The sequence below is a fragment of the Aegilops tauschii genome, chromosome 6, assembly GCF_002575655.3.
Source record: "Aegilops tauschii subsp. strangulata cultivar AL8/78 chromosome 6, Aet v6.0, whole genome shotgun sequence".
Lineage (NCBI taxonomy): Eukaryota > Viridiplantae > Streptophyta > Magnoliopsida > Poales > Poaceae > Aegilops > Aegilops tauschii.
This window is the reverse complement of record NC_053040.3, coordinates 437,389,315-437,461,403: the sequence shown is the minus strand read 5'-3', so window position 1 is coordinate 437,461,403 and position 72,089 is coordinate 437,389,315. Positions and strand designations below refer to the sequence as shown.

At 46.8% G+C, this 72,089-nt stretch overlaps 2 protein-coding genes across 2 annotated transcripts; both read right to left on the bottom strand.

Annotated features, from left to right (window-relative positions):
• Positions 1–40,564: 40,564 nt before the first annotated feature.
• On the bottom strand, positions 40,565–43,100 carry LOC109738819 (uncharacterized). The gene is made up of 3 exons (XM_020297920.4): positions 42,622–43,100; positions 42,329–42,441; positions 40,565–41,361 (listed from the first exon to the last, which is right to left on the bottom strand). The coding sequence occupies exons 1-3, from the start codon at positions 42,871–42,873 to the stop codon at positions 40,812–40,814; spliced, it is 915 nt and encodes a 304-aa protein (XP_020153509.1). The 5' UTR covers positions 42,874–43,100; the 3' UTR covers positions 40,565–40,811.
• Positions 43,101–48,927: 5,827 nt separating this feature from the next.
• On the bottom strand, positions 48,928–53,171 carry LOC109738818 (uncharacterized). The gene is made up of 5 exons (XM_020297919.3): positions 51,760–53,171; positions 51,456–51,648; positions 49,934–50,127; positions 49,672–49,830; positions 48,928–49,565 (listed from the first exon to the last, which is right to left on the bottom strand). Exons 1-5 carry the CDS (start codon positions 53,136–53,138, stop codon positions 49,223–49,225), a joined length of 2,268 nt encoding a protein of 755 aa, XP_020153508.1. The 5' UTR covers positions 53,139–53,171; the 3' UTR covers positions 48,928–49,222.
• Between the last annotated feature and the right edge of the window lie 18,918 nt (positions 53,172–72,089).

Here is a 72,089-nt window from a genome sequence, read left to right as displayed (position 1 = left end):
CCTTATGACAACTAGAACCGGATAATTAATAAAACGCACCCTTCCAAGTGCCAGATACAACCCGGTGACTGCTCTCTAACAGGGCGACGAGGAGGGGATCGCCGGGTAGGATTATGCTATACGATGCTACTTGGTGAACTTACCATCTACTCTCTTCTACATGCTGCAAGATGGAGGTGGCCTGAAGCGTAGTCTTCGACAGGATTAGCTATCCCCCCTCTTATTCTGGCATTCTGCAGTTCAGTCCACCAATATGGCCCTTTACACATATACACATGCATATGTAGTGTAGCTCCTTGCTTGCGAGTACTTTGGATGAGTACTCACGGGTGCTTTTCTCCCTCTTTCCCCCTTTCCATTCTACCTGATTGTCGCAACCAGATGTTGGAGCCCAGGAGCCAGACGCCACCGTCGACGACGACTCCTACTACACCGGAGGAGCCTACTACTACGTGCAGCCCGCTGACGACGACCAGGAGTAGTTAGGAGGATCCGAGGCAGGAGGCCTGGGCCTCTTTCGATCTGTATCCCATTTTGTGCTAGCCTTCTTAAGGCAATCTTGTTTAACTTATGTCTGTACTCAGATATTGTTGCTTCCGCTGACTCGTCTATGATCAAGCACTTGTATTCGAGCCCTCGAGGCCCCTGGCTTGTATTATGATGCTTGTATGACTTATTTATGTTTTAGAGTTGTGTTGTGATATCTTGCTGTGAGTCCCTGATCTTGATCGTACACGTTTGCGTGCATGATTAGTGTACGATTGAATTGGGGCGTCACTTGTTGCACCTAGGAAGAGGGAATTACTAGGAAGTTTACGTAAGAGCTTTTGTTACTTTAGGTGGATGCAGCATTATCGTACAAACTAAAATACACCACCCTGACAAGTCACTAATGGACAAATATATTTTTGGGTCTCTGGCCACTTGATGTTTCAGAAACAAATTCAGCTTCTGCGAAGACTTTGTCATTTAGGCTTAGACGCTTGCGTTGATCAGCACGCCATTCATTGTTGCACCAGAGAACGCCAAACCTCATTACCTTGAGCACACTTGCCTGCAGAACAAAGAACCTGGCCAATTTAATCTCAGATGTGCTGCCTCGGTAGTAGATCAAATCAATTTCTGTAAGATGGAGATCAAGGCATTCGATGAGATTGTTATAGTGCAGCACATTTTTCACTTTCGGGTCATTTTTTATCTGCAAAAGAAGAGAACATATTAGAGCAGTTGGTTGTATAAGATTGCCGTGTCATCAAGAGGTACCAATATCATTCGCTCATACGATAGGGTTGGCTGGCTAGTGATATTTTTTCACTCTCTCTCTCTCTCTCTCTCTTTATCTTTCCTCTCATTTACCTAGGAGCACGTGAAGAGCTTGGGCATTTGTTGCGTTCCACTATGTGGCCGATGCCATATTTCTCAAAAGTATGCCACATAATACGCATCGAATGTTGGGGAACGTAGCAGAAATTCAAAATTTTCTACGCATCACCAAGATCAATCTACGGAGTAATCTAGCACCGAGGGGAAGGGGAGTGCATCTTCATACCCTTGAAGATCGCGATGCGGAAGCTTTGCAAGAACGAGGATGAAGGAGTCGTACTCGTAGCGATTCAGATCGCGGTTGATTCCGATCTAAGCGCCGAACCACGGCGCCTCCGCGTTCAACACACGTGCAGCCCGGTGACGTCTCCCACGCCTTGATCCAGCAAGGAGAGAGGGAGAGGTTGGGGAAGACTCCGTCCAGCAGCAGCATAACGGCGTGGTGGTGGTGGAGGAGCGTGGCACTCCAGCAGGGCTTCGCCAAGCACCGCAAGAGACGAGGAGGGAGAGGGGTAGGGCTGCGCCATGAGGGAGATGTTCTTGTGTCTATGGCAGCCCCAAACCCCCACTATATATAGGGGAAAGGGAGGGGTTGCGCCCCCACCTAGGTTTCCACCTCTAGGGGTGGCGGCCAGCCCTAGATGGGACTTGGAGGGGCGGCCAGGGGGGAGAGAGGGGGGCGCACCACTAGATGGGCCTTAGGCCCATCTGAGCCTAGGGTTTCCCCTTTTCCCTTCTCTCTTCGCCTTGGGCCCTGGTGGGGGGCGCACCAGCTCACCTGGGGCTGGTCCCCTCCCACACTTGGCCCACGTAGCCCTCTGGGGCCGGTGGCCCCACCTGGTGGACCCCGGGACCCTCCCGGTGGTCCCGGTATGTTACCGATAGCACCCGAAACTTTTCCGGTGACCAAAACAGGACTTCCCATATATAAATCTTTACCTCCGGACCATTCCGGAACTCCTCGTGATGTCCGGGATCTCATCCGGGACTTCGAACAACATTCGGTAACCACGTACATCTATTCCCTATAACCCTAGCGTCATCGAACCTTAAGTGTGTAGACCCTACGGGTTCGGGAACCATGCAGACATGACCGAGACGTTCTCCGGCCAATAACCAACAGCGGGATCTGGATACCCATGTTGGCTCCCACATGTTCCACGATGATCTCATCGGATGAACCACGATGTCAAGAATTCAATCAATCCCGTATACAATTCCCTTTGTCTACCGGTATAGTACTTGCCCGAGATTCGATCGTCGGTATCCCGATACCTTGTTCAATCTTGTTACCGGCAAGTCTCTTTACTCGTTCCGTAACACATCATCCCGTGATCAACTCCTTGGTCACATTGTGCACATTATGATGATGTCCTACCGAGTGGGCCCAGAGATACCTCTCCGTTTACACGGAGTGACAAATCCCAGTCTCGATTCGTGCCAACCCAACAGACACTTTCGGAGATACCTGTAGTGCACCTTTATGGCCACCCAGTTACGTTGTGACGTTTGGTACACCCAAAGCATTCCTACGGTATCCGGGAGTTGCACAATCTCATGGTCTAAGCAAATGAGACTTGACATTAGAAAAGCTCTTAGCAAACGAACTACACGATCTTGTGCTAGGCTTAGGATTGGGTCTTGTCCATCACATCATTCTCCTAATGATGTGATCCCGTTATCAACGACATCCAATGTCCATGGTCAGGAAACCGTGACCATCTATTGATCAACGAGCTAGTCAACTATAGGCTTACTAGGGACATGGTGTTGTCTATGTATCCACACATGTATCTGAGTTTCCTATCAATACAATTTTAGCATGGATAATAAACGATTATCATGAACAAGGAAATATAATAATAACCAATTTATTATTGCCTCTAGGGCATATTTCTAACAGTCTCCCACTTGCACTAGAGTCAATAATCTAGTTCACATCGCCATGTGATTAATACCCAAGAGTTTACTAGAGTCAATAATCTAGTTCACATCACCATGTGATTGTAATGATTCCAACACCCATGGGGTTTGTTCATATCTCGCTTGTGAGAGAGGTTATTAGTCAACGGGTCTGAACCTTTCAGATCCGTGTGTGCTTTACGAATATCTATGTCATCTTGTAGATGCAGCTACCACGCGCTACTTGGAGCTATTCCAAATAACTGCTCTACTATACGAATCCGTTTTACTACTCAGAGTCATCCGGATTAGTGTCAAAGTTTGCATCGACGTAACCCTTTACGACGAACTCCTTTTCCACCTCCATAATCGAGAAAATTCCTTAGTCCACTAGATACTAAGGATAAGTTCGACCGCTGTCATGTGATCCATTCCCGGATCACTATTGTATCCCTTGACTAACTCATGGCAAGGCACACTTCATGTGCGGTACACAGCATAGCATACTGTAGAGCCTACGTCTAAAGCATAGGGGACGACCTTCGTCCTTTCTCTCTCTTCTGCTATGGTCAGGTCTTGAGTCTTACTCAATACTCACACCTTGTAACACAGCCAAGAACTCCTTCTTTGCTGATCTATTTTGAACTCCTTCAAAAACTTGTCACGGTATGTATTCATTTGAAAGTACTATTAAGCGTTTTTTGATCTATCCTTATAGAACTTGATGCTTAATGTTCAAGTAGCTTAATCCAGGTTTTCCATTGAAAAACACTTTTCAAATAACCCTGTATGCTTTCCAGAAATTCTACATCATCTCTGATCAACAATGTGTCAACAACATATACTCATCAGAAATTTTATAGTGCCCCCACTCACTTCTTTGGAAATACAAGTTTCTCATAAACTCTGTATAAACCCAAAATCTTTGATCATCTCATCAAAGCGTACATTCCAACTCCGAGATGCTTACTCCAGTCCTTAGAAGGATTGCTGGAGCATTGCATACTTGTTAGCATCTTTCAGGATTGACAAAACCTTCTGGTTGTATCACATACAACCTTTCCTCTAGAAAATCGTCGAGGAAACAATATTTTGACATTCTATCTGCAAGATTTCATAAATAATGCAGTAACTGCTAATACAATTCCAACAGACTCTTAGCATCGCTACGAGTGAGAAAAATCTCATCGTAATCAACTCCTTGAACTTGTCGGAAAACATCTTAACGACAAGTCGAGCTTTCTTAATGGTGACACTTACCATTATTGTCTGTCTTCCTTTTAAAATCCATCTGCACCCAACAGCCTTACGACCATCAAGTAGTTCTTCCAAAGTCTATACCTTGTTTTATACATGGATCCTCTCTCGGATTTTATGGCCTTGAGCCATTCGTCGAAATCCGGGCCCACCATCGCTTCTCCATAGCTCGTAGGTTCATTGTTGTCTAGCAACATGACTTCCAAGACAGGATTACGTACCACTCTGAAGTAGTACGCATCCTTATCGACCTACGAGGTTTGGTAGTGACTTGATCCGAAGTTTCATGATCACTATCATAAGCTTCCACTTCAATTGGTGTAGGTGCCACAGGAACAACTTCCTGTGCCCTGCTACACACTAGTTGAAGTCATGGTTCAATAACCTCATCAAGTCTCCACCATCCTCCCACTCAATTCTTTCGAGAGAAACTTTTTCTCGAGAAAGGACCTGTTTACTTCCAGATCTGAAACAGGAGGTATACCCAACTGTTTTGGGTATTCTATGAAGATGCATTTATCCGCTTTGGGTTCGAGCTTATCAGTCTGAAACTTTTCACATAAGCATCGCAGCCCCAAACTTTTAAGAAACGACAACTTAGGTTTCTCTAAACGGTGTCGTCTCAACGGAATTGCGTGGTGCCCTATTTAAAGTGAATGCGGTTGTCTCTAATGCCTAACCCATAAACGATAGTGGTAATTCGATAAGAGACATCATGGTATGCACCATATCCAATAGGGTGCAGTTATGATGTTCGGACACACCATCACATTGTGGTGTTCCAGGCGGTATTAATTGTGAAACACTTTCCACAATGTCTTAATTGTGTGCCAAACTTGTAACTCAGATATCTCTATGATCATATCATAGACATTTTATCCTCTTGTCACGACGATCTTTCAACTTCACTCTGAAATTACTTGAACCTTTCAATAATTCAGACTTGTGTTTCATCAAGTAAATATTCTCAGCATCTACTCAAATCATCTGTGAAGTAAGAACATATCGATATCCACTGCGTGCCTCAGCACTCATTGGACTGCACACATCAAATGTATTACTTCCAACAAGTTGCTCTCTTGTTCCATCTTACTGAAAACGAGGCCTTTCAGTCATCTTGCCCATGTGGTATGATTTGCATGTCTCAAGTGATTCAAAATCAAGTGAGTCCAAACGATCCATCTGCATGGAGTTTCTTCATGCATATATACCAATAGACATGGTTCGCATGTCTCAATCTTTTCAAAAACGAGTGAGTCCAAAGATCCATCTACATGGAGCTTCTTCATGCGTTCTATACCAATATGACTCAAATGGCAGTGCCACAAGTATGTGGTACTATCATTGCTATTTTATATCTTTTGGCACGAACATGTGTATCACTGCGATCGAGATTCATTTTAGGTGCAAGACCATTGAAGGTATTATTCAAATAAACAGAGTAACCATTATTCTCCTTAAATGAATAACCGTATTGCGATAAACATAATCCAATCATGTTTATGCTCAACACAAAAACCAAATAACAATTATTTAGGTTTAACACCAATCTCGATGGTAGAGGGAGCATGCGATGCTTGATCACATCAACCTTGGAAACACTTCCAACACATATCGTCATCTCACCTTTAGCTAGTCTCCGTTTATTCCGCAGCTTTTATTTCGAGTTACTAACACTTAGCAACCGAACCGGTATCTAATACCCTGGTGCTTCTAGGAGTACTAGTAAAGTACACATTCATATAATGTATATCCAATATACTTCTGTCGACCTTGCCTGCCTTCTCATCTACCAAGTATCTAGGGTAGTTCTGCTTCAGTGACCGTTCCCCTCATTACAGAAGCACTTAGTCTCGGGTTTGGGTTCAACCTTGGGATTCTTCACTAGAGCAGCAAATGATTTGCTGTTTCATGAAGTATCCCTTTTGCCCTTGCCCTTCTTGAAGCTAGTGGTTTTACTAACCATCAACAATTGATGCTCCTATTTGATTTCTATTTTCGCGGTGTCAAACATCGCGAATAGCTCAAGGATCATCATATCTATCCCTGATATGTTATAGTTCATCACGAAGCTCTAATAGCCTGGTGGCAGTGACTATGGAGAACCATCACTATCTCATCTGGAAGATTAACTCCCACTCGATTCAAGCGATTGTGGTACTCAGACAATCTGAGCACATGCTCAACGATTGAGCTTTTCTCCCTTAGTTTGAAGGCTTAAGAAACTTGTCAGGGGTCTCATACCTCTTGACGTGGGCATTAGTCTGAAATCCCAATTTCAGTCTTCAGAACATCTCATATGTTCTGTGACGTTTCAAAACGTCTTTGGTGCCACAATTCTAAACCGTTAGCATTACGCACTGAACTATCACGTAGTCATCAAAACGTGTATGCCAGATGTTTCGCAACATCTACAGACGACGCTGAGGTTCAGCACACCGAGCGGTGCATTAAGGACATAAGCCTTCTGTGCAGCAATGAGGACAATCCTCAGTTTACGGACCCAGTCCGCATAATTGCTACTATCAACTTTCAACTAAATTTTCTCTAGGAACATATCTTAAACAGTAGAACTAAAGCGTAAGCTATGACATAATTTGCAAAGACCTTTTGACTATGTTCATGATAATTAAGTTCATCTGATTATTTAATGAACTCCCACACATATAGACATCCCTCTAGTCACCTAAGTGATACATGATCCGAGTCAAACTAGGCCGTGTCCGATCATCACGTGAGACGGACTAGTCATCATCGGTGAACATCTCCATGTTGATCGCATCTACTATACGACTCATGTTCGACCTTTCGATCTCTTGTGTTCCGAGGCCATGTCTGTACATGCTAGGCTCATCGAGTCAACCTAAGTGTTTCGCATGTGTTCCGAGGCCATGTCTGTACATGCTAGGCTCGTCAACACCCGTTGTATGCGAACGTTAGAATCTATCACACCCGATCATCATGTGGTGCTTCGAAACAACGAACCTTCGCAACGGTGCACAGTTAGGGGGAACACGTCTCTTGAAATTTTAGTGAGGGATCATCTTAGTTATGCTACCGTCGTTCTAAGAAAATAAGATGTAAACATGACAAACATCACATGCAAATCATAAAGTGACATGATATGGCCAATATCATCTTGCGCCTTTGATCTCCATCTTTGAGGCGCGGCATGATTATCTTCGTCACCGGCATGACACCATGATCCTCCATCATCATGATCTCCATCATCGTGTCTTCATGAAGTTGTCTCGCCAACTATTACTTCTACTACTATGGCTAACGGTTAGCAATAAAGTAAAGTAATTACATGGCGTTTTCATTGACACGCAGGTCATACAATAAATTAAGACAACTCCTATGGCTCCTGCCGGTTGTCATACTCATCGACATGCAAGTCGTGATTCCTATTACAAGAACATGATCAATCTCATACATCACATATATCATTCATCACATCCTTTTGGCCATATCACATCACATAGCATACCCTGCAAAAACAAGTTAGACGTCCTCTAATTGTTGTTGCATGTTTTACGTGGCTGCTATGGGTTTCTAGCAAGAACGTTTCTTACCTACGCAAAAGCCACAACATGATATGCCAATTTCTATTACCCTTCATAAGGACCCTGTTCATCGAATCCGATCCGACTAAAGTGGGAGAGACAGACACCCGCTAGCCATCTTATGCAACTAGTGCATCTCAGTCGGTGGAACCTGTCTCACGTAAGAGTACGTGTAAGGTCGGTCCGGCCCGCTTCATCCCACGATGCCGCCGAATCAAGATAAGACTAGTAACGGCAAGTAAATTGACAAAATCGACGCCCACAACTACTTTGTGTTCTACTCGTGCATAGAAACTACGCATAGACCTAGCTCATGATTCCACTGTTGGGGAACGTAGCAGAAATTCAAAATTTTCTACGCATCACCAAGATCAATCTATGGAGTAATCTAGCACCGAGGGGAAGGGGACTGCATCTTCATACCCTTGAAGATCGCGATGCGGAAGCTTTGCAAGAACGTGGATGAAGGAGTCGTACTCGTAGCAATTTAGATCGCGGTTGATTCCGATCTAAGCGCCGAACCACGGCGCCTCCGCGTTCAACACACGTGCAGCCCGGTGACGTCTCCCACGCCTTGATCCAGCAAGGAGAGAGGGAGAGGTTGGGGAAGACTCCGTCCAGCAGCAGCATAACGGCGTGGTGGTGGTGGAGGAGCGTGGCACTCCAGCAGGGCTTCGCCAAGCACCGCAAGAGACGAGGAGGGAGAGGGGTAGGGTTGCGCCATGAGGGAGATGTTCTCGTGTCTATGGCAGCCCCAAACCCCAACTATATATAGGGGAAAGGGAGGGGTTGCGCCCCCACCTAGGTTTCCACCTCTAGGGGTGGCGGCCAGCCCTAGATGGGACTTGGAGGGGCGGCCAAGGGGGGAGAGAGGGGGGGCGCACCACTAGATGGGCCTTAGGCCCATCTGAGCCTAGGGTTTCCCCTTTTCCCTTCTCTCTTCGCCTTGGGCCCTGGTGGGGGGGGGGCGCACCAGCTCACCTGGGGCTGGTCCCCTCCCACACTTGGCCCACGCAGCCCTCTGGGGCCGGTGGCCCCACCTGGTGGACCCCCGGGACCCTCCCGGTGGTCCCGGTACGTTACCGATAGCACCCGAAACTTTTCCGGTGACCAAAACAGGACTTCCCATATATAAATCTTTACCTCCGGACCATTCTGGAACTCCTCGTGATGTCCGGGATCTCATCCGGGACTCCGAACAACATTCGGTAACCATGTACATCTATTCCCTATAACCCTAGGGTCATCGAACCTTAAGTGTGTAGACCCTACGGGTTCGGGAACCATGCAGACATGACCGAGACGTTCTCCGGCCAATAACCAACAGCGGGATCTGGATACCCATGTTGGCTCCCACATGTTCCACGATGATCTCATCGGATGAACCATGATGTCAAGAATTCAATCAATCCCGTATACAATTCCCTTTGTCTACCGGTATAGTACTTGCCCGAGATTCGATCGTCGGTATCCCGATACCTTGTTCAATCTTGTTACCGGCAAGTCTCTTTACTCGTTCAGTAACACATCATCCCGTGATCAACTCCTTGGTCACATTGTGCACATTATGATGATGTCCTACCGAGTGGGCCCAGAGATACCTCTCCGTTTACACGGAGTGACAAATCCCAGTCTCGATTCGTGCCAACCCAACAGACACTTTCGGAGATACCTGTAGTGCACCTTTATGGCCACCCAGTTACGTTGTGACGTTTGGTACACCCAAAGCATTCCTACGGTATCCGGGAGTTGCACAATCTCATGGTCTAAGCAAATGAGACTTGACATTAGAAAAGCTCTTAGCAAACGAACTACACGATCTTGTGCTAGGCTTAGGATTGGGTCTTGTCCATCACATCATTCTCCTAATGATGTGATCCCGTTATCAACGACATCCAATGTCCATGGTCAGGAAACCGTGACCATCTATTGGTCAACGAGCTAGTCAACTAGAGGCTTACTAGGGACATGGTGTTGTCTATGTATCCACACATGTATCTGAGTTTCCTATCAATACAATTTTAGCATGGATAATAAACGATTATCATGAAGAAGGAAATATAATAATAACCAATTTATTATTGCCTCTAGGGCATATTTCTAACATCGATGTCAAATCAAAAGATTTTGGCACCGCTCTCGCGATGTAAGAGTAAATGTCACATCCCTAGTTCTGGTTTGCTCTAGGCTAGCTAGTCATGTGTGCATCATGTTTAAATTTCAATGAATTTGAAATGGGGACATGTGCAAGCCTCAGAAATCATTTCTAAAAAAGACCAAGATAAAAATTGCTTCAAATGTGTCCAAGAAGATGTTCATGTTTCTCTATGAAAATATTGGCCAGAATTAAAATTCAAACCAATATTTTTAGGAGCTCATAAATATTTATTTTGGGCATTTGAAGCTAATGCAATAACTATTTGCATTGGATTTATATTTGCTATATATCGAATATGTGTCCAATAATTCTGAGAAATTGTGAGGGGCTTTGGGATAATCCTTTCAGTCCCTGCAAAATTATCAGAAGAAAGCAAAATGGTTTAGTGCTTAAAACTAAATCAAAACAAATAACAGAAAAGGAAAACAGAAAACAGAAATAAAAGAGAGAGAGAAGGACTACCTGGCCATCTACCTGTAGCCGGCCCAGCTCACTGGCCCAGCCCACCTAGCGCCTCCTGTCGCCTTCCTCCTGCCAGTAGGAGCAGCTGCGTGCTCGCACGCGCGCGGCCGAGGAGGCCAGCTCCTCCCTGCCTGCCTGCCGCTTCCCCGACGCGTCTGGACGACGCCACGCGCCACCCCGCTCCCTCTCTCCCACTCCCTCGCCCTTTCCCGCCTCTGCTCCCTCTCCGCAGCGCGCCCGAACACCCCGTGGCACGCCGACGAGCACCGCCGCAGCCACGGCCATCCCCTAGCCCAACCACCATGACCAATAGCTCCACAAGGACGCGAAGCATCTCCTCGACGAGCCACGCAAGCCGGGTCTCACCACAACACCGCCATCGATGCCTTCTTCAACCTCGGGACCGCCGGCCATCTCCGTCAAATTCGTCGGCTTCGGACCGTCCCCGACCTCGCCGAGCGTCCCCTCGTCATCGCTGTGAGCCCCTGACCACTTACCCCTGCTCCCCTTGACGAATTCGTGCCGCGGCCATCGATCCCCGCCGTGCCAGAAGCTCACCGCCGCCCGGCCTTGTCGCCGTCGTGGCCTGAGCTCGAACGAGTCGCGCCCGTGCACCTCACCGAGCTCCTGGTGACCCCAGGAGGCTGCGCAGCGTTTTACTTCGCTCGCTCGTGCCCCGCAACGCTGTTTTCGCTGAGACCCGAACTCCGGCCGCCGCCTTTGAGCTTGCCGCCGTCGATATAGGTCGCCCCCGGCGTAACTAACTGCACCACTCGACGCGCGGGATCGCCAGCGTCACGTAGGTGGTCTCCGCCGTCCATTTGGTTGCCGGAGCAAGAAACCCAAAGCCCTCCACCGTCTCTGGCCTCGCCGGTGATGAGCCGCGGGTCAACTCCGGTGAGTTTGACCCGGGGTTGACCACAGTTTGACCGCCTGAGTCACTGACGTGTGGGGGCCACCTCGCTAACTAATCTGGCTTAGTGCTAATTAACTCGGTTAACTAGTGTTGTCACTGACCAGTGGGTCCCCTAGGTCAGGTTTGACCTGGCCGACCCAGTTGACCTGCTGACGTCATACCAATGTCATGCTGATGCAGTAAATAGTTTCTGTATTTAAAACAATTCAGAAAATCCAGAAAAAGGCTTAAACTTCTAAAAATCATATAAATTCAACCGTAGCTCCAAATGAAACAAATTATATATGAAATATGATCAGAAAAATCCAATCTATCCATCTGCACTGGTTTCATGCATGATAAAGCAACTTAAACCTTCTGTTTATATCAATACATGTTAATGCACTTTATAAACCCTCAACTTGAGTTTGTATTTGAATCTTTGATTCAAATGAGCTCAAACCACCCTGGTTGTAGATGCATTATCCCAACACACTCATCTTGCCATGTATTATTCATGCATAATATTGTTGCATTGCATTGATTGTGTTTTCTCTCTGTTGCTGGTAATTGTCCCCTCCCGATAGACGTGATTCCGACGACGTGATCAATGACACCGATGAAGAACTATAATATCTTCAAAAGTGCCAGGCAAGCAAAACCCCCTTGTTCATTCCGATACAATCCCACTCTCTCGCTCCTGCTCTCTTTTATTGCATTAGGACAACAACGATTCATCTGTTACATGCTGCGGTAGTTGAACCCCTTTCCTCTGCATGACCTGTCATTGCCACAGTAAATAGATGAAACCCACTAGCATGAGTAGGAGTTGTTTGAGCCCTGATGTGCCTACTCATTCAAGCTTGTTGTCGTGCCTGCTATTGCTTAGAGTTGTGTCAGGTCTGATTCATCGGGGATGAATTGGAAAGTTGTGAACATGTCCTACTGTGTGTGAGCTAAGTGTGTGAACACGAGTTGGTAAAGGTAGCGGTGAGAGGCCATGTAGGAGTACATGGTGGGTTGTCTCATTGAAACTGTCCTCATGAACTGAGTTCTGTGTTTGTGATCCATGAACAGCTACTACCACGCATTGGAATGCTTAAGTGCCCCTCTCGACTTATTAATCAACATGATCCCTGTCCAGGAGTTGCAACTAGTTTCTGGTGTTTGTAGGTAGTGTTAGTAGTCTACCAAGTGGCACCCGGTACAGGTGGGCTTGGGACAGACTAGGCACCATGGCCGGGTATACCAAGCGCCGCCCGTTTGGTGGGCTTGGAACCCTGTACACATCATTTGGGGCCGTGAGCGACACCCCAGCCGGATCTCCTTGCGGATGGAACCCGAATAGGCGATAAACCTGGACGAGAGACTTGTGTGGTTAGTCAGGTCGTGGCCGACTCCCTCGCCAGGCTTCCGCTTGAAGGTTGCCGAGATACATGATGTGTACATGGTGGTAAGTGGCGAGAGCGTGTGTGTGAAGTACACCCCTGCAGGGTTAACATCATCTATTCGAATAGCCGTGTCCGCGGAAAAGGACTTCTGGGTTGCCTGTACAGTTCATAGACAAGTGAAAGTGGATACTCTAAAATGCGCAAGATAAGCGTGAGTGCAATGGATGGCGTTCTCGTAGGGAGACGGGAGCGGATCCATAGTGGTGTATTGGTATGGTGAATTTGTGGACTCGTGTGCGCCACCTCAAAAGAGTTACTTGTAGTCGTAGTTCAGGATAGCCACCGAGTCAAAGCTGGGTTGCTGCAGTTAAACTCCACCACCCCTTTGTTGATACTGATGCATATGTAGATAGTTCTGATGTAAGTCTTGCTGGGTACATTTGTACTCACGTTTGTCTATCTTATGTTTTGCAGAGAGACGTCAGTCTCGCTAGTAGTGCCATGTGGACTTCGACGTTTAGCTTGATACCTCAGCTACGATCTTGTGCCCTCGGCAGGATCTGGTAGATAGTCAGGCTTCTCAGCCTTTTTCATTTGTAGATGTCTGTACTCAGACATGTTAAGCTTCCGCATGTGCTTTGACTTGTATGCTCTGAATGTTGGGTCATGAGACCCATGTTTGTAATATCTGGCTCTTCGGAGCCTAATGAATAAATACTCTGAGTCGTAGAGTCTTGTTGTGATGCCATGTTGTATTTGCACATATCGAGCATATTGTGTGTATGATTGAAATGCTTGGTATGTGTGGGATCCGACAACCTAGTTGTTTATCCTTGGTAGCCTCTCTTATGGGGAAATGTAGTCTTGTGCTTCCATGAGCCATAGTAGTCCGCTACAGCCCGGTTCACCGGAGTCCTGCTAGCCCAGCACTACTGCTCCGGAACACTTGACTGGCCGGCATGTGATTCACTTCGTTCCTGTGTCTGTCCCTTCGGGGAAAAGTCACGCGGTGACATCCGGAGTCCTGCCTAGCCTGCTACAGCCCGGGTTCTCGGAGTCCTGTTAGCCCAGAGCTACAGCCCGGATTCGCACGCTGCTGACCGACATGCTCGATGTTGATTCTGTTGGAAATATGCCCTAGAGGCAATAATAAATGGTTATTATTATATTTCTTTGTTCATGGTAATTGTCTATTGTTCATGCTATAATTGTATTGTCCGGAAATCGTAATACATGTGTGAATACATAGACCACAACGTGTCCCTAGTAAGCCTCTAGTTGACTAGCTCGTTGATCAACAGATAGTCATGGTTTCCTGACTATGGACATTGGATGTCATTGATAACGGGATCACATCATTAGGAGAATGATGTGATGGACAAGACCCAATCCTAAGCATAGCATAAAAGATCGTGTAGTTTCGTTTGCTAGAGCTTTTCCAATGTCAAGTATCTTTTCCTTAGACCATGAGATCGTGCAACTCCCGGATACCGTAGGAGTGCTTTGGGTGTGCCAAACGTCACAACGTAACTGGGTGACTATAAAGGTGCACTACGGGTATCTCCGAAAGTGTCTGTTGGGTTGGCACGGATCGAGACTGGGATTTGTCACTCCGTGTGACGGAGAGGTATCTCTGGGCCCACTCGGTAATGCATCATCATAATGAGCTCTATGTGACTAAGGCGTTAGTCACGGGATCATGCATTGCGGTACGAGTAAAGAGACTTGCCGGTAACGAGATTGAACAAGATATTGGGATACCAACGATCGAATCTCGGGCAAGTAACATATCGATTGACAAAGGGAATTGCATACGGGATTGATTGAATCCTCGACATCGTGGTTCATCCGATGAGATCATCATGGAACATGTGGGAGCCAACATGGGTATCCAGATCCCGCTATTGGTTATTGACCGGAGAGGCATCTCGGTCATGTCTGCATGTCTCCCGAACCCGTAGGGTCTACACACTTAAGGTTCGGTGACGCTAGGATTGTAGAGATATGTGTATGCGGAAACCCGAAAGTTGTTCGGAGTCCCGGATGAGATCCCGGACGTCACGAGGAGTTCCGGAATGGTCCGGAGGTAAAGAATTATATATAGGAAGTCAAGTTTCGGCCACCGGGAAAGTTTCGGAGGTTACCGGTATTGTACCGGGACCACCGGAAGGGTCCCGGGGGTCCACCGGGTGGGGCCACCTATCCCGGAGGGCCCCGTGGGCTGAAGTGGGAAGGGAACCAGCCCCTAGTGGGCTGGGCGCCCCCCCATGGGCCTCCCCCCATGCGCCTAGGGTTGGGAACCCTAGGGTGGGGGGGTTTCCCACTTGCCTTGGGGGGCAAGGCACCCCCCTGGCCGCCGCCCCCCACCCTAGATGGGTTCTGGCCGGCGGCCCCCCTCCCAGGGGGCCTATATAAAGGGGGGAGGGAGGGCAGTAGCATAACAGCCTTGGGCGCCTCCCTCTCCCCCTGCTACACCTCTCTCTCTCGTAGAAGCTCGGCGAAGCCCTGCCGGCATCCCGCAACATCCACCACCACGCCGTCGTGCTGCTGGATCTCCATCAACCTCTCCTTCCCCCTTGCTGGATCAAGAAGGAGGAGACGTCGCTGCACCGTACGTGTGTTGAACGCGGAGGTGCCGTCCGTTCGGCACTCGGTCATCGGTGATTTGGATCACGGCGAGTACGACTCCGTCATCCACGTTCATTGGAACGCTTCCGCTCGTGATCTACAAGGGTATGTAGATGCACTCCTTACCCCTCGTTGCTAGTATACTCCATAGATGCATCTTGGTGAGCGTAGGAAAATTTTAAAATTATGCTACGATTCCCAACAGATTCATGTATGCCTGTCCCTGTAAGTTAGTGCCACTTTGGGTTCACGACTAGTCATGTCGGCCCGGATTCTCTGTCATATGGATGCTAGCGACACTATCATATACGTGAGCCAAAAGGCGCAAACGGTCCCGGGCCATGGTAAGGCGACACCCGTGGGTATACCGTGTGTGAGGCCACAAAGTGATATGAGGTGTTACCGGCTAGATCGATGTGATTTGGAATCGGGGTCCTGACAGCTTTGGTATCAGAGCCTGACTGCCTGTAGGTCTACGAAGCCAAACTCGTCAAAGTTGAGTCTAGAAATGCTTTAGTTATATAAGGGAATTGATTGTGGAAGGGAACGTAAGGCTCTTTTTACTCCTTTACCTTATGCCCTTCTGATCTGAGTCACCCTCTTCTCTTCTACGGGGATTAAGGACTAGGCTTCTCATCTTTCTATCAGGATCACGTGTTACTAATCTGTAGACTTGTAGGATTGTTGGATTCAAGCCCTAGTTCAATTTCTACTACTTCTGTATGTTCATAGCTGGCCTCAGAACCTTGATATTGTGATGTTGAGTGGTCATGCCACTATTTTGCAGGATGTCTCAAGTATTTTTGAGCTTTTACAGCCGTTATGCTGTCCGAGTCATCCCAGGCTTCTAAATAATCTGATGCATTTGCAAATCCCTTCCTCCCGTACCTGATGTCCATTTGGGCCAGATTAACCACACTAACCGGTGCGTTGAGGCACTCTATTGCCTCGGTATATATGTTGGAGCTATTATTATGACCCTAGGTGTCATAGAGGACCACCCAGTAATCTAGCAATGCTTTGTATCACAAGTGTGATGATTCTGGCCATTATTCTCAAAAGCATCCCGTGATGCCATTTAGCTGGTAGGCATTCTATTTCTGGGTTCTTGAACCCGAGCTTCACTCTACTCATTCATGTTGGTAGTGTTTGCTAGTTCCTTTAGGATATTAGTAACCTTTGCGATAGTCCTCGAGGTCCGTGGTATATCCTTCTTCCAAATACCATGAACTGCTTACTGCAGAAGTTCTTGAACCAAAAGATCACAATAAGAGTGCTCTTGATGACTCCTCCATTCTGAATTGTGAATCTGCGAGTCCTACCTTTCTGCATGGATTATCTGGAAGAAATATGTTGAACTTGTTTGACATACTAATCTATGCATCCACAACTCAGAAATATATGTGTTCCTTGAGTTGTTACTCTTCACTTGTATTCCGACTATTGTCTATCAATTGATAGTCAGGACTAGTTGTGCATCCGTGTTATCGATGCCTATTATTCTTGTGGTCCGTCATGCCGTTCTAATTCAGAATGACTAGGAGAAACAAACTCCAGTACCTTGTCCATTTCGAGGATTGGGTCAAAGTAGTTGTGCTCCGCAGGGCAAAATACCAATCCAGCTTTTGCTCTGTTCCACCGTGGAGTGTCACCTTCTTTCTTATCAAGAATGACGTGAGAATTCCACAGCATCTTGCAAATTCTTGATGCAGTGATACTTCTTGCCATCATTTTCATTCCTCGGTCCCGAGTTGTCGCAACCGGAATGCCGACAAGTGAGCCATGATGTGTGAAATCAATACTCCTAGCAACCATGTTGATCGGTAGTTAATGGACAATACTCTCATCCTTAGTATGCCGGTTATTGAATTGTCATCCTAAGATTTATCGTGCGGCCTAGTCCATTTTCCCTGGTGCACTCCTCGATTAATGAGATAGGATTGTGTCAATCCATCACTCTCTTGGTCATATCGTCTTGCCTTGAAAAGCAAGATTGTTCTCGAGCTTAGCAACATATCAGTGGTACGTGATTTTCCGAATATCTTCTCGGAAGTATCACCAGGTCGTCACTTGACCGCTATGTTGAGTTCGTGATCATGTTGGTATTCTTGTAAACCACCCTTTCTCCAAGAATCTGTGTTGGATACCCCTGAGCTAGTTGGTTAAGCCAAACAACAACTTGGAGAGTTGGAAGATAAAAGCTTGCCTGGCTTAGTTCATTTCAAGGGATATATTTGCGTGTGTTGAAGATAGATGATATCTTCATCGATTGGTCCCTGTGATCAGTTGTTGGACCTATTGTCGTATCAAGACTTTGATTTGAGTATGGGCTATCATCAATCAAATCAGAACCAACGATGTTCATAATGTTGTCTTACTCGTGGTTGATCCCTCGAGCATACACCATTATATCTTTTGGGTCTGACCAATGCTATGACTTGTTCACATAATTATGGAAGTCCATCTCCATTGGAATTTTGATAAATTGTTGCTGAGCCCATCGGCAACATTCTTATCTTCTCCATGACTCGTGTTGAACATTAAGTTAGTGTTGGAAACTTGTGCTAGCATTTTCTTCGTGCTATCTCATGAAGGATATGTTTGGATGAAAGAAGTGACTTTCTTTAATTCACGTGCACTTGATGTAAGGTGTCGCCGTGGATCCGAGAAAGATTGTTTTTGTCTTCTTTGGAACCATCCCAAGTCAGTCATGTATGTGCAAAGTATGCTATGGTTTGATAGGCTCGCTACCTCCATTCCATATGTGTCCCTAGCACACCAAGCCACTGACTGATTTGTTCAAGGAGAAGAAGTTCCTTCCTAAGAGCAAGACTTATGTTAGGAATTCGATATCCTCGATGATGGTTCCTTACCAGAACTCGGTAGTGTTGTATTGTAAGACTACTACATTGTCATGCTTGTCTGGGACAGCGTGTTCACAGGTTGTAGCAGAACCAGCTCGTTTTGGAGTTTGCTATCGTAGTTCATTTCCCGAGAATCTCGCAACGTCATCTCGTCGGTTTGTGTTGCAAACTTTCTCTTTCCAGACATGCTGTCTGAAATATCCTGTTACCAACCAGATCTGAATCTCAGGCAGATATGATGGTTGGAACTTTTTCCAGGATCTATGATGTAGGTCCCGACAAGGTTGATGTTCTGGCCGACACACCTAGCCGGAAGATCTATCATTGTAGTATCTTGATTGAGCTATTTAACCATCTTCTCCATGAGGATTTAGTGCAACTTATTCTAGAAGTTGATCCTCAGGGGTCCTTGTGCTCTCGGTTTCCTCGATTATGCTAGAACCATTCAACGGTGGAAACACTCTCATTGAGTTATCCCTAGTTACCAGAATCATACCCAGCATTTGCATTTTGTTCCCAGCTTGCACCTCAGTAATTACTGTTTAGGATCATCTTCAAAAGTGGTCCTACTATGGGTCCCATCCATCCCCGATGATAAGCAAAATCATCAATGGTGTTATCTTCAACAAGGTAGTCCACATCATTCCTTCTGGTATGAGTATGCCATTCTTTCGAATTCGTTCACACGATCGTTTGTGATTGCCTTAGGCTGGTATAAAGAGTTTCAACGATCTTTGTATCAAAAGTAATTCTTTTTGCCACTTAAGGGAATATTTCTACAAGTCACCTTCCCTAAGGTGCCATTATGGAATCATGGCAGATAACTCCTTGTTATCTTGAAACCATGCACCATCTTATTCAGCATGGAATTGTGCTTATCAACTTGGATCCTCGTTCTCTATTTCACTCCATCCCTCGGGATGTATGCTTCGTTTCGTAGCTCGAGAGATGTTCAACATCTCATTCCGTGAGTTGATCGTAAGTTGCTCGATCTTTAAGAAGATCGGATCCTATAGAGTTTCTTCTATCGTCATCGTGTTGGATGAAGATCCCGGAAGCAAAGACGACAAGATCAATTTGAAGTAATGAATTAACATCTTCGATGAGGGCAATTGGATCGAGAAGATTGTGTTAGCTTTTGTGTCCCCTCTTCCTCTTACCCTACGCCTGAATCTCGGGACGAGATTCTTGTTTAGTGGGGGTGAGTTGTCACATCCCTAGTTCTGTTTTGCTCTAGGCTAGCTAGTCATGTGTGCATCATGTTTAAATTTCAATGAATTTGAAATGGGGACATGTGAAAGCCTCAGAAATCATTTCTGAAAAAGACCAAGATAAAAATTGCTTCAAATGGGTCCAAGAAAATGTTCATGTTTCTCTATGAAAATATTGGCCAGAATTAAAATTCAAACCAATATTTTTAGGAGCTCATAAATATTTATTTTGGGCATTTGAAGCTAATGCAATAACTATTTGCATTGGATTTATATTTGCTATATATCCAATATGTGTCCAATAATTCTGAGAAATTGTGAGGGGCTTTGGGATAATCCTTTCAGTCCCTGCAAAATTATCAGAAGAAAGCAAAATGGTTTAGTGCTTAAAACTAAATCAAAACAAATAACAGAAAAGGAAAACAGAAATAAAAGAGAGAGAGGACTACCTGGCCATCTACCTGTAGCCGGCCCAGCTCACTGGCCCAGCCCACCTGGCGCCTCCTGTCGCCTTCCTCCTGCCAGTAGGAGCAGCTGCGTGCTCGCACGCGCGCGGCCGAGGAGGCCAGCTCCTTCCTGCCTGCCTGCCGCTTCCCCGACGCGTCTGGACGACGCCACGCGCCACCCCAGTCCCTCTCTCCCACTCCCTCGCCCTTCCCCGCCTCTGCTCCCTCTCTGCAGCGCGCCCGAACACCCCGTGGCACGCCGACGAGCACCGCCGCAGCCACGGCCATCCCCTAGCCCAACCACCCTGACCAATAGCTCCGCAAGGACGCGAAGCATCTCCTCGACGAGCCACGCAAGCCGGGTCTCACCACAACACCGCCATCGATGCCTTCTTCAACCTCGGGACCGCCGGCCATCTCTGTCAAATTCGTCGGCTCCGGACCGTCCCCGACCTCGCCGAGCGTCCCCTCGTTATCGCTGTGAGCCCCTGACCACTTACCCCTGCTCCCCTTGACGAATTCGTGCCGCAGCCATCGATCCCCGCCGTGCCAGAAGCTCACCGCCGCCCGGCCTTGTCGCTGTCGTGGCCTGAGCTCGAACGAGTCGCGCCCGTGCACCTCACCGAGCTCCTGGTGACCCCAGGAGGCTGCGCAGTGTTTTACTTCGCTCGCTCGTGCCCCGCAACGCCGTTTTCACTGAGACCCGAACTCTGGCCGCCGCCTTTGAGCTCGCCGCCGTCGATATAGGTCGCCTCGGCGTAACTGACTGCACCACTCGACGCGCGGGATCGCCAGCGTCACGTAGGTGGTCTCCGCCGTCCATTTGGTTGCCGGAGCAAGAAACCCGAAGCCCTCCACCGTCTCTGGCCTCGCCGGCGACGAGCCGCGGGTCAACTCCGGTGAGTTTGACCTGGGGTTGACCATAGTTTGACCGCCTGAGTCACTCACGTGTGGGGGCCACCTCGCTAACTAATCTGGCTTAGTGCTAATTAACTCGGTTAACTAGTGTTGTCACTGACCAGTGGGTCCCCCAGGTCAAGTTTGACCTGGCCGACCCAGTTGACCTGCTGACGTCATACCGATGTCATGCTGATGCAGTAAATAGTTTATGTATTTAAAACAATTCAGAAAATCCAGAAAAAGGCTTAAACTTCTAAAAATCATATAAATTCAACCGTAGCTCCAAATGAAACAAATTATATATGAAAAATGATCAGAAAAATCCAATCTATCCATATGCACTGGTTTCATGCATGATAAAGCAACTTAAACCTTCTTTTTATATCAATACATGTTAATGCACTTTATAAACCCTCAACTTGAGTTTGTATTTGAATCTTTGATTCAAATGAGCTCAAACCACCCTGGTTGTAGATGCATTATCCCAACACACTCATCTTGCCATGTATTATTCATGCATAATATTGTTGCATTGCATTGATTGTGTTTTCTCTCTGTTGCCGGTAATTGTCCCCTCCCGATAGACGTGATTCCGACGACGTGATCAATGACACCGATGAAGAACTATAATATCTTCAGAAGTGCCAGGCAAGCAAAACCCCCTTGTTCATTCCAATACAATCCCACTCTCTCGCTCCTGCTCTCTTTTATTGCATTAGGACAACAACGATTCATCTGTTACATGCTGCGGTAGTTGAACCCCTTTCCTCTGCATGACCTGTCATTGCCACAGTAAGTAGATGAAACCCACTAGCATGAGTAGGAGTTGTTTGAGCCCTGATGTGCCTACTCATTCATGCTTGTTGTCGTGCCTGCTATTGCTTAGAGTTTTGTCAGGTCTGATTCATCGGAGATGAATTGGAAAGTTGTGAACATGTCCTACTGTGTGTGAGCTAAGTGTGTGAACACGATTTGGTAAAGGTAGCGGTGAGAGGCCATGTAGGAGTACATGGTGGGTTGTCTCATTGAAACCGTCCTCAGGAACTGAGTTCTGTGTTTGTGATCCATGAACAGCTACTACCACGCATTGGAATGCTTAAGTGCCCCTCTCGACTTATTAATCAACATGATCCCTGTCCAGGAGTTGCAACTAGTTTCTGGTGTTTGTAGGTAGTGTTAGTAGTCTACCAAGTGGCACCCGGTACAGGTGGGCTTGGGACAGACTAGGCACCATGGCCGGGTATACCAAGCGCCGCCCGTTTGGTGGGCTTGGAACCCTGTACACATCATTTGGGGCCGTGAGCGACACCCCAGCCGGATCTCCTTGCGGATGGAACCCGAATAGGCGATAAACCTGGACGAGAGACTTGTGTGGTTAGTCAGGTCGTGGCCGACTCCCTCGCCAGGCTTCCGCTTGAAGGTTGCCGAGATACATGACGTGTACATGGTGGTAAGTGGCGAGAGCGTGTGTCTGAAGTACACCCCTGCAGGGTTAACATCATCTATTCGAATAGCCATGTCCGCGGAAAAGGACTTCTGGGTTGCCTGTACAGTTCATAGACAAGTGAAAGTGGATACTCTAAAATGCGCAAGATAAGCGTGAGTGCTATGGATGGCGTTCTCGTAGGGAGACGGGAGCGGATCCATAGTGGTGTATTGGTATGGTGAATTTGTGGACTCGTGTGCGCCACCTCAAAAGAGTTACTTGCAGTCGTAGTTCAGGATAGCCACCGAGTCAAAGCTGGGTTGCTGCAGTTAAACTCCACCACCCCTTTGTTGATACCGATGCATATGTAGATAGTTCTGATGTAAGTCTTGCTGGGTACATTTGTACTCACGTTTGCCTATCTTATGTTTTGCAGAGAGACGTCAGTCTCGCTAGTAGTGCCGTGTGGACTTCGACGTTTAGCTTGATACCTCAGCTACGATCTTGTGCCCTCGGCAGGATCTGGTAGATAGTCAGGCTTCTCAGCCTTTTTCATTTGTAGATGTCTGTACTCAGACATGTTAAGCTTCCGCTTGTGCTTTGACTTGTATGCTCTGAATGTTGGGTCATGAGACCCATGTTTGTAATATCTGGCTCTTCGGAGCCTAATGAATAAATACTCTGAGTCGTAGAGTCTTGTTGTGATGCCATGTTGTATTTGCACATATCGAGCATATTGTGTGTATGATTGAAATGCTTGGTATGTGTGGGATCCGACAACCTAGTTGTTTATCCTTGGTAGCCTCTCTTATGGGGAAATGTAGTCTTGTGCTTCCATGAGCCATAGTAGTCCGCTACAGCCCGGTTCACCGGAGTCCTGCTAGCCCAGCACTACTGCTCCGGAACACTTGACTGGCCGGCATGTGATTCACTTCGTTCCTGTGTCTGTCCCTTCGGGGAAAAGTCACGCGGTGACATCCGGAGTCCTGCCTAGCCTGCTACAGCCCGGGTTCCCGGAGTCCTGTTAGCCCAGAGCTACAGCCCGGATTCGCACGCTGCTGACCGACATGCTCGATGTTGATTCATGTATGCCTGTCCCCGTAAGTTAGTGCCACTTTGGGTTCACGACTAGTCATGTCGGCCCGGGTTCTCTTTCATATGGATGCTAGCGACACTATCATATACGTGAGCCAAAAGGCGCAAACGGTCCCGGGCCATGGTAAGGCGACACCCGTGGGTATACCGTGCGTGAGGCCACAAAGTGATATGAGGTGTTACCGGCTAGATCGATGTGACTTGGAATCGGGGTCCTGACAGTAAACCAGGACGGAGGTAGTACTTTCTCTTAGGGTAACCATAGAGTTACTAGTCTAAGTTACTTTCCAATATGACTAGCCTAGGCTACTATAGTAGTACAACAACAAAATGATGCAGGTGATCACGTGAGAAAAAAATACTAAAAACGTTTCTTTCGGTGCAATGCGTAGATGCAATTTTGAACACTACACTTGTCGTCGTAATTTGGGAAAATTGTGAAAAAAATTGAGCTACGTTGTGATTACCGTTTACTAATAGGAAAGAAGTTTCACCTCGATGAGTAGCTTCTCTGTGCACGGAAAGCATGTAAGGAATCCAACAACTTGATCCAGATTGGGGCCGATAGATTTTATTGCCAAGATCTTCACTGTGCGCATAGACTGGGTCAAGCTTGTGGGAATCATTTTCTGGAAGATGGTCATAAATACATCAAGAAGAAATTTAAAAATGTGAATTTCAAGAAGACGGGGAAGAAGATGAGTGCTGTACCTGAACGATTACGGATCCAATAAAGAGTTCGGAGAATTTGGCAGACGAGTACACCAACACTGTCAATTTTGGCGCGTCAATGACCCAAATTTTTGTTGGACCTTCTAGATTAGATACAAGCAATCTCTCAAGGAAAGGCGCATTCTCAATGACCATAACGTGGAACAGCTGGAGTGATCTCTTCCCAATTGATGTCTTGTTGCGGGGCCAGCAAGACACAAAAATCCATCGGAGATACGTCGAGGCGATGTGGAGGCTAATGAACCCGTGGATCTGCTCAAGACGAAGGTACTCGAGCGCAGTACAGCTGTGGAGCAGGTGCTCCATAGCCTGCTTCGAGATGCCAACATCGAAGAGGTCGAGCTGCTTGAGTTGAGGGAGAAGAAGGGCGGGCGCGGCATTAATCTGGGGAAGATAGCAGGAGCTGAAGCTGGCGCGGCACAGTGTTGGCGTGAGGCGGAGCGCGGACGGCGGCAGAGAGCGACATCATCCAGCTTCAAAGCCGAGCTCCTCGAGCTGATCTAGGGCGGGGGATAAGAACCACTCGTCGAACTTGGCTTGGACCTTGCAGTTGGTACTGAACATGCGGATGTCAAGGCGTCTGGCTGGCCCAGGGTGCGATGAAAGGATCTTGGAGACTGCGGCCATGCATTTGCAATCCCCCTCGCAGAGGGAGCTGTCGACGGTGAGGTTGAGGGGGACGCGGCGCCAGAGGGGGCGCCATCGCCGGGAGAGCAGGGCGGTCTGCACGACAGATTTGGTGGGGAGAAGGCCGATGATGACAAGCAGCATGTCGTCGGGGAGGCTGCTAATCAAGACCAGGCTCGCCGGATGCGGTTTTGGCTCGAGCCGCCTCCGCTCGTTGGCTGCCTCGCCGTCCATCTCAACCGGCGGCGACGCTGGTGTACACGTGTGCTGGTCTGTGTTGTGTGCTGGCCTGCTGGGTGTGCGCGAGTGCGTCCTTCTATGCATGCCGTTGCGCAGTGGTGAATTGTGCGTGAGTGCGTCCTTCACGCGGAAGAAGTGTGTCCTTAATGCGCCCTCAATTTACTAGCGTGCGGGGTGCTACCCCGAGTGGTTTCAACTTTGTTTACTTCACCGCGTGTCAGATGGGCCTCTAGTTTACTTATTTTCACCCACTGCCACATGGGCCAGCACACAAAGATAGAGAACACGAGCTGACAAGGCAGCATGTGGACTGGTTGACCGGTCAGCTAAACTATATACGGAGCTATGCGCTGACACGGTGAGCGTATAATCCGTCGGTATAGAGAGTTCGAGTGAGAAGGGAGGCCCGTGAGAGATACTCCCTCCGTTCCAAAATAGATGACTCAACTTTGTACTAACTTTATACTAAAGTTGAGTCATCTATTTTGGAACGGAGGGAGTAGCAGAGAGAGAGAAAGAGCTACTCCCTCCGTTCGATAATGTAGTGCTAACATTTTTTTTAAGTCAAACTTTTGAAACTTTGACCAAGTTTATAAACAAATTACTTATATCTACAATACCAAAGATAAATGATAGTATGAAGTAAGTACATGTTGTGATGAATCTAATGATCGTTCCAGATGTAAATGTTTTTCTCCACATATACCTGGTCAAATTTTTTTGAGGTTTGACTTTTCAAAACATCCATATGCTTATGGACGTGAGAGAGTCCCTAACTAGAGAGAGAGAATGTGAGAGAGTGTGTGTGTGAAATAGAAAGAGTGAGTGAAAAAAGTGTGTGTGCGTGTGTGAAAGAGACATGGACAACACACGATAAAAGTAGAGAAAAGGCGTGTGTGTCTTATGCAAACATATCACACATGCATCTTCGACAACGGAACCAAGGTGAGGAGATAGTGTGCGGTTGTTTGGAACCGAGAGAGAAGACCCCTAGCACGTGGCCAACAGGGGTCTGACAAGCAAGGGAGAGAGGTCGAGAGAGACGTACAGAGAAAATACAGACATGGGGAGGAGAGAGTGTATGTTTGTGATAGAGAGATCCCCGGGAGATCGTGATGGGACTACATCGGTGGGAGATCGAGTGACAAGGTGTGTGCACGATAGAAGATACCCCGAGAGATATCGAGATAGACGTATGGATGGAAGGAGACAATACGTGTGTTCCTGATGGCTAGTGAGAGATAATCATACTTAGGGGGGAGTGTGTGCGCCTATGATGGAGTGAGGGATTATGGTACTTACGGGGGTGCGTGTCACATAGAGAGAGAACAAGGGCGGAGAGTGTTGGATGGGTCTATATGTAGCGCAAGCGAGACATGTGTATGTGTGAACCAGGGAGATATAAAGTTTGAGAGAGGTAGAGGAGCCCCAATAAGGCTGAGTGGTGCGTCAGATAGATGAGAGGGGGAAAGAGATATTCCATCCGCTCGATAATGCAGTGCATGTAAATTTTTTTAGAAGTCGAACTTTGGAAACATTGATCAAGTTTACACAAATGTTATTTATATCTGCAATACCAAAGATACATCATATGAAACTACATCCCATGATGAATCTAATGGTATATGTTTGCCGTTCCAGATGTAAATGTTTTTCTCCACGTACATGGTCAAACTTTGTGATGTTTGACTTTTCAATAAATCTATATGCTATAGACCGAAGAGAGTGCCTAAGTCAAGAGAGATCAAGTGCGTGTGAAGGAGAATGAGTGAGTGTGCAAAAAGAGTATGTGTGTGAAAGAGAAAGGGACAACAAACGATAAATTAGAGAGAGTGTGCGTTTTTTCGTTTCTTATGCAAACGTATCACGCATGCATCTCTGAGATAGAAAAGCGAGGTGAGGAGATACACGAAGATAGCTAGTGCGTGATTGTTTGCAACGGAGAGAGACACCCCTATAGAACATGTCCAATAGAGGTCTGGCCAACAAGGAACAAAGGTCGAGAGGGACACATGGAGAACATGGACGCATGGGGAGGGAGAGAGGGTGTGTTTATGATAGAGAGATCCCCTCGAGATCGTGAGGGGACTTATATGGGTGGGAGATCGAGGGAGGTGCGTGCGAGATAGAAAGATGCCCCGAGAGAAATCGAGATAGACCATGCACATGTTTGTGATGGAGACTAAGATTAGCTAGTCATATACATATAGGGCGGCTGCGTGTGCCTATATTTGAGTGAGAGACCATCATACTTGGCTAGGCATGAGATTGTGTGTGTGCATGTGAGATGGAGAGAGAACGAGGGAGAGAGATAAAGTTTTAGATGGGTCTATTGAGTGCGAGTGGGATATGCATGTTTATGTGTGACCCGGGTAGATGGAGAGTTTGAGAGAGAGGGAAGAGCTCCGAGACGACAGAGTGGTGAGTGAGAGAGTTACGGGCAACGAGCCAAGGAATTTGTGTGCGTACAATGAGTGCACCCAAGATATTTAGCTTGGACTAGAGAATCATACATAGTGTGCGAGAGAGACCTATAGATGGAGTATATATGCATGCGAACTAGAAAGACCCCCCCCCCACACACACACAAAGAGAGAGATAGAGAGACGGAGAGAGAGGGAGAGGGACCAACAAGGTTTGTGTGTTGGATCCGTGCGACAGAATTGAAGATTGTTGGCGAGAGAGAGAGAGAGAGAGAGAGAGAGAGAGAGAGAGAAAGAGGGAGAGAGAGAGAGAGCAGGAGTCCGGGAGAGGGGGAGGTCGCGTTTTATGCATCGAAGACTGATATAAACCATGTTTCGATATAAACTTGCATTCAAATATTTAAATTGGAGAACATGTTGTCTGCAATCCACACATGAATGGAGATATGCGTATATCAAACAAGTTCATTAATTTGACTCTCAACATGTTCATGGAGTACTATAATACTGTACAACATGCTACTCGATTGAGGTGTTTAATTTTGGATTTAGTTCACTATTATGACCTGGTTAACAAGCTATTTCATTGAATCGAGATATTTCATATTGGGTTTGATTCCCGTTTTTGAGTGGGTCAACTATTTGTCATATAGTAAATCGCTAGCAACGAGCATGTAAAAACACATTACTCCCGAGCATCATCTCTCCATCTAAAAAAGAAGTGGCAAGCTAATATTTCAAAATTTGATTCGAATCGACTTGGTAAGGTAGACGTGGATGCTCGTTCTCCCAAAATTTGAACTAACCGTTAAACACCCTCTGCTCGGTGGAATTCGCCCGAGCAAATAAATGGGAGACGCGAAATTACCGGCCTATGTGGGACACGCATCAATTGGCCCGTTGTACATCGAGGGTAGGTTCGTAACTTCATCCAAGCGCGCCTTCTCCTCGGCCGAAATGACATGTGCCGAGTAATTCATAAACCATGGTCGGCAAAACACCCTCTCCTCGCCTGAAATAGCTCGCGCCCATTATTTCAAAACACGCTCTCCTCGCCCGAAATCGCTCGCGCCCACTATATTTCAAAACACGCCCTCCTCACCCGAAATCGCTCGCGCCCACTATATTTCAAAACACGCCCTCCTCGCCCGAAATCGCTCGCGCCCAGTATATTTCAAAACACGCCCTCCTCGCCCGAAATCGCTTGCGCCCACTATTTGGGAGAAGCAAAGTTACTCTACTATCCCTGACCCTCAGTACACAGACCCAAGCCGAGAAGCCTAAAGGCAGGGGTAGAACTGTAACTCCCCCCACATTTCAGACAAATGCGTCCGTAAGACATGGTTCCCCCTCCCAATTCCCCATTCATACCTCGTGGGCGCCAAATCACCTTCTCCCCGGAACCTCCCTTCTCCCGAGCCGCGAAACCTCAACCCCTCCTCCATGGCACCCCCACCGCACCAAATTCACAGCCGCTCTACTCTCTCTAATCCCGGAGACGCTGTCCATTTGCCGCCGTGCACTGGGTCGTGTGCCTCTTACTCCGTGGTGCCGGAGCTGCCTCGACGACGGGCGCGTGAACCGTACCGGAGCCGACTCACCCTCGCCGTTGTTCACGGCACCGGAGCGGCTCCAACTTTGGACCCGTCCAGAGCCCCGGTGCTGCTTCCCCGTAGCCATCGACCATCGCGACATCTCTACTTCCCTGCCACCGGTAGCCACCGCAACCGCGCCGGCCTCACCGACTAGGTAGCTGGAGCTGCCTACTTCACCGGGCCGCCAGATAGGTCGCACCCTCATCTCATATCACTTTATTTAGGCGTCAGTTGTCTAAATTTTTATTCTGGGCCAATCGATTCCCAATGGGAAGCAGCACCCCTCGAGCCGGCGGAGCTACTAGGCTGCCGGTTGGTTGGTGTCTAACGTAAGGGTGCGGGGGCGCAAGTTCGCCGCGGAAGCAGCGCTTAGATGGCTATCTTAGAGTTGCGTGGGTTGAAGGTACTGCCGCCGCTGGATCTGGATGATGGCGAGTCTTTGTGGATTGGCCCAGGGGCGGCGCAACCACGGCAATGCGGTGGGGCGGGGAGCGGGGTTTTGGTCGGGGCCATGGACGACTGAGGCAGGCTGCTCTGCCGGTGGTCGCTGGCTCTTCAGGGAAGATTCCGAACAGTGTCAGCCGGGAGGCACAAGACGGCCATCAAGCCATCCAGCGTAGATCGGACAGTACCAAAATAAAATAAAATCGTGTGACCACTTTCGTACCTTGCTGTTGATCTCTTAGGGTATTTCTTCACATCAGAGAGATGTGTCGTTCTTAACATTATGCGTTTTCTGCATCTTCAGCCACACCGTCTTCCAACTCACCGCAGTTGCTCCAACAAGGGAAGCATGCACCAGAAGGCATCGAATGCGTGTGCCCGACATGGACAGCCACAACAACAACTGCAGGGCCATCGACAAGTCAGCACATGATGCTCACTCCTATGGATGGCGGCCAGATAGGTTGTACCCTCATCTTACTTGTGTGCAACATTTATGGCTTTGTTATTCATCTAAGCATTGAAAATAGATTATCACATTTCACTATATATTCATGCTGATCTCTTACGGGTCTTGTTCAGGAGTTAACGCTGTTCCATAGTTCAGCTAAGAGACTTGTTCTTTAGGTAACGCTGTTCCATAGTTATCATCCATCAGCCAATGCTATCCCACAGGCTGGTGATTATAGTATTATACCACTTCTAGTATAACCTATGTTGTTCCTTAATACTTTTGTGTGCCATCTAGTTAATCTCGAGTACAAACGATACATATTATGTAGCTTTCATCTGTGTTCTCCCTTCAGTTTTTGAGACCTGTTGCTTCCAGTTAACCCCAGTCCTACTATTTATGTCATCTCCTACAGGCACTCATTACATAAATCTAACTACTAGTTGTCTTCCATGCATGTCAGATATAATTGCACACATTGATTTATCCACAAGAACCTCACGGAGCAATGTAACAGCCAACAAACTTGACGTCAATGATACCCAATATGATGGAACATGTAAAGGCAGTTCTTCACAAGACTTGCAGAAAGATGATGAATCCTATTCACCCCATAAGGTCCTTGCTCTAACTTGGCCCTTGATATGGGTACAACATGCATATAATGTCCTAGAGTGCATCTACTCTGTTGCAATGCCTTGTGCTTCGCCTGCTGATCATGCATGTAAATATGGCATGCTTTCCTGTTTTTCAGTACCTATTCCATTAATGATAACATGTTTTCAAATTCAAGTACTGTCATTCTACTCCATCGAATGCCATCTGCTTAGTTTGGACATCATGCTTCTCAATATCTTATGCATTGTTATTCATCAGTATGTACTTCATCTGTCTACCATACCACGTTCTTCTTTTACATTGAAGTGTTGTTCTAGTGGTATCTTGCAATGCCATCTTAGTTTCCCAATCATACACGCATATGTTGCCTTAGTGTTTTTCTGTAATGTATTCCGCTAGCATACAGTTTTACATTCAAGTAGTGTTTTTTTACACTGTTGTCCTGTCGTATCCCTAGCTCTTACATCATACTCCCTCCATCCGGATTACATGTCGCAGAAATGGATAAAACTGGATGTATCTAGAACTGAAATACGCCTAGACCCATCCATTTATTTCCGGATGGAGGGAATACATGTCAATATGTCATGCCTTTCTATTCTTCAGTATCTATTCCATCTCTTTTGTAGCATGTTTTATAATTGAAGCACCATTCTTCCATATAAGGCATGCAAGGGGAAGACGGCTATGTTAGAATCTGAAGGGTTACAAACCAGGTCTTTGCAAAAGATCCAAACGCCAGGAGATAATAAACCAACTCCAGTTTTCATAGATACTGCTCCAGCACAGAGAAACCCAACTCCCACTGATAATAAGACAATTCCAGTGGCCAAAGAACTAGTCCGCTCCAGTCCAGCAAAAACATGTCAACTCCATTCTAAGAAGCGTGTGCATATCCTCGCATCATGAAATTTTATAGCATTCTGATCATATTTTCTACATGTTTCTTACCCATCTGTCTTTTAGAAAATAAGGTTAAACAATAGAAGATTCCCTCCATTGGGATCGTATTCGAGGAAAGTATCTTGCGGGAATTCTCTGTGCTCCAATGCTGATGTAAGTACCTTTTGTATATCACTATATTTTTACATCAGCATGTTTTGTTAATCTGTGCGAATCCAACCTTTATCTGATCTAAGTTCAGTTGTAGCAAAATGTTAAAGGCGACAATGTTGATTTTTGTAAGGAAAACTGCCTGGTAGTTTTGCATACTGAGCTGCATGAGTGTACTATCTCATATCATGCACATTACTCAATTGTAGTGCTGCTCTGGTTGCCCATTCATTCATTGTGTCAATGTTGCTTTCGTATTACCTTACCTGGCTAATGATAGATGTGCCATATTGTGTTAATTTGGTGTAGGCTGATGTGATCTGGTTGCCCAAACGTTCGTTGTGTCAATGTTGCTTTCCTATTATCTGACCTGGCCAATGATAGCAATGCTAGTGTGTTAATTTGGTGCAGGCTGCTGAAGATAAGAAGACAAACTTTGAAAACAGCAAGGCAACCCCATTGTTCTTTCCAATAAATCTAGGCCAGGTAATATGGCAATAACTCATGATTAATCTGTTCGGTTCCCCTCCTAATTTATGTTATGATGCAGTGGTCGAGACACTCTCCACTATCAATAATACAAGCCTGCCAAAATCGCCATGTGAATCTGTTCAGTTTCCTCTGTCTCGAATGCAACGGAAAAAATGTATGTTTGTGAACCAATTAATGGCTGAAGCAATGATGGAAATGGTGGAGGAATCAGAGCTGCACATTCGTGCGCAACAGCAACTGATCAATGTTTTCAGAGACAGTGTAGAAGAACTTGCCCACATGCTTATGGACGTCATCCGCGCTGAGGTTGCAGATTGTGACGTTGTAGATCGTTAGGTTCTGTTCATTTATTTGCACTGGCATCAATCTTTGATTTCCCAGTGGATGTGATTTTCTGTAATATATGCTGGATGTGCAACGTTTCCCCCTGTATGCCGTACCTTTGCTTGATCGGTTTTGGTCCTATGCATAATTGCTCGTCGTAATGGGCTCAAATTATCTAATTAGGCCTAAAGACATGTACGAACTTTAGTGGGCACATTAAGTTAATGGGCCGTTACTAGGCCGAAAGTTAATGGTCGGCCCTCTTACTCTCGGGTCGTTAACAAGCCGACATCAAAGCGGGCAACAGGTGGGCCCATTTGATTTCACGGGCCGTTAACAGGCCGTTACTAAGGTCGGGCTACATATGGCCCAACTATACTGTGGGCCTTTAGCAGGCCGAAAGAGACAGCGGGCTCGTACTGGACCATGAAGAGCATGGGCTGCTAAGAGGCCGAAAGTCAGGTCGTACTGTAAATCGCCCAACTGTGTTGTGGGCCTTTAGCAGGCCGAAAGAGAAACCGGGCTGCTATTGGACCATGAAGAGCATGGGCCGTTAAAAGGCCAAAACTCAGGTCCGACTACAAATGGCCCAAATCATTTATGGGTCGTCAACAGGCTGAAAGACACACCGGGCCGGGAATTGGCCCAACACTTAAATGGGTCGCTAAAAGGCCAAAACTAAGGTCCGACTACAAATGGCCCAACTCATTTATGGGTCGTCAACACGCTGAAAGACACACCGGGCCGGAAATTGGCCCAACACTTGAATGGGTCGCTAAAAGGCCGAAAGATGTACATCCTGAAAATTGGACCATCCCTTGAATGGGCCGTTAACAGGCCGAAATCACATCAGGCCGATATCGAGCCCAAATATATAGCGGGCTCGAACTGACGATGGGCTGCAATGGTGTCAAATCTTTAACGGGCCGTTGACGGGCCGAATTGGCACATCTCGTATGGGCCGTAGGCTTAAATGGACCTGACACGAGTAGGCCTTATATGGGCCGGCCTGCTAATTTTTACTGGGCCGGCCTTTTTCATCGGAATGGGCCACTGTTGGGCCGTGCCACGTGTTGACCTATCATAGGCGCCTCCTGTCCAAAGAATTGATGACATCTGTCCCAACGGTTAGCCAACCCGTGTTTCCTCCGGCCAATGAGAATTTTACACATGGAAAATCCTCATTGGTCTGGGCTATTAGCGGGTTATCGGATCCAAAACCGGACCCGATAGCTTAACGGCGTTCCGTTACGGTGGATGCCACGTGTCGGTCACCCTTGACGAAAGCACTTCCATGACGCTTCCGTGATGATAATTTTGGTAATGTCATGGAACACTTCTACGACAGCACCGGTATGACTATCTTGATTCTGTCATAAAATTTTCATGGATGTACATGCATGACAGAAAACGTGACCTACTGTGACAATCACGTATCATCACGGAAGTGTCTTTTTTTGTAGTGATAGTTAAGGAAATAATAGAGACGGCTAGAAACTTTCAACAATGCTCCTTTATTTTTGAGGGGCGAGAGACTAATGTCGAGGCACACAGCCTCGCTAAGCATGCTTTTGGTCTTGGGCTCGGGTGCCATGTGTGGCTTTTAAACCTGCCAGACCTGGTTTGTATTCCTATGAACATTATTGATCAATAAAAGCAAGTGTGTTTAGATTTAAAAAAACTATATGGCGCCATCTGCAGTAATGCTATCGCAACCATGCCTCAAAGTCGATGGTCACTATTTTTTCTAAAAATAAAAAATTCGATGGACACCGCTACCCCGCCTTCAACAAGCAGGGGAGCGAACGGAGTACATTACGCAAGTAGTGGTTTACCAGGAACTTATATAAGAGATAAGTGCCCAGTAGCCACCATTGACACCTAGCTATGAAGTTTCTAAGACAGTTAATTCACAGAAGTTCAAAACATATTGAAAGATGGCATGGGTTGTTCTCTGTGATGAACTCATGTGGTCTTGGGTTTCACAGATACCTAAAATTCCGCTTCGGAAAGGAGTTTCTTTTGAGTTCACATTCATTAAAATGAGCAACAATCTATCTTACAGTTACTGCGTAACTCCAAATGGTTATATCATTACACCAAATGCATATTGCCATGTTTTTCTTGTTTACGTACACTATGAATATCTTCATGTTTTTTTATCAAATTTTGATGAATGTGTTTTTTGCTTGGTTTAAAGAAAATGGGATCGTATCTATTTACCCGTGTCACTTTCCCATATCCCCCTCCATTTTTGAAGGCCCGTTTTTTGAACTTTTGAATGCCCATTTGAATCATGTGCATATTCTCATGCCAGAATTGAACTCTCTACTTCAGAATTGGTGCAAATACATTCAAGATCTGCTAGCTCATCCGGATCTCCTGTACGTGCTACTACTACTCCCATCCCAAAAGTATCTAACAGACACATCCTTCATTGTGCATACCTTCTTTTTTAGCCCTCGTGTAAGTTCTTCCCAAAATCTCAGACTATGCGGATCTCTCCTTATATGAATAAATTGATCTCTCCTTGTCAGAATGCTTTTATTGAGGAAGAAATAGTATGGATGGGGCAATGTCGGCGCATGAAATCTCGCATGAATATAAGAGGAAGAAGTAATAGGGGATTATTTTGAAATTAGACTTTGAAAGACATATGATAAGGTGAATTGGTAAATTATGTTTCATTACTTGCAGGAGGAAGCTTAAAAAACCTGGATGAAATGGTTTACAGCCGTGGTAAAAGGGATTCCCTTGAATGTTAAGATCAGTTCACTATGGGAATGTCTTTGGGAGATTTAAGGGGTGAGGCAGGGAGATCCATTCTCAAGTTTCTCTACTCTTAAAAAGAATGTAAGGTTTCTATCTTTGACTTTTCTTCCGACCACCCTTTCATCCAACCTTTCCCGTATGATAATCAGTCATCTTAATTTACTTACTATCTCAATCAATTCCACTTTAATTATTTACCAAACTTCTCATCAAATTATAAGGTAAATCACAGGCAGGATTGATAAACATTTATTTACACAAGCACATTAATATGATAAGGTAAATCATAAGCTAACGTACTAGAATATTTATATCCCGTTGCAATGCACGAGCATTGGTATGGTCTTGTTAAACATTGTTACTTCTTGCTTACAAAAGACGGTTCATAAAGGTGAAGCTATTGGTCAATTTGTGGGATTGATCCCTCATTTGATGATGCAACTCTATTCATCCAAAATGATGTCGAAAGTGCTCGTAACTTGAAGTTGCGTTTATATTTGTTTGAAAAAATGTCTAGCTTGAAAATTACTTTCCAAAGAAGTGAGGTCTTGGTGATTTTGCTTAATGATGAGAAGCAACAAGAATATATTAACATGCTCCATTGCTAGTATGGGTATTGGCCTATCAAATATTTAGTTTACTTGTTTGTGAGAGCAGACTAAATATGGCAGATTGGGTGCTTCTAGAGGACAACTTGGTGCTGAGAATGGATTGATGGTAGGCCAGGGACCTATCCCTTGGTGGTAGGGTTACCAATATCAAAGCTTTCCCTAACTAGCATGCATGAGTACAATTTCTCTATGTACAGGTTTCCCGAAACTAATGCGGTGAGAAAGAATTAAAACTATTAGAAGATTCTTCTAGCAAAATAGCAGGGAAATAAAAAATATTGCATGGTTAGAAGGCCTCTGATCTCCATACCTAAGAAAAAGGTTGTTTGGGGATACATAATCTAGAAAAAATCAGTATTATCTTGCTTTGTAAGTGATGGTAGAATTTGGAGAGGAAACAAGGTATGTCGCGGGAGATTATGAGGAAGAAATACAAAACTCAAAATGTAATTACCCAAGTAGCTGTTCGCACACGAACACGTCACCGTGTACCCTCGGCGTCGAGCGCGATACGCAAGACACGTCGCCGAAGGAGGCTCACCGGAAGCGCGATACGCAAGACAATCCGGCGAGCGCTTTTGAAGACCCAAAACCCCACGCGGCCGGGAGAGACCCCGTCTAGACACACGATGGTGATGGGATGCCCTAGGTCGGTTCGCCCGCCCCTAGGACTTCGTAGATCGAAGCACTCCGAAGCGAAGAACACCTATGAACGAGAAGCGGAAAACTATGGTAGGAGATGAAAGTTTGTAGATGGGTTTTTGCGATTGTGTGTTGTGTTTCAATTGGCCGTCACCCCTCATGTATATAAGAGGCGGCTGGACTTCCCGTGCAAGGAAATGTTATAATTCACGTCCAAAACCCTAATTTGGGTCCAATTTGGATTGCTTGATCTGAACTTTCCAAAGCTGTTCGGTCTAAAAATTGGCTGCATCTTGCGGGTCATGTTTGGGGTAGTAAACGACCTCAGATCAAAATCACGTAAGAAGCAAATTTAACCGTTTCGATGATACAAACAACTTTCATGTTGAACATTTTTCTATTAGAGGCCATCTTCAGGGCTGAATCGCTCGCGCAAAACGGACTGCTGCTCGCGCTACCCATCAGACACCATGTCTGATGGGGCGGGCCAGTTTGCCTCGTGACGGGGACCGTATTCAGATGGCTCTAACTTTTACATACGATCTTGGATTGAGGCTATTTTTATATCAAAATCAACCGTTTTAACGAGACAAAGACAATCCGTGTAGAAACGTTTCTCATATGAGATCGTCTTGGAGGCTTAATTGGCCGAACAATACTCTGAATACAAAATCTTAATACTTAGCATAGTTTCGGCCCTTGAAATGAGGTCGGATGGTGATGGCGCGAACTTCAAAGATGTTCATGTCGACAATACGAAACTTTTTCATGTAGATCACTTCTCCATTTGAGGCCATATTAATTTAGTTTTTGACCGTGCCAAAATCTGGTGTCAACAGTAGCCAACTCTGCTTTTGATCCTCTCTATTGGGCTAACCTTGTCAAGATCCAAAAGTACTGCATTGATAACATGAAAAGGATATGGTAGGGAATGGCCATCACACAATTTTTTGGGAAGATAACTTGTGTGTTGAGGTGAGAGTTTCAATGAGAAATTCCCGGAAATTTATGGAGTATGCAATGATTTAACCTATATAGTTGGGCGGTTGACTGAGAGGGGATGGGCTCTCTTATTTAGAAGGTGGTTAAATATTAGACAACAAGATCAGATGAACATTATGTGCTCTATGTTGCATGGTGTGGTTTTTAATCAAGATTAGGACATGCCATGGTGGATGCAAATTTAAAATAGCAAATTCATGGTCAAATTCATACATCAAAGGTTGTCTGATATAGGATCAGACAGGTCCTTTAAGGACTTGTGGAAGGCTAAGGTGCATGCTAAAATCAGAATTTGGCTCTAGGTTATGTGGCATAATGACATTCTGACCAATGATAATATTTGTAAAAGGAATTGTACTTGTAATCCAACTTGCCATTTATGTCTTGCGAACGAGAGCATCCATCATTTGTTCATTAGATACTCTACCGCTAAATATGTTTGGGGAATCCTCTGCAAAAGTGTACGGCCCACATATAGGCCTGGTTGTTTCTCCCAATATTTTGGGTGGATCCTAGAATTTATGCCAGCTAGAAGAAATGTGCAAATTATGGGGCTTGCAACTATATGATGAGCTCAATGGAAGATGCACAATAGAGCATGTTTTGACAGGAAACTTGTAAGATTGTCAGCTAACTTTGTGTGCTACGCATGTTCCTTTATGCAATATTGGGCAGGTATGCAAAGTGGTGTAGAATTGGAGGTCGAGCTATACTGGAGCAACGTGTGACTATTCTTTAGAGGGAGGCCCTGGCTCAACATAATGATGGCGGGCATGAAGCTGGATATGTGCCTCTTCACACCACTGCATAGGGAGAAGACACGGAATAAGCAACACATGATGAGGAAAACACGGAGGAAGACTGAGCTAAAATTTGGAATGTCAAATCCTTTTGGGTGGCTGTTTAGGCTGATCCCTGTTGTATCAATCTTGTGGCTTTTAGTTTTCTTACACTTTCTTTTTATTGTTAGCGGTGCATGCGACAATTGAACTTGTAGTTTGTTGTTTAATTTTGAATGTGTTGCCTGTTTGGGTAGGTGGGTGGGTGTGGGGGGGGGGTATGTTGTTGCCGATTGTTTCGTTATGATAATGGTAGTGGAACCCGGTCCAAGGTTTTGGGGTCGTAGGGGAAAAGGGGGAAAGTTCTATCCGTTTGTGGGTTGTTTAACATTCATAAAATCAGTAACAATCTATCTAATATGGTTCTTGAACAGCTCCAAATGGTTATATTATTGTACCAAACGCACGTTGTCGTGTTTTTGTCTACTCCTATTTCTCACACTATATGACTATTTTTGTATTTTTATGGGAAAATTTGATGAATGTGATTTTTTGCTTAGTTATAAATTGGAATCATGTCTATGTCCCCATGTCAAGGTTGGCACTTCCCATATCCCCCTCCATTTTTAATGGGCGACGCTACGTGTTTGCCGGCGCGGGAATTCAAAAAGGATCCACCGCCTTGCTGACCATTGGATTGACATATTAATAACCGTCCGATCTACCAACGTAACGTAAGCAGCCACCCTTTGTAACAAGAGTGGTGTTTCTGCAACAGTCTGCTTGTTGCAATCATTCGATCCTTTATTGTTTATTTTTTGCAACAGACATCTTATTGCAGAAATTTTTCGCAACAGAGATCTTGTTGTAGAAATATTAAAGATCACATGGGCGTGTTTTTTCTATTTTCTGCAACAGACATCTTGCTTCAGAATTTTTTCGCAACAAAGGTCTTGTTGCAGAATTTTAAAGATTTCTGCATATGGTCCCTCTTTACAACAAGAGCTTTGTTTCAGAAACACGCCGACTATTGCAACAAGAGCTTTGTTTCAGAAACACGCCGACTATTGCAACAAGAGCTTTATTCATAAACATGCTCTCTCGAAACCGCCGTACACCGTGAGCTTCGCCGGATGGTGGTGAGGGAGGATCGGCCCCGCCCGTCCCCACCTTCACGCCGCCACCGGCAAGCACCCCACCTCTAACCAAACATACCTCGTCACCATCCTCCTCTTCCTTCTGTTTTCTTCATCTCTCTGTATCTCTTGCCGCAGGAGCACCGTTCGCCGGTATCGTCATGGGTCCTTGCTGTGAAGCTCGCCGTCAACCCCGCCAGACCTCGCCGAGACGAGCTCCCGCCGCTCCCGGGTGTCCCCACCTCCTGCCCGCGGGTCATCCTCGTCGGATCCGGCGAGATTCGACTGGAATCCTCGTCGTCGTCGCCCTCCTAGCCGCACGAGTCTCCGCTCCCGCGGCTCCCGGACGTTCCTGCCTCCTGCCCGTGCGCCATCCTCGTCGGATCCGGCGAGATTCCTGGCCGCCATCGCCCTCCCGGCCGCACGAGTCACAGCCGCTGCAAAAAGCCAGACAGTTGCAAAACTCTCCTTTTCGAAACAAAGACTCAGTTGCAGAAACACATGTACACGGGGGGTGCTCTCGTCCATCTGATCAACAGAGGATCTGACGGACACGGAGTCGGCGAACGCGCCCTCGCGATCGGCCGGCCGAAGGTAAGCTTTTCTCATTTTTAATGCCCTTTTTTTGAACTTTTGAAAGCTCACTTCTATCATGTACAAATTGTCACGCTAGAATTGAACCGTTTACTTCAGAATTGGTGCAAAAAGATTCAAGATCTGCTAGCTCACCCGGATCTCCTCTACATGCTGCGGCTACTAGCATCAAAAAGCATCTAACAGACACACCCTTCATTATTCTTATATTCCATTTTTAGCTCCCGTGTATGTACGCGTATATGCGCTAACCTGATGAAGACATGATACACGCTCGTACGGATCTTATGCTTTGCTTAGAAAATGAACGGATCCTATGTTGATGGCTTGATTTGGTTAACGAGTTGTTGGAGCATCCTGTCAGAAAAAGCTTGTTACTACTAACAACGTATATGTTGCACCTAAGCACCGGCATGGCATCATGACACCGACACGTTCCCATGTGTATGTCTCAGACAGACTCGTGCACTATGAGGCGCTGTCCCCAGGTGAGATTACCAATTGCTATCAAAGAACAAGAAATTACTTCACTCGACCAGAGATGCACTGATCAATATACCACGGATTGTGTGATCACTAATTATCCTATTAATTACACGATGAAACATCTGCATGATCACAGAGAACAAAGCGAAATCCAGACGGCTAGAGAAGCTACTCACCATGAACAGCAAGATATGCACAACCCTTCTAATAGAAAATGAAAGAATTTTACTAGTTTGTACGGTTCCATGATCGACAGGTCAGAATGATCAATCGACCTCCGCCGCTAGAGGTGCTGCACGCAGGCTCGGCAGGTCGCTGCCTTCGCGCGCCGCGGCGGCGACCATAGCCAGCGCGTCCACGTTCTTCCTGCTGCTGGCCGGATCGGTGCGGCCGAGCTTGGGCGCGCCGGCGCGGCCGTTGGCGGTGGGCGCCGCGGTGACCATGGGAACAGGCGGCTGCGCGGCCTTCTTCCTGATGCTGGGCTCAGTGCGGCCGAGCGTGGCCGCGCCGTTCTTCCAGCTGCCGGGCTCGGTGCGGCTCGCGCTCCGCTGCCCGCGGCCCTTGCCGAGGTGGTGCTCGCAGAGGGAGTAGCCGACCAGCGTGGGCTGGCTGCAGCGCCACCCGCGCCCGTTGACGCGGCTGCACCGCGACCCTTCCATCAGCACCGGCGGGCCGCGCTGCCTCTTCTTGGCGCCGCCACCGATCTTGATCCCTTCCTTCACGTTTACGGGGACCACTGGCATTGCCGGGATGACGAGACGTTCTCCGGAACCGATCACCGGCCGCTCAGACTCGTTGCAGTGTCCATTCTCTAGGCTGCATTGCAACATATGGAGCATTAGTAAAAAAATTGGCCTGAAGTTGATGATACTAATACATCCAACGAAAACGAACATCTAGGTGGTAAATTGGCTAGAGTGGCACACACACGTACACGAGTCCCACATATCGATCGTCCGAACGGTTCCATCAAAGATGCAACGAGACGTCCAGTTCCAACTACTAGCAAGTAAACCAGCATGTGATGTGATGCAGGCCAGTGCCAAGAAGATAGTAGTATTAATCATGCGCGGTGTATAATACATGTGCAGGAAGACGGAACAGATCGTAACGTGCGTCCACAGGTACATGGCCCATGCATGTCTCCCCAAGAACATGGGGGTGCATCGCATCGCATTGCATTGCACCCATGGAGGACGGTGAGTGCAGATCGCAACAATGCGGGCATGGGTGGGGTGGGGAGGAAGAGGACAAAGCCACCAGGCTGTATGCCCATGATCGTCGAGATCCTCGCACGTCGGCATGCAAGGGGACAAAAGTAATCCCACGACGAAGTGGGTGCATGAGTCATGAGTGAGTGCACCGAAATACTACCACCATATGCTTTTTCTTCTTCTTCTATATACTAATAGTATGCGATCTATACCATGGACTGACAGTGTGCCGCATCGCCAAGAGGACGAGACAGTATTAAAATGGGTTGGAGTGATGGAGTCTACTGGGCTGGTGCCGTGGTGCGTGTCATGTGCCGAGCTGGCGCTGCATTGCACTGCCCCCACTAGTGCATCTGCATGTAAAACAGCAGGGAGGCCAACAAGGCCCATGAAACGGGAAAGAGGCCTTGGATGCTTTCCGATTCTACTCGATCCATCATTGCCGCAACCAGTATAGTATCATCGGCCGATTCGTCGGCCATGACTCGCGCCACCGAACCGATCCGCGCAGGCCGGTGACACTGACACGGGACGCTTTTGGCTCGTCGTCGTCACAGCGAATCACGTACCTCTCGTGGGTGCGGCCAGCTGCCCCCTGACGTTGCGCACCGCCGCCGTGGTTGTGAACCGGTGGGTCGTCGTCGTCGCTGCTGCTGCGTCCCGCCACCACCACGTTGCCGACCTGGCAGGTACAGATAGCGACTCAGTGAGGGCAGCCAGATCTGAGGGACACTTGGTGGCGAATTAATCCGGGTGCAACGAAAGGAGTTAATTGGCAGGCCGCTACTAGTAGTACAGATTGGAACGAAAATTCAGGAGAGGGGGGCCGGGCATGCACGCGGGCGAGTGTAACTGAATGTACCTGCGGCCCTGACGGCAATGCGGCCGGGCCGGGATCCGCGTCTGGGCGGAGCGGGTGTAACTCCACCTCCGACTCGATCCTCCTCTTCTTCCCCTGCTCGGCCTCGTCCCCCGGGAGAGGCAGCCAGTGTCGCTCCTCCGCGTTCGGCGGTGGCGGTGGCGGTGGGTGGGGCGCGGTGAACGGATCTGAGGGCAGCGGGTAGGGCGGCAGTGCCTGCTGCTGCTGCGCCTGCGGCCGCCTCCGGATCCTCATGGACGGAAACGGGGGGAGAGACCGACGGCAATGGAGATTTGGGGAGGGTGCAGATCAAAGAGAGGCAGGGGGGGTTGGGTGCAGTCCTCTCTCACTCACCTCGCCTCCCTCGTGGATCGCGATGCATTTATTTATGAGACGGGGGGAGGGGAGGGAGTGCAGCAGCGGATTTTTGGTGCAGTTTGGCTCGGCGTCTATCCGCGTTCGAGATCGGAGAGGGGAGGAAAGGGGCGGAAGGCGTGACGGCGTGAGGTGGGGACGTGGGGTGGGGTGGGGTGGGGTGTCGATGGATGCAATACGCCATGTGCGGTACAACTGTTGTTGCATGGGGAGACGGGGCGGCCGGGGCAGGCGGGGTTTGGTGGTATCGCTATGTGTACAAGGCATGCCTACGTATACGGGGCGGAGCTGATTGTATGCATCTCATCCTCGTATGGTGAGCGTGGCTTGCAGGATTCTTCTTCTAGCTGGAGAGGAGGGGATCGGATCAGATCAGAGTGACTAGATGAGACGCATTGTCACAGGGTGCACGTATGTATGTACGCTGCGCCCAGCCCACGGTGCCGACGTACGTGTCTTATACGTACGTGCAAGAGTGGTGCATTGCCGTTGTTGAGGTGCCTGTGGCGGTCACCGTCATCGTCATGCACTACTCCCTCACTGATCTAAACGTTTTTATATTAAAAAAAATTTACAGAGGGAGTAACGCTTACGTGAATGTCCAAACCTCTTGGCCCTTTGCATTCTGGGATGCACACATTTATCTATGGTTTTATTACAAACTAGATGACACCCCACGCGTGAGAGTGAAGATTGGCTGGAATGTATTTCGATCAATTTAGTTGTATGGAACAGAAGTTTAAAATTAATTTAATTGTATGAAATAGTTATTTTAAATTGAGAGTATAAGAACTAAATTTTCAAATACACATGGTTTACTATGTTTAATTATTCAGTTAATAATATAAGAAGTGGAATTTCAAATACGACATATCTCGATTACATTTGGTCGTATGAGAAATTATTTTTAAACTTAAGATATAAGAAGAACTGGAGTTTGAAATACATATGATTTACAATATTTAATTATTGAGTTCAGTCCTTTTTCATGCATATTTGCTTGCTTTTATTGGATGTCACTGAAGTGACTGCATATTTGCATGTTGAGGTGGGCATTTTCCGTGCATGTTCGCATGCTGAGATAACATGTGTGCATGTTACGAGAAATATGTTAGTAGAGAGCTAGCTATTAAGATATACTACCTCCGTTCCTAAATATTTGTCTTTTTAAAGATTTCAAATGTATTACCACATACGGATGTATATAGACATATTTTAGAGTGTAGATTCACTCATTTTGCTCCGTATGTAGTCACTTGTTGAAATCTCTAGAAAGACAAATATTTAGGAACAGAGGGAGTACAGGTACATGCAAGACAAGCATCTTGAGTACATGGAGTGGATAGCAAATGACATGTCCATGACAAAGGTGAAAAAAAGAACCTATGAAATGTCGCCACTCTTTCAGGCCAAACCTTCAACAGGCTACGAGAGTGCGCCATTGTGGACTCTAACCAACAAAGGTGAGATCACGAGTTTTCACCCAAGACTAAAGTGGTGTTTTAGTCACTATGCTGAATGAGGGTCGTCAAAGAGTTGCGCCACCCATGACTTTGTCTCAATCCGGCAGGATATCCCCTGGAGATGGTCCTCGCATGCCACCAGCGGAACTCCTCTAGATCATGCACTAATCATCCAAAATCTTAACAAAATCAATGTCTGTGTTTAATCTGATTATGTGATCCAACAGTTCAAACCTTGTTGATGAATGGAGGAGAAGATAAATCACCACGACATGGTTGCAGCTTGTATGCTCTAGCGACATGACTAAGAGTCACCAATGACAGACACAGATCAATGTCATGCATTATGCAGTCACGTGACACTCGGTCATTCCTACCCGGACAAAGCGTCACCTCGCTCGTAGCCAATGGCCCTTCCAAAGCAGATCGTTGTTGTGCACAAAATATCTTAACATGGTTAGCGACCACCTGTAGTAATGGTTCTTAAAATTGAAAAGAATTGTTTTCATGTAACATGCAAGGTTTCACTAGATGGTTACTGAGCATAGCTAACCTAGATGGTAAGCGTTGAACTATATCCATTGATTCATTTCGGTGAGTGAATAGGTAATGGTTTGACATAGCATGCTCGAGCGGCGCAGTCGAAGCGTCACCTATGACACCCCTATTATCCACACTAGTTGCTACCATGACACAATCAGCGTGATGCCCCACCATCCACATGGCTCAAAAGTTGCCCACCCGCATGTGTGACAATGCCTGCCGCCCTAGAAGAAGACTTTCGCGTGTTGCTACACCACCAGAGAAGAAAAACCCACCGGTCTTTTGGTAGTGGGCCCACCAGGCCACCACCATCTCAATCTCTGGAAGAAGATTGACCCTTGCCCCGGTTGTCCACATGGCTAAAACAATGCCCCCCGCATGTGTGCAAATTGATGCCGCCCTAGAAGAGGACTTTCGCGGGTCGCTAAACCACCAAAGAAGAAAACCCTGCCACTCTTTTGCTAGTGGTCCCCCCACCATCTCAATCTATAGAAGGAGACCGACCCTCGTTGCCGCCATCCACATGGCAGAAATGCTTCCCACCGCCTTTGTGCCAATGGCTGCCGCCCTAGAAGAGGACTTCTGCGTACAACACCAGATAAGAAAACCACACCACTCTTTTGGTAGCAGGTCCAGCCCCATCTCGATATCTGGAAGGAGATTGACCCTAGTCACGGCCGCCCATGGCCGAAACGCTGCCCACCGCCTATGTGCAATGTCTGACGACTTTTGCGGGTCGCACCACCAGGGAAGAAAATCCCACCACTCTTTTGGCAATGAACCCACCACCATATGGATCTCAGGATTAGAATTCTTAGGATTTTTTCTATGTTTTTTTATTTATAGAATTAAACCCTATAGGGATTTTTTTTCTAAGAATTTTTTTAACTACTTCCCATAGGATTTCTAGCATCCACTCAAACCGCTTTGAAAGAATCATTTGTTTTCCTATGATGCAATCAAACAACCCAAAATCCTATAGAACTGAGATAAGCATAACATTTCAATTCTATATATTTTTCCTACTCTTGTGTGTTTAGAATCCTGCGAATCAAAAAGGCCTAGGACTAGGATGGTAGGACTTTGTGGTTCAAGCTTTCATGGAGCATGTCTAATCTGTATGGTAAGCAATGAAATATATGCATTCATCAGTCTTGCAAGTCAGTTACAATTTTTTGTTGGGAGGAAAGTGACAAATTTATTTTCTTAGGGGTAAACTTACTTCAGTTACATACATCCACCCTGGTCATGCGCACGGTACTGTTTATCTCTTCTTCTTTTTGATGTGGAGTTTCTGCTTATCCTCTGGCAGAGCACGTTACTGCTTAATCAATAGTCATAGTCAAACAAGTTCACTGCCTTTGTCGGGCATCATGGCCGTTTCTTGTAGAGTTGCTTCTAGTGGGCCAGCAATCCAGCATGCCTTGGGCCTGTTCACGTAGCACTCTTTTTGCTTTTGTAGAATTCCAAAATTCCGCGTGAAGAGAAATTAAGAAGATGCGCCAGGCACATGTGGCTTGCTGTTTTGCCCACATAATCTGCATCTCCCCCATGAACATTGATTTTTATTTATTTTTTGCAAGAAACTATGAACATTGATATACTTTACAGATTCTAAAAAAAAAGGTGCCACAGAAATTCTACGATGACGTGAAAAATCGGAGGGGTCTGCGGGGTACCATGTAAACTCGCCTTGATTCAGGAGGCCGATGGAGCTTCATGTGTCCCACATGACATGAGTTAATGTGCACTTGTAATCCCTTCTCGCATGGGAGTCCAGGAAGGCAAGCAGAAGAGATGAATGGTTCGTTGGACGATTTAAAGGCAGAGCTAGCAGGGGCACTGTGGCATGACCTTCCCACGAGGATGGACCATCGAAGGATTCAGATGGTTCGGTGGTGGGCACCGAGACATCAAGACCCTGGACACATCTTATGCAGGCAACGGCACATGTTCTTCGACAGCCCAGCACGGCCGTAAGCCCGTAACAACTAAAGAGCATCAGTAGATGAACAATGAAGTGCCAAATGACACTCGAATCATTCAGAAACCCATGCAGGAGAAGGGCGTGGTTTCGTGCGATCCATGTAAATGGATCTCACAGTCTACAGGCGTCATTGGTAGGATCTGTTTAAAGGGCAACTAACTATGCGGATGCCATGCGACAAGGCAAAGGACCAGATTGATTGCGTGAACGGAGAGAAACACGGGAAAGGACCAGCAGAACCTGCTTTAAGTATGATTTCCGATCAAAACGGTAATCACATTGCCGCGGACTAGAGTGCGGCGTATCACCTGCAAGAATCCCCTCGAAGGAATGGCAATGGGAGGCAGCAGCGAGAGGCTGCACAAGTGCTTTCAACTTCAGAAGTTCAGTTTTTTTTTAGGGGGACTACAGAAGTTCAGTGGGTAGCACTGTGGTCCATAGCCCATCAGGCCCGAACTGGTGACTTCTCCGTTGCACCTGGTGCCCACGGCCCACCCACGTGGCCCGCTTCTGGAGTCCATCCATTGGTCTGGTGAAGTCTAGGCTCGAACTCCAGCGACGGGCCGCCGGCGGTATTCGATTTTTTTTCCCATTTCCCATTCCAACAGTAGCACCTTTTGCTAGTTCGAATAATATCTCTTTTTTAAGGCATCATTATGCATCGAGCTTGTGCTCTGAGATCAGAATTGGTAAAATGTATCCGTTACAGCACCTCGCTACATTCAGAAATAGCAAGAGGAGATAAGCTAGGTGCCTAGGTGCTGCAAATAGGTCGGCGGTGAACCCATTTAGAGCTGACTTGCTTTCAAAGCTAGTAACCTCACTGCATCCGTAGGTCAACAGAACAAACACCTAAAGGCTAAAGGCACTTAGGTCTTTGCTATTATCCAGAATTTGTTATCTGACCATCAAAGCGAACTGGCTCACTTCACTAAGGAATTAGGAGATGTCAGTTACGTACTTGATCTGACTATTTAATCTCCACTTCAGTAAGGAATTAGGAGAGGTCAAACACTTGATCTGACTGTTTATAGCTCCACAGTTTTTCACTATATCTTAGCTCTGCTCAGGGATCTGAACGATTATCATGATATGCAAATAGGATCTGAATTCTGAAAATGACATGTTGTTCAATGTCCTTGGGCGTCTAGCAAGCTCAGGGAAAATACCGGCAAACTTGCGATAGGAAATATGTGTACACTCACCATTATTATCGTCCGGTGAATTGTTCAGGCTTGTTTCAGTAAGTAAGTACGCAAGATAACTTCAGGCAAAGTGCACAGCAGCTGCAGCCTGCAGCTGAAGCCAGACTTAAAAGGGTTGCAAGGTGGTGGAGCGTCAGTTGTTATTACTCGTTGTTATTAGGTTCGGTCCACCTTTGCCATGTAATAGTACTAATTTTCATATATATTACGACCCTGTTCGGAGGTACTCCGCTCCGCAGCTCCACTCCCGGAGCAGGTGGAGTCGTAGTTGAAATTTGTGGAGCGGCTGTTGAAATTTGTGGTTCTGTCCACCTTTGCCATGTAATACTAATTTTCATATATATTATATATGATGAGCTCTTTTTTACTTGATTTTAGCACCCATTGGTACCCAAACAATGACCAACTGTAAAACATATTGTGGATAATATAATGTTTTCCCTAGCACAGCGCCCTTCGACTGACAGTCTATATCCTAAAGATATCTCACCAGAGTGCTTCGGCATATCTAGGCTTCAAAATCGGCTGTACCGCACGTTGATCTGACAAGGAACAGGCTTAACAAGAGCTTCCATAGGACAATGAAATCAGGATGCACAGCATCAAAAGCACTATAGATTCAGAACTAATACAAGGATTGCTATGTTCATACAGCCACTTTTCTTACTATACTATTCAACACACCAACTCAAAGAATGCTCACTACAATAGCATTCAGTGAACAGAAAGATAAGGATTCATGAAAAACAAAGAGCTATTCTGAATTTCTGATGCAGTATACACTATTCTTTGGTTCTGATTATTGCTAGCTGGACATGGATTTTACATCATAAACTCCTATGATTCTATACAGAGTTCCTGTTGGTAATGAGAGTTAGATATCTGATAGATTGCCTACTTTACTCTATGCAAGGATTCCAAAACCCTTTGACCTATCGATTTTGTCAACTATATATGCCTTGACCGCTTCGGCTGGCATGTTGCAACAAACAACAGCTCATGTACAGGAACAAGTGATTCGGCACTTGACTTTATTGGTGTAGCATCTGATGCTGCTTGACCAGAATCTGTGCGTAGAGGAGCTCGTTCCAGGAGTCTGGCACTCCAGGAAGGCACCAGTGGCTGCAGTCCTGGTATAGCTCTGGGGACTTGCGCTCCTCCTCGCTCAACTTCTGCTTGCGGTAGACTGAAGGATGTCCCTCCTTCCTGTAGTCAGTCATCCTTGTAATGTTCAGGTAGGCCACTGGTGTTTTCATCCCATGGAGGACCTCCTCCAGAATGCTCATCTTCTGCGGGTATGGCATGAGGTACTTTCCGTTTGTTATCGGCTCAGTTTCCTTGTCGCAGCTGCCGCCTGAATTCCACTGCCCTCCGCTGCACAACAGAAACACACACATTTGCAAACATCAGTTGCTGTGATAACGATATGACACCGCGAACTGAACTTGTAGGAGATGAGATCAGAAAAGTCTCTACGAACCTGAAATGGGACGCTGAGTAGCCTCTGAAAAACACAGTTGTTTTCTTGGGATTTATATTGGAATCAACCCACCTGGCCCAGGTGTTGAGAGCTCTCCGGTAGGCGTCATGGACATTCAGCTGACTGTACACTTGGTTGCCCTCTTGATAGTAATCTTTCCTGTAGCACATTTGACATACTTGTAACGGTAAGGAACAATTGAAATGCAGAACACATCACATGAACATCTTTATTGAATCATATTGTGCGAATAGAAGCTTACCCAAGGGAAGTTTTCTCATGTGTCCACCAGTGCCCAGTATTGAAAACAATGACATCTGCATTCTTGTACCTCGAGGATGATTGATCAATTTTGTCAAGCCTAAGAGTTTCCTTTTTCTTTCCACGCGTGACAAGCATATCCCATTCCTGAACAAGGAAAGGGGAGCGGAAGAACTCCACAGTACAATTGTAGTCCTAGACAAGATAAATTTAGCACATAAGCTTTCATCCTAAATACTGAAACAACCTCAGATAGCAATTCTGAAGAAAAACAGCAAAAACAGAACAAGGCATAAGAAAAGCACAGAGCAGAATATTCCCACATTCATGCTCTGACTTGCTACATGTAAAAATGTTTATGCTCTGATTTTTGCTACATGTAAAAATGTTTATGCTCTGATCTGTTGCATATAAAAAAATTATGCCCTGATCTGCTAATGGTTTGCTTCATTGAAAATGTGTTAATGCTCCTATTTTCATGACAAAAATGTTCTGATCTCGGTTGTTTTGATTCAGTGGAATTTCGTTAATGCTCCAGTTCATGTACGGTGCAAGAAGTGAATTCTAAAATGTAAGTTCAGAGTCAGAAAAGGAAGTGTGTAAATATGCATGAAATAAACTGTGTTGCGCAAAATGAAAAGGATCTAAGAATGTGAATTGAATATAGTGCAATGGGTTTATTGTATATCAAGCAAGAGTCTTAAAGTTTTGAAGGGTGGAGAAGATAGGCAGGGGAATGGTATTTTTGAAGAAAAGCACTGTATATGTACCTGACATGAGAAAAGAGTAAAAATTCTTCAGGAATTAAGATCTTTTTGTGGCTGGTGGTACAGAAAAGAATTTGACCAAAGGCAATCTGATTCAGAGAGGCTGGGTGGGGCCTTATACGTGTCATTTCTGTGGCCACGACTAAACGATTTACGTATTATATCCAACTGTGTGTTTTTGTTCAGACTTTGCCTAGAATTGGAGATGAACTCTTCGGTGTATCGGGGCAATGTTTTCTTGTGAAGGACAGGGGTTTGATGTTTGTGGGGATTGTGTCGCTGTTCTGGTGTGTATGGAAACTGCGGAATGCTGCATGTTTTGAGCGCAAAGCAGTAGTGTATCCCAATGAAGTTATGTTTCTTTGTCAGTTGAACATTACAATGTTGAGCTGTATTGCAGAAAAATGAGGCAACCAAACTGATGGTGATCCAATTAGCTCGGCGATGGAGCAAATTGCACGGGAAGTCTTCAACAATTCGAAAGAATGGAGGCCAGCAGCGCCCAGATTCCAGTGGATGCCGCCGTAATTGTAGTTCGCTGTTCTGGCTATCTAATTATGTTTCGGGGTTGTTGCTAAAAATGATGAGTTACTTTCCTGTTTGGTATCAAGATTATGTAGCGAATGTGGTTTCTATTATTGTAAATCTGGGGGCAACCGCTTTCTAAAAGAAAAGTTCATCCTAAATGCTGAAACAAGCTCGGATAGCAACTTTGAAGGAAAGCAGCAAAAACAGAACATGGCATAAGAAGCCAACCTGAAAGAGGAAAGAGTAGGAGCCCTCGGCCCTGAACTTGTGGTTCCCGGACACCTCAAAAACCCTCCTCTTGTCTTTTACAGAACTCCTCAAGATGCAAACGAGTGACTCCCACATGTTTCTGTTGAGTGAATCGCCAACGAACACGAGTCGCTTTCCCCGCAGCCTCTCCAGCATATCAGTTGGGTTCAACCTAAAATAAGGCATCAGCATCACGCCATCACATAACTGAATCTGTCATGCATAAAGAACTAACTGAATTCACACACACAAACTGCATGGGTGTTTAAGCAACTGTGCTCACCTCGGGATGCTGCACCCGCGGGGCTGCCACCGGAGTCTCTGGTAGGCCTTATCGGGGCGGCCGTTGAGGTGGCAGTTGAAGGACTCGTCGACGTGAGGGCACGATCCCTCCGGGTAGAGAGGGTACGAGTCGTCCCGGACCCAATTGCCGTAGAACATGTCGCATCGGCCCATCGCCTCGATCGAGTGAAGCTTCTTCGTCTGACCACCAGCATTGGCAGCCTCTTTGGCAGGATGTCTGTTCCCCATCACCGGCACCGCGCTGCTGTTGGTGGCCTGTGCTGCGTGGCCTTTCACCAAACCGGCGCTCCCTTGAGAAGGAGCAGTGGCTTCCTTGTGCATAGTCTTCGTACTGTTGCTTCCACCTGAAGCAACAGCAGCTCTGTTTACACTCTGCTGCTGATCATGGTGGGCCGCCGAATCTTGAGCGGTGTGGTTCTTGCCTGGATGTCCTCTCCTATGAGGCGCAGCAACATTGCCGTGCAGCATCGCTGAAACTGCACTGCGGGTCTGATTGACGGATGGAATCGCCGTCCCGTTGCTCGCCGTGGCTTCCGCTGAACTTGCATTCACCTCGGAGCCGTTGATCCGAACAGGCGCACCTCCCTTCGCCGTGGTGCCAGTCTGGGCTGAACCGCCGATCGTGGCCCCAGCCTTCGCCTCAGCAGCTGCGATTCCTGAGGAATTGTTGGGAGCAGCAGCGGCGATACCTGACGAATTGCTGGCCGCTTCACCGCCTCCCGCGTGATCACGGGGCGGCGCGTCGCTCCGCGCCGCCGAAGCAGCAGCGTTACCGGTAGCGGGGTTGTCGGTGCGAACTCCTCCCGAATTGCCGCCTGGTACCGCTCCTCCGCCTCCCGATTGCTGGCCAGGACTGGAGCCGTTGGTCCGCGCGCCCACCGCCGCGGTAGCGTTACTGGACTCGGAATTGCCGCCGCGAACTCCTCCCGAATTGCCGCCCCCGGATTGCCCGTGAGGACGAACCGCAGTTGACCCGTTGGTCCCGGCCGGCCCGCCGCCCGCCGCGAGCCCGCCGCCGCCCGGCCCGCTCCGCCTCGCCGCGACGACGCCGGGACCGGGAGGCCCGGGGAAGGAGGAGTGGGAGGAGTTGGCGGGGAAGAGGGAGGAGAAGAAGCCCGAGACCTGCGCGCGGTAGGGCGAGGCGGAGGCGAGGACGCCGTCGAGCCACGCGGCGGAGGGCGAGGAGGGCGGGGGCGCGGGGAGCGAGGGCGCGAAGGCGAGGAAGGCCGCGAAGGCGCCGAAGGCGAGCGCGACGCCGTAGATGCAGAGCCTGGCCCGCCGCGCGGCCGCGAGGGCCCCGGCGCCGAGGTGGTCGGCCGCGGACAGGCCGCCGTGGCCCCTCCACGCCGCGCCCTTCATCCGATCGCGCCCGCTCCGCCCCGCGGCGGGGCTGCGGGGGAGGGGGACTGCCGGGGGGTTTAGGGGCGGGCGGCCGGGGGAGGGGGAGGGGGAGGGCGCGGGGTGAGCTGCGGGTGGTTAGTGCTGCCTGCGGCCGGTTGTTTTGTAGGGAGGAGGCGGTGGGAGTGGCGGTGGTGGGCGGTGACGGCGAGGCGAGGTGCGGGCTGGGAGCGAAACCAACTGATCTCTTTTGCGGGGGGCTTTTGAATTCCTCCTCCCCTCCCGGAGTTTCTCTGGGTTTTGCGTGGGCCCCACGACGCGATAATCTCTCGGGGAGTTTACTTGATTGGCTGTCAACGCAGCAAGTCAAATCACTCTGGGTTTCTTCCTCGTTGGTGTGGTGCGATGTGCCGTGTTTGGCAGTGGCAGCGCCCCTGAAATTTGGCCGCCTCTGGCGTTAATTTGATTGGCAAAGATAATGTGACGTTAATTTCGGCCACGCTCTGGATGTTTTTTCTTCTTCTCCGGTGATCAAGGAGATATGATCCGATGAGGAAATAACACTGCGTTACCAACTTACCATGCAAGGCCGTGGCTAAAACAAGAGCATATTCGATGTCTGTCTTGATTCCGGGATCTCGCAAATGAGGAACGCCTTTTTTTTTATTTGGGAGGGGCAAATGAGAAAAAATAAAACCAACCCAAGAGCTAATCTTTACTGGCTTTTTTTTAGGAAGAAACTCCGCGAGCGCCGCGCGCCTGAGCCGATGCTCGAACGGGGCCTGGCTGGCAGCTACCCCAGCTGCCCAGCCAGCGAGTCGACGCCCCGTTCTCAACAAGGTGCAAATGAAGAACCCCTTGGTTCCAAAAGGATACACAAGTACTTATTAGAGTCCGAAGTCGTGGTAAAATCATTGGCGTCGACCATGTGGTATTCGTCGGAATGAAATTAGCATGAATTTAGTACTCCCTCCGTACCCCAAAAAGGTCATTGATTTAGTATTAGTTTAGTACTAAATCAGCGGGGCAGAGGGCAGGGTTAAAATTTTCAACGAAATTTCATTGAAGTTTTCAAAAATTCACATATTTCGATGCGTCTGAGTTATTTTTAATCCCGAATTTTTGAGCAGGATCAAATTAATTTCAAAATAATTTAAATTAGGTTAAAATCCAGTAAAAATTTAAATATCAAAATCCAAAGTAGACGAAATTTCTGAAATTTCACAAATTTCTATGAGACCCGAATTGTTTTGTTTATGAAATTAAAAACCTTGGCGGATGGAGTATTTTTATAGTAGCACCGCCACGGCACCACTGACTACCACTTGAGAGCATGTTAAGATCGAGATTAACAACTGTATCATACATATACCGATCGGTGGCCTAGCAAAATTAGTGCTACGTATAGCAGCCAGCGATCAACGCACCATGTGGGCTAGCACCGTTGACTCGCTGCAAAGGGAACGAAACATAGCAGCATGCAGATCAGATCGAAAATCGAACATGATCACCTCTCTACTTACTGAAAAGAAAGTGTCGATCGAGCAGATGTAGCTCCACCCACTTGCGCCCCTCCGCATGCACAAGTGCTTCCGTCGCTGACTGTTCGGCCGTGGCACACTCGCTCGCTCAGGCCCCGTACGGGCAGCCGGCCATCTCGATCGGTGGCTCTGACGTGGCCTGTCAGAACTAAACTAGAACTAGGGCGAGCTGATCTGATCTGATCCAGTTGCGTCCTTTAATTAGTTCGTGTGATTAGAAGCTAAGGGCAATTTCAACGCTCCGCTTTTCTTCCGTTCAGGTCAGACGTTTTGTACGGTGTCTAGCCCGTCCGTGTTTGGCTGGTCAGTGCATCCAACATGCCGATCCATCTTCGTCTGCATGACCAGTATGCGGCCATATTTTTACATGATTTTTTCATACATATCTAAATATTACCCAAAGTTTAAATCACATAATTCATAATCAAATAGAAATCTCAGGATTTTACAACCAAATGAGATTTAAATTGTCGCAAATACATTTAAAAGAAAAGGAGTGATACATCTATTGGTTGCAAGGTAAATCCGCATATGCTCAACCAGATCCTTTTGGAGTTGAATGTGAGTTGCCCAATCATGTATTTCATGATGAAATTTGATAAATTGTGCAAACGTTGCTGCCCTTCCATGCTAAGGCACATCATTTTCACTCTAAAATTGAAACCCCTGGTCGAAGATTTCATTCTTACGCTCATCCTCTACGATCATGTTGTGCGTGATCAGATAATCAGTCATCACCTCTCATAATTTTTTGGTGCTCCAAGTTCTAGCAGGATACCGAACGATGCCCCATCGGAATTGAAGCACACCAAAAGCACGCTCTGCATCTTTCCTAACACTCTCTTGTGCTTGAGCAAACCTGACCATCTTCTCTTCAACCAGATTGGGATTGTGTTTACAAGAGTTGTCCACTGAGGAGAAGCTAATAACCTTTCCCAGTGCATCCTGCTTGCATATGAAATAATGATCATTCGCCATCACCCCCTCCTGAATACGATTGTACACATGTCTAGCCATCAGTAAGCGGTGCCGGGATAGCTTGGGTTTGAAGAGTGACAGAGTGTGGAAGTGCACTTAAAGTAGTCTTGCCAGAGTAGGCAGTGACCGCTCTCTCTGTTGCGATTCAACGCTGGAGCATGGCCCGAGATCGATCCCCTAAACCTCGGTCGCTGCCTAGCAATGTGGTCATTGACGACCAAAGTAGCAACCACAAACTCCTCATCGTCCAACAACGAATCGTCTGAATCACAAAAGTTGTTGAAAAAGAACTCATCTCCACCATCCATTTGTACCATACGGGTGAAACGTCGAACACCCTGCGGGTGTGGTGTAAGAAGCCGGCCGGTGAAGAGCCCCACACATCTCCCAGTCCAGGCAACAGACCTGTCGATGTGGAGGTGACTGTGGAGCGAGGATGCCGGGCTTGGAGTGATGCCGGCGATGGCGGAGGCCAGTGGGTGGCATGGCCATGGAGGTGCTACGACGACGGCGATAACAACCACCAACGCCTGCGAGAGTGGCCATCGGGTGCACGTGCAGCTTGGGGAGGTGTGTGGGTGTGGATAGCGGCCTAGACATCGTCCAACCGGCCGAAAGTGGTCGGCGGCGGCGAGGGCGGGATGGCTGGGTGTGTCTGTTATGGATGGAGGAGGGGAAGAATGGTTGATGTGCCACTAACTGGCGGGCAGGAGGAGGACAAGGGTAGGCGTTGCGGGCATCCGTGCCGACGCAAACCCAACCCAAATTTAGGTCAGAAATGGATCGCAGGCAGACAAAAGCGAACAGTCACCCGTTTGCGTCGACGTGTAAGGTTGCGCTTTGTGTACTTTTGATTCAAATGGACGCGCGCGGACAAAATATATCGGGTCGTTTGAGTTGCCCTAAGGGAAAATTTAAGGTTGCGCGTGTTTGTGTGGTTCGAACCATCCGCACGTCACGGTAGAAAAGCTAAAAGTACGACATGTCGCAAGTTCTTTTTTTCCAATACAGATAATCGAAATTGCTCACATACACGAGCACTCACCTCCTATGAATGCACGCACGCACACCCTACCAATATGAGCACATCTAAAAGACCGAGCCAGCACATCATCTTAAAATTGACGAAGTTGTCATAGATGCCTTCATAGTCGACGGGACGTCTCCTTACACTAAACGCACATCGCCAAAAGGATTGACATAAATTCAGAAAAATGCAAGCATCAATGTTAAGTTTATGAATTGAACTTTGACATGCTAGGTATAGCACTGTCCTTCTATCCAACCACAAATTGGTTCATAATTACGAAGGAGCGACGGACGACTCTAGGTACGTTACTGTGACGATCGTGTCTCCTACACCTACATGCAATCGAGCTGAGCTTCTCGTTGCAGTGCAACTCTAAAAATACTTTGTGTTGTTTTTCCACATGAGTGTGTATCCAAACAAATTGGGGGACGACCTAATTAAGCAACCAGATCGCCGTACGAGACTACGAGCATACTACTCCTGCTACGTAGTGAAGGTGAGCCTAACACACCACCATGGTCGGGTGATGGGAAGCGAGGATGGTGGTATGTGTGCGCGAAGGGAAGGGGAGCAAGCGCCATCTCCTTGTAAAATGGAACGAACACTCGATCATATATTTCTTGGGGAGGCCAGTCAGGACTTTATATAGGTGCATCACCAAGATACAGTCGAAAAGAATCAAAATAATAAGACTTATTTTTCTAGAGAACATCATATTTTTTGACACTTAAAATATCATATTGTCTTGAGCAAATTGCATGAAACACCACTTTTGAGGATGTTGTAGCACGAAGCCACGACTCTTGCCACAACTTTTGGGGTCCTTGCATTGCAACAAATCTAATAACTCATCGATAGTATTTCCAAATCATCTTCAACGTCATCTGTATTGACATGCTCAGATGACAAGTGCCATGATCTAGCAAACACGGACAGGGAGATATGCTCGAACAACCCGTATTCTTATTACTAGGATTATGGTAATGGCTTGCCAGTACCACAGGGTTCTATGTTTCCGACATGGTGGAGCTTGATGTTTTCAAAGAAAATGAAACGTCATCCATTTATGTGCCAATTGGTTTTGGGTAAGTTCCTACACCATATTCGATTATATAAATCCATGCCCAAGTACCATCAACAACTAATTGTGTGCACTACTATTACTGATTTAATCAAGTTTTCAATGTGCTCATGCCTTTATCAAAGGTGGCGTCACAAATCAGTACAAATTTGATGACATATTTGGGGTTGGACCATCTTGTATGTCCTTCAATTCACAATTGCAGTTTCTTGGATCGTCCCGTGAAGTGTATGGTGAAGTGGAAGTAGTACACGTGGATTTCAATGATAATTATCTAAAGTTTGTAGTAGGAGTGTGTAAATATCAATGTAAACAACTTTTTAACAATTATAGTGTAAACGAGGGGGGGGGGGGGGGGGGGCTATTGCCCCCTCTCCTTGTGAAATGGTATGATGTCTCTCCTCATATTAAGAGGTTTCTGTGGATATGGACACAGTGAGGCTTCAAGGTTGGTGGACCCACGGATAAGATGACCCCTCTCTTTTTTAAAAGGGAAAGCCTCTTTTGATTCAACAATTTTGATGTTGCTAAATGTGCATACCGCACATGGCTCCGCCACGTCACGAGCTGGATCAAGCTCGTGTGTCGTCGGGTGTGCTTCCATTCGGGCACTTAAAGGGAAAGCCTCTTGGCACTTCATTGCGAACTTGTCACAGCTACCTCCTGCACTTTGCGTTCGGTAAATCATACCACCAGTACAATAATTTGTGTCCATATGCATGTCTAGATACAATAATTTGTGTCCTTATGCATGTGTAGATAAAAAAATATACCAAGCTATTAGCTTCCTTGGGACAATGCTAAAAGCAAATCGACGGAATCTCATGTGTATGCTGGAAATAATCCACCAAAATTGTTGCATAAGGGGCAATAACATCTGATACACCATTGCAAGCATTAATAATTTCCAAGCCATCAACTTCAACCATTTTCCCATAAAAGTTTAAGGCCACGAGAGAGACCATGGTTTCCGCACTCGCAACGTCTGAAGCATGGTCACATAATTCAGCCACTCCCGCCAAAGCTTCACCTATGACGTTATGCACAACCACAACTAGTGCAACTGAACCATCTCGAGGAAAGTTGCATCAATGTTTAACTTGTACATACCTTTTGGTGGCTTCTCCCATTTAAATTTGCATGTATGTTTTGGAGGAAACTTAACAACCGAGTTGGTACTTATGCATGTATAGCAAAAGCTGAACCGGATGGATGCTTAATGCTGACTCCTTTCCTTGATTCCCTTCTTTCGCACGGTATGTATCAAACCCCAACCGCCATAGTCTCATGTAATCCAAGTTGCCCCAACACCAAAGATGCTCCCTCTTCTTGTTATCGTACCATGAATGTCCCTGTGTCTTGAAGCCGAACGAGTACAGATTGTCTGCCGTGATTGCATGTGTGAACTTCTCTTAGTGGCCCGCCTTGAGAGCCACCTGCATCCACGGGTCCAACTGGTAGTTAGGCTTTTCCATTAATATTATATCCACCATTTTCATCATTTGCATTTCATGTCCATCCATCATAATTATATTATGTCTATATTTGTGATTACTAATATTATTATCGAAAACTCCTTGCACCGTCTTAACATGATAGTTCCTGCAAACATGAAGCTAATGATGATATTTTTTTTTGCTTGCATATTGATGCACAAGAAGTTGTCTAAAAGAATTGAATTACTATTTAATAAATACACCCTTCATTCAAAATTAATTGAAGTTATAATTTTATCTTGAGTCAAACTATTTCTAGTTTGATGAAGTCTACAAAACATATCGACATCTATAACGCTAAATCTTTTTCATTATATTCATCGTAAAACGCATTTTTTGTATTGTGCACTTTTGATGTTGAGCACAGTGACGAGGGCTTGGACGACGACAAGGGCAAGGATGATTTCGACGTGGTATCAATTTCGGCGGTGATTTTAGCTTCAGGGAGCCAATTTCGTCGGCGGCAACTCGATTTTGACGACAATCCTCGAAATTGTGAGAAGCACTATGACAGGCATCCACCCACCTAATGCTTCTAACAATTTCAAACATCGTCGTCAATCCACTCTTCCACGCATCACACATCTCACCCGTCGAGCCACCAATTTTTTCCAATGTAAAAATTATGCTAACGATTTTGGGGAAACGCACGGAAATCCTTCATGTTTCTTCCAAAATGGTTGATATAATTTTTACCAGTGTTGCACGTTGATCCCGCTCCTCCTTCGAGAATAACACTCCATTCGCCGACGGCGAGAAGGGAAGTTAAGGCTTGTCAAGGTTGTGGGCGGTGAGAAATTGCCACGGGCCAGCGTGGGAGGCGAGGCGGGAGGTGAAACTTCCTTCCCGCGCGAGTGGTTGGCGGACGACGATCACTCCAAACTAACAACCACAACCTACAAATATAGAGACTTGGGGCCTTGATATGGAGTTCCCTTTAAATAGTATGGTGATTCGGTGTCATATGGTGACCTTGCTAGAGTGTCATTTTGTGCGAAAATCACCATATTGGCGGTTATAATGGTGATCGGTGGCATATGGTGACTCTACTAGAATAGCTCTTAGACCAACTTTAGTAAAGTCGGCATATGTGTGGCCGCCATATGAGATATGAAACTGAACAACTCGCTTAATATGGATATGGAGGCCGCGGCGGCTATGGAAAACGCGAGTCGCCATAATGCAGTCTCCATATTTTTCTTTCATGTGTGTCCCACTTGTCATAGACTACAACGGTTCTACCCCAAAACACTCGTTTTCATTCACAACCTCAACAATGCGAGTTTTCTAGTACAGGATCAAGCATCAATTTCAACTAGGATTTGAACATAGATTTACAACATGGATTACAAAATGCATATGCTAAACTACAGGCTCTTCCACCTCTTCGGAGTGACCTCGCAGATAGGGAAGCTTCGGCTGCTACGACTTTCACGGTCACGCACGCGGCCCACGAATGCATGTGAGTCCCGGATGTGGGATAAGGCTGCAGTCTTGAAATTTGCATGAGCGGGATGACCATTTCTGCAACGACGGCCATCGATATGTGGTCTAAGTACTCAAGGACAACGGAGAGGCGGGCGCGGCCAATGACTGGTTCAGGCTTAAGGAGAGCGCCCTCCCTGGCCAACTCAGAGAACTCCCACACTCCCTCCTAGAAGTCTCGCTCGGCGTAGTCCTCTTTGACCTCGTCGAAGAAAGGTCCGAGGGAAGGGCACGACCCACCGACATGGTATTGGAGGAAGAGAGAGTGGTGGCTGTCAAAGGGGGCTGATGGGTGGTGAGTGTGCCAGCAACTAAGATGGGGGAAGAGGGTGAATGTGGTCGCACCAACGAAGAAGGGCGATGGAGTTATATACAGTGAATGGGCGTGCTTCCCATTAATTGCCACGTTCAGATGAGAACAGTGCGAAACACGACGGTAGCCATTAATTGGCTCTCTTCCCGGTGTATATGTGGTTGCAGCATTAGCAGGGACGAAAGCGGTAGCAATACGGACAAGAACGCCATTGACAGTCTTGCATGCGGGAGGATGTTGTCGGGCTGAAACTTTTCTCCCACGCAAGCGGTTGCGAATGAAGCCCGCTCCATATCAACGTCCTCAACCTCCTAATATGAAGGCTTGCGGACTGGATATAAAACGCACTCCATGAATTATTCAAGCCAAAGACCGGATGCATGGTGACTCTGGTAAAGTGTCTTTTTCGAACAAAATCGCCATAATATGGATTATTATGGCGCTCAGGCAAATACAGTGACTGGTAGAGTTGCTCTTGGTCTTATTTTATTTTAGCAGACTCGCTAAATTCTAGCTTTGCATTTTTTTTGTTCCTCGTTATTTTTCTGTTCGAGCTCTGCCACGGACTACTAGTACCACATGAGAACATGTTAAGATTGAGATTAACAACTAAACTAGAGTACTCTGTATAGCAGCAAGCGATCATGCAATAAGCGCACCATGTTAGTTAGCACCGTTGACTTGCCGCAGTAGGGAATAAGAAAAAGAAACTAAACAGAGAAGAAGAAAGAAGATCAGACCGAGATCGAAATCGTCGATCGAGCAGACGAAGCTCCTCCACTCGCGCCCCTCCGCGTGCGGAAGTGCTTCCATCGTCGACTGTTCGGCCGTGGCACACTCACTCCCCCATCAGGGTCCGTACGGGCAGCCGGCCGTCTCTATCGGCGTGTCGGACGAATCCCGGACTGTCGATGGGATCACGTACGCCAATGCGCCGGTCAGAGCTAGAATTAGGGCCGGCTGATCTGGTCTACTTGCATTTCTTTAATTGGTCTGTGCGATTAATGCCAAGCTCAAACGTACGTTTGTGCAGTTCAACCGTACGCACGGTGGAAAAGCTAGAACCACGACAGGCTGCGAGTTCAGGTAGGAAGGAAGGGGCTCTGCGTTACTGCGCCAAGCTTGCCTAGACACAAAACGCTAGTGGAACGGGCAATCAAGTTACTTTGTGTTTGTTTTATCAGACGAGTGTCTGCGCCCAGAGGAACTGGGGGACGACCAAATTAACAACCCGATCACCGTACGTAGCCTAGGCACAGTAGTATATACCTAGAGGAACTGGTTGCAACGCAGCTCTGAAATACTTTTTGTGTGTTGTTTTGCAGCTAGTCAATGCTTATGCAACGGCCGGAATCGGGGCAGACGGACGGCGTAAGAAATTAAGGGCGTGTTTGGTTGCCCGCATAGAGCCCAATCAGGCCCGCGCGGGAAGCAAGAGGCCTGTTTGGTAGCCTGCATACACTATTGGGCCTGCATCGCACGCTTCTTAAAGCACCTCTGGGCTGGCTGGCTGGAAACGCAAGAATCGGCAGTTTCTCTGGAGCCAGGCCGAGCGGAAGCGCAGCGAGCGGTCCCGCAGGAAGAGAAACTGAAGGGATGCGAGATGTTTAAGTGGTGTCTTCTTCAACCTTCAGTAAGCTCCTCTCTAATCTCCTCTCTTACGAAAAATGATTTCCCCCCGCTTTAGATTATAAAGCAACCTCTAAGCTCCTCTCTAATCTCCTCTCTTCTATGCCCCTCTAATCTACACAACGATACTTCGATTCGTGGTAAGCTCTACACGAAAAAGATGCACATCGATGCTACGGTTCCATTCAGGCGATCGGTTCGTAGTTTCGTCGGCCGTAAGTTCTTAAATCTCGTGTTCCCGTTTGGAGCTATTCTGGACGAATTTTATCAGATTCGTCGCGACGATCGATCATTTGAAATTTCCTTTCACCAGCAGCCTAATCTCGCAGTTCCTCGCAACATTCGTGTTGTAAGTTTTTGGTTTCGACGATCGTAACTTCATCTCTCCTTGAACAACAGTCTACTGCACTGACGCCGCCATGTCGAGCTCCTCTATCCTCTGCTCAGAGCCCTCCTATTCGTCCCTCTCGACGCCGAAGACCTTCCCCTTGATCTCATTGCCCGCGTGCTACTACACTAGAGTCGTTTCTGGCGTCGCTCATCTCGGCCTACTCTCTGTCGTCCTCCTACTACACTAACGCTGCAATGGCGCGCACACTGCTTTCTTGTGTCCTCTACCTCCGTGCACACTGTAGTTCGCCGCGCCGCTGACGGGGTCGATCATCTTCGCCTCCTCTCTCTCGCCCTACTACACAGGAGTCGTTTCCGGCATCGATCATCTCGGCCTCCTCTCTCGTCCAATGCACTGACGATAGCATGGCGCGAGCACTGCATTCTCCTCCTCTGTCGTCCACTGTCTTTGCGTGAGCACCGCAACTAGTTCGCCGACGGTGTCGCTCTCCGTGCCGCCGACGGGGTCGCTCGTCCACGACTCCATGCTTGTCATGTCGGACACGGCGCCACGGCCACTATCCACCGTAGTCGCCATTGTCCGGCGCACACTGCACTTCTTCTCCCCTTCCCTAAAGAGCTCTTAACCCTGTCTGCTAAGTGAAGTGTGATACGTCTCCGTCGTATCTATAATTTTTGATTGTTCCATGCCAATATTATTCAACTTTCATATACTTTTGGCAACTTTTTATACTATTTTGGGGACTAACATATTGATCCAGTGCCCAGTGTCAGTTCCTGTTTGTTGCATGTTTATGTTTCACAGAATATCCATATCAAACGGAATCCAAACGGGATAAAAACGGACGGAGCTTATTTTTGGAATATTTGGAAAATCTGGGAGAAAGATCAACGCGAAACGGTGCCCGAGGTGGCCACGAGGCAGGGGGCGCGCCCCTGACCCTCGTGGGCCACCCGTAAGGCGGTTGATGCCCTTCTTCGGCCGCAAGAAAGCTAATTTTTGGTAAAAAATCACGGCGAAGGTTTCAGTCCAATCGGAGTTACGGATCTCCATATATATACAAAACGGTGAAAGGGCAGCCCAGGAGAACGCAGAAACAGAGAGAGACAGAGAGACAGATCCAATCTCGGAGGGGCTCTCACCCCTCCCATGCCATGGAGGCCAAGGACCAGAGGGGAAACCCTTCTCCCATCTAGGGAGGAGGTCAAGGAAGAAGAGGAAGAAGGGGGCCCTTCCCCCCCTCCTCCGGTGGCGTCGGAACGCTGCCGTGGCCACCATCATCATCACCGTGATCTTCACCAACACCTCCGCCATCTTCACCAACATCTCCATCACCTTCCCCCCTCTATCTACAGTGGTCCACTCTCCCGCAACCCGCTGTACCCTCTACTTGAACATGGTGCTTTATGCTTCATATTATTATCCAATGATGTGTTGCCATCCTATGATGTCTGAGTAGATTTTCGTTGTCCTATCGGTGGTTGATGAATTGCTATGATTGATTTAATTTTCTTGTGGTTATGTTGCTGTCCTTTGGTGCCCATCATATGAGCGCGCGCGTGGATCACACCATAGGGTTAGTTGTATGTTGATAGGACTATGTATTCGAGGGCAAGAGTGACAGAAGCTTCAGCCTAGCATAGAAATTGATGCATACGGGATTGAAGGGGGACCAATATATTTAATGTTATGGTTGGGTTTTATCTTAATAAACGTTAGTAGTTGCGGATGCTTGCTAATAGTTCCAATCATAAGTGCACAAAATTCCAAGTAAGGGATGACATGCTAGCAGTGGTCTCTCCCACATAAAACTTGCTATCGGTCTAGTAAAGTAGTCAATTGCTTAGGGACAATTTCGCAACTCCTACCACCACTTTTCCACACTCGCTATATTTACTTTAGTTGTGTTTTTATCTAAGCAGCCCCTACTTTTTATTTACGTCCTCTTTATATTCTTGCAAACCTATCCAAAAACACCTACAAAGTACTTATAGTTTCATACTTGTTTCCGGTAAAGCGAACGTTAAGCGTGCGTAGAGTTATATCGGTGGTCGATAGAACTTGAGGGAATATTTGTTCTACCTTTAGCTCCTCGTTGGGTTCGACACTCTTACTTATCGAAAGAGGCTACAATTGATCCCCTATACTTGTGGGTTATCAAGACCTTTTTCTGACGCTGTTGTAGGGGAGCAATAGCGTGGGGTCAATATTCTCGTGTGTGCTTGTTTGCTTTATCACTAAGTAATTTTTATTTGCTGTTCTTAGTTGTTTTCTATCTTTAGTTATGGGTAGGAAACGCAAAATACCATAAAAATTAGTTGTACCTACTGAACCAATGGTTGAAGAACCACTCAAAATCTATCACACTCCTGAAGCTTTTTACTTGGATCATCTTCGACCCCTATGTGCTCGTGCTGAAACCCCAACTAGCTTAGTTGAGGGAAAATCTTTAGATGAGCATGCTTGTTATGCGCGACACCGAATATCTGAAAAAGGGGAAATTCTATTGGGTCGAATTCATCGTTTGCAATGCTATGCTTGGAATTTATGTTATATGTATGATGTTACTTGTTGTTCTGAAAACCCTAAGAAACTCCTTCCCTACCAATGTGAGTTTATTGATAATGGAATCTTATGTTCGTATGCTAAGGGTGTTTATAGTTACTATGATATTCAACAAGTTGAAGAATTTGTTGCTTTTAAGGGTGCTTATGAAATTGCTTCTTTGATTGAAACATATGGTGCTACTCTTTACAAATCTGAAAATTTTGCCATACTTAAATATTGCTATGATAATTATGCTTCTAATGCCTATGTTGAACCATATATTGACGATTAGCCCGCTGTCCAAGAAGAGACTAATATTTTGCAGGAGTCTATGGAAGAAGAAATTGATGAAACTGTGAGCTCATTGGATGAAAAAGATGAGGAGAAGAGCGAAGAACAAAAGGAGGAAGAGCGGATTAGCTACCCGTGCCCACCTTCTAATGAGAGTAACTCTTCAACTCATACATTGTTTAATTTCCCTTCGTGCTTACCGAAGGATGATTGCTATGATGACTATTATGATCCCGTTGATTCTCTTGAAATATCCCTTTTTGATGATACTTGCTATGCTTGTGGCCAAGATGCCAATATGAATTATGCTTATGGAGATGAACTTGCTATAGTTCCTTATGTTAAACATGAAATTGTTGTTATTGCACCCAAGCATGATAGTCCTATTATCTTTTTGAATTCTCCAAACTACACTATATCGGAGAAGTTTGCTTTTATTAAGGATTATATTGATAGGTTGCCTTTTACCGTTACACATGATGATTATGATGAATATAATATGCATGTGCTTGCTGCTCCTACTTGCAATTATTATGAGAGAGAAACTATATCTCCACCTCTCTATGTTTCCAACACGATAAAATTACAAGAAACTGTTTATACTATGCATTGGCCTTTACTTTGTGTGCATGAATTGTTCTTTTATGACATGACGATGCATAGGAAGAGAGTTAGGCTTCGTCATTGATTGATATATGCTACTTTGTGCTCACTACTAAATTACAAATCATTGTTAATTAAAATTGGCTTTGATATACCTTGGGATCCGGGTGGATCCATTACTTGAGCACTTTATGCCTAGCTTAATGGCTTTAAAGAAAGCGCTGCCAGGGAGACAACCCGAAAGTTTTATAGAGTCATTTATTTCTGTTGAGTGCTTTCATATAGTTTAAAAATAACAAAAATAAAGAGGGGAACCCAAAACTTTTCAAAAAGGAAAGTGAAAGTGAGAAAGACAAGCATTGTTGAAGTGGGAGAGCTCCTTGAACTTTGTTCATGCTCACGGAAACTTTGTGAATCTTTATTACAGAAACTTTTCATCAAAAATAATTATCCCCTTGTACAATTCCATTGTATTATAAAAATAATGTGCCAAGGTTTGCCTTTAGGATGGTTACAATGCTTGTTGGTTTGTGCGGTGCAGGACAGAAACTTTGGCTGTAGTGCGCGATTTTTAATTCTTTACTGGAACGTCAAATGGTTCTGATTATTTTTGCACTGTCTTTATGTACAAATTGTTTATTTTTCCTAATTTTGGAAGAATTTTTCAAGTATCAGAAGTATGGTGAATGTTTAGATTTTTACAGACTGTTCTGTTTTTGACAGATTCTATTTTTGATGCATAGTTTGCTTGTTTTGATGAAACTATCAATTTATATCAGTGGATTAAGCCATGGAAAAGTTATATTACAGTATACACAATGCAAAAACAAAATATGAATTGGTTTGCAACAGTACTTAGAGTAGTGATTTGTTTTATTATACTAACGGATCTTACCGAGTTTTCTGTTGAAGTTTTGTGTGGATGAAGTGTTCGATGATCGAGAAGGTCTTGATGTGAGAAGAAGGAAGAGAGGCAAGAGCTCAATCTTGGGGATGCCTGAGGCACCCCAAGTAAATATTCAAGGAGACTCAAGCGTCTAAGCTTGGGGATGCCCCGGAAGGCATCCCCTCTTTCTTCAACAAGTATCGGTATGTTTTCATATTCGTTTCGTTCATGCGATATGTGCAATCTTGGAGCGTCTTTTGCTTTAGTTCTCATTTTTCTTTTATGCACCATGTTGGTATGAGATATTCTTTGGTTGATTTATAGAATGCTCATTGCACTTCACTTAAATCTTTTGAGCATGGCTTTATAGAATGCTTCATGTGCTTCACATATATCATTTGAAGTTTGGATTGTCTGTTTCTCTTCATATAGAAAACTGCCATTTGTAGAATGCTCTTTTGATTCATTTATACTTGTTAGAGCGTGGGCATATCTTTTGTAGAAAGAATTAAACTCTCTTGCTTCACTTATATCTATTTAGAGAGATGATAGGAACTGGTCATTCACATGGTTAGTCATAAAATCCTACATAAAACTTGTAGATCACTGAATATGATATGTTTGATTCCTTGCAATAGTTTTGCGATATAAAGGTGGTGATATTAGAGTCGTGCTAGTTGAGTAATTGTGAAATTGAGAAATACTTGTGTTGAGGTTTGCAAGTCCCGTCGCATGCACGTATGGTGAACCGTCATGTAACGAAGTCGGAGCATGAGGTGTTCTTTCATTGCTTTCCTTATGAGTGGCGGTTGGGGACGAGCGATGGTCTTTTCCTACCAATCTATCCCCCCTAGGGGCATGCATAGTAGTACTTTGCTTCGAGGGCTAATAAACTTTTGCAATAAGTATATGAGTTCTTTATGACTAATGTGAGTCCATGGATTATACGCACTCTCACCCTTCCATCATTGCTAGCCTCTTCGGTACCGTGCATTACCCTTTCTCACCTCGAGAGTTGGTGCAAACTTCGCCGGCGCATCCAAACCCCGTGATATGTTACGCTCTGTCACACATAAACCTCATTATATCTTCCTCAAAACAGCCACCATACCTACCTATCATGGCATTTCCATAGCCATTCCGAGATATATTTCCATGCAACTTCCATCATCATCATATACATGACTTGAGCATTTATTGTCATATTGCTTTGCATGATCGTAAGATAGCTAGCATGATGTTTTCATGGTTTGTCCGTTTTTTGATGTCATTGCTACGCTAGATCATTGCACATCCCGGTACACCGCCGGAGGCATTCATATAGAGTCATATTTTTTGTTCTAGTATCGAGTTGTAATATTGAGTTGTAAGTAAATAAAAGTGTGATGATCACCATTAGAACATTGTCCCATGTGAGGTTATCAAAATAAAAGAGGCCAAAGAAGCCCAAATAAAAAAGAGAGGCCAAAGAAGCCCACCAAAACAAAAAACAAAAATAAAAAAAATGAGAGAAAAAGAGAGAAGGGGCAATGTTACTGTGACGCCCGGATAATCAAGCTACAGAAATTCTCTGCTAATGATGCCATGTCACTTCGATTACTGTTGCTAATCACGCGTTAGTTCGGAACCGATTCAAAATTCAAATTCAAAATATGGCAAACAACAAAAGTTTTCAAACATTAAAACAAAAATGTTCGGTTAGTGCCAAGTATTACATGGGTGATTATGGTGGAGAAACCACACTTTTATAGAATGCTTAAAGGCTCTAAGGTAATTAAAACAGTAGTTAAAACAATTAAATAAATGCCTTTTGTATTTTATAAAATATTAAACTATTCATTTAGTTGCCAAAAAGATAATGGGGAAGTAGCATAATTAATATAGCTAATTTAGGATTTTACATTATAATTTGTAAAACTAAAATAAAAGAGGAACTAAAATAAAACAGTAAAAGAAAATAAAAAGGGGCCTAAGTTCTACTGTGCACTTAGGCCTACTAGCTACAGGTGCGGCCCAGCCCACCTGGAGTCCCCTCCTTCCTCCTACTGCTCATCCGAGCTCGGTGGCCGCCGGGCGCTCGTCCAGGCCGCGGATGGCCACGCGGCGACCATCTGCCGAGCCCCCGCACGGCTAAGGCCACCCCCGACCCCCGGGAAACCCTAGCTACCCCCAGTTTTCCCCCTCGCTCTCTCTATCGCTCCCGCTGCGAGCTTGCCCGAGAGCTCGCCGCCGCGACGCTCGATCCCGCGGCCACCGTGCCCCGATTGCCCCGCTGACGTGCCCGAACGGCTCCCCGACGTCGACTACGTCGACTACGCCGAACGGAACGAGCTGGGAAGCCTCCACGCCGCCGCCATCTTCTTCTCCTTCCTCGGATCGCCGTCGTCTATCGTCGTCGATTCCGGATGCTCCGCGCCTCCCCGAGCACACTGCCACTTCCCTACGGCTCCCGGTGAGCCACCACGTCTCCCCCCTCGCTCCCCCGCACAGATCCATCACCGTAGCCGCCGTTGCCATCGCCGCCCGAAGCCCACTCCGCAACGGAGCTCGTCACCGTCGTCCTCTTCGATGCCGTGCTCACCCGAGCTCGCCACCGTGCTCTAGGCCTCGCCAGGACCCCGTAGAGCCTCCCCAGTAGTCCTGCCGTGCCCTCTAGCTGCAGTTCGCGCGAGGGCCGAACTCCGGCGTCCGCTCCGCCGCTCGCCGCCGTAGTTTCCGGCCGTTTACGGCCGCACCGCCACCGTAGATGGATGTGGCGTTGAACGCTTGATCGAACGAGCCTAAGCACGCCCCGAACGGGCCACCGTAGCGTTTTTCCGGCCAACTCCGGCGAGGCGCCGCCGTGTGTTGGGTCGCCGGAGTTGCTCCGGTTGCCGGTGCTGACCTGGCCCGCCACGTGGCCCTCACTTGGCCACTAACCCGCCAGCTAACCTCACTGACCCGTGGGCCCAGGGCCCCTAGTTGACTGGGTTGACTAGTCAACCCTGCTGACTGGGCACCATGTGCCACCGACATGTGGGACCCCCCTCAGTTAACTAAGACTAATCCGAATTTAAACTTAAACTATAATTAATACAACCACTAACAGTAGGTCCCACACAATTATTAGACTAATTAGATTAAACTAACCCCATTGTTAGTACACTGTCAATGACATGTTGGTCCCACTGGACCCACCTGTCTGGTTTGACTGGTTAGCCCACCTGTTGACCTGCTGACGTCAGCATTTCGTCATGCTGATGTCATAATTCCCTTTTCTGTTAAATAAGTAAATTTCAGTAAATGTTAAATCTTTGAAAATTCATAGGAAATAATTCGTAGCTCGGATGAAAATACTTTATACATGAAAGTTGCTCAGAACGACGAGACAAACCCGAATACGCGTTCTGTTCGTCCGCCACACGTCCCTAGCATAACGAACATGCAACAATCCACCTCCATGTCATGTGTTCGAAAACGCGAAACACCGGGAATACTTTCCCGGATGTTTCCCCCCTTCGCCGGTATCACCTACTACCGCGTTTGGGCACACCTAGCATCACACTTTGTCATGTCATGCATCGTTATGCATCTGTTTGCATTGTATTCATTGTTTCTTCCCCCTCTTCTCTCCGGTAGACTACGAGACTGACGATGCTGCTGGTACCCCGATCGACTACGGTGTTGACGACCCCTCCTTCTTGCCAGAGCAATCAGGCAAGCCCCCCCCCCTTGATCACCAGATATCGCCTATTCTTCTCTACACTGCTTGCATTAGAGTAGTGTAGCATGTTACTGCTTTCCGTTAATCCTATCCTGATGCATAGCCTGTCATTGTTGCTACAGTTGTTACCCTTACCTGATATCCTACTGCTTAGTATAGGATGCTAGTGTTCCATCAGTGGCCCTACACTCTTGTCCGTCTGCCATGCTATACTACTGGGTCGTGATCACTTCGGGAGGTGATCACGGGTATATACTATATACTTTATATACATGACACATGTGGTGACTAAAGTCGGGTCGGCTCGTTGAGTACCCGCAAGTGATTCTGATGAGGGGGCTGAAAGGACAGGTGGCTCCATCCCGGTAGAGGTGGGCCTGGGTTCCTGACGGCCCCCGACTGTTACTTTGTGGCGGAGCGACAGGGCAGGTTGAGACCACCTAGGAGAGAGGTGGGCCTGGCCCTGGTCGGCGTTCGCGGATACTTAACACGCTTAACGAGATCTTGGTATTTGATTTGAGTCTGGCCATTTGGTCTATACGCACTAACCAACTACGCGGGAACAGTTATGGGCACTCGACGTCGTGGTATCAGCCGAAGCCTTCGTGACGTCAGCGACTGAGTGGCGCGCGCCAGATTGGACTGGAACGCCTGCTAGGATAGGTCTGCTTCCGGACGCGTTCGCAACGTGCAGGTGTGCAATGGGCGATGGGCCCAGACCCCTGCGCCATAGGATTTAGACCGGCGTGCTAACCTCTCTGTTGTGCCTAGGTGGGGCTGCGACGTGTTGATCTTCCGAGGCCGGGCATGACCCAGGAAAGTGTGTCCGGCCAAATGGGATCGAGCGTGTTGGGTTATGTGGTGCACCCCTGCAGGGAAGTTTATCTATTCGAATAGCCGTGTCCCTCGGTAAAAGGACGACCCGGAGTTGTACCTTGACCTTATGACAACTAGAACTGGATACTTAATAAAACACACCCTTCCAAGTGCCAGATATAACCCGGTGATCGCTCTCTAACAGGGCGATGAGGAGGGGA

Excerpts from the sequence above, each read along its gene's own strand:
- LOC109738818 (XM_020297919.3), bottom strand. The coding sequence starts at position 53,138 with ATGAAGGGCGCGGCGTGGAGGGGCCACGGCGGCCTGTCCGCGGCCGAC. Across the intron at positions 49,831-49,933 it reads CATGAGAAAACTTCCCTTGG|GAAAGATTACTATCAAGAGG; the intron begins GTAAGCTTCTAT and ends AATGTGCTACAG. Across the intron at positions 49,566-49,671 it reads TACTCAGCGTCCCATTTCAG|CGGAGGGCAGTGGAATTCAG; the intron begins GTTCGTAGAGAC and ends TCTGTTGTGCAG.
- LOC109738819 (XM_020297920.4), bottom strand. The coding sequence starts at position 42,873 with ATGAGGATCCGGAGGCGGCCGCAGGCGCAGCAGCAGCAGGCACTGCCG. Across the intron at positions 42,442-42,621 it reads CATTGCCGTCAGGGCCGCAG|GTCGGCAACGTGGTGGTGGC; the intron begins GTACATTCAGTT and ends TGTACCTGCCAG. Across the intron at positions 41,362-42,328 it reads GCTGGCCGCACCCACGAGAG|CCTAGAGAATGGACACTGCA; the intron begins GTACGTGATTCG and ends GTTGCAATGCAG.